This window comes from Vigna unguiculata, chromosome 3, assembly GCF_004118075.2.
Source record: "Vigna unguiculata cultivar IT97K-499-35 chromosome 3, ASM411807v1, whole genome shotgun sequence".
Lineage (NCBI taxonomy): Eukaryota > Viridiplantae > Streptophyta > Magnoliopsida > Fabales > Fabaceae > Vigna > Vigna unguiculata.
Window position 1 is genome coordinate 41,468,095 of NC_040281.1, and position 72,089 is coordinate 41,540,183.

Consider the following 72,089-nt stretch of genomic DNA (forward strand, 5'->3'; position numbering starts at 1 on the left):
ACAGAGGAACAAGAATCGTGGTTGACAATTAATGTTACGTGTGTGAGGAAGGATGAGTTAAAATATAATTAATATAGAATGTTTGGCATCTCTTATCTTCTTAATTATTTTAATTAATATATTTATAGTTTTACTTCAATTTTTAATTATTTATATTCTCCTATTTATCATCCCTACTAAAATAGAAGCTCGGTTATAAACCTTTATATAAATTTTTAAGTTGTATAGTGGAGGTACACCATCGTATTGTCGTATGACACATTATGAGTTCTTTATCATATTTGCAAGTGTAAGACTCATTCATTTTGAGTTGAGGAAAGTCCACATATATTTCTTAAGATCGACTCCTACATATATGCAAATGTTGTTGTCGACAAATGTTGTCGTTAGTATTGTATTGGTGTTGAGAGTTGAACTCACAATCTCTTTCATCATTCCTTTTAAATCCGCTAAATTAATCTTATAATTTTCAAGTGTTACGGTCTGTTCATTTGTGCGGATTCATTCTACAGACGAAATTAGATAAGTGGATTTGTGATGTTGGTAGCTGTTCGATTCTAGTAATTGTAAGGAAGTGAATAAGAGAATTTGAGAGATTTACATCTTACCAAAATAAAGAGATTTACGGGACTAAATAGAACTTTTACCATAATATTCTTAGGCCAAATTCATGTACCACCTCCTAACAAATTCACGTAAACCAATTCCTCTATGTATAATAATGTATAAATTATATTAAATAATAAGAATAATATAATAAATAAATATATAATAGTAATCATAATGTCATTAAATATAACAATAAATAATAAAAAAAATATAATAATTATTATTATTATCATTATTAATATTTTCAAATAATAGTAATTATTATAAAAATAATAATAATTTAATATAATTTATTTTTTTATTAAAATTTATTAAATAATATTTTTAACTAACCCAAAAATAATTTAATATACATTTATCATCAAGGGTATTTTAGTAATCTTCAAATTTTATCCATTATAAATTTTTATTTTATCTTTTACATCACTCAAATCATTCACTAATTCTCACAAAATTCATCTTCAAATCCATTCATTTTACTCTCTAAATTCACCTAAAGAAACACACATATTCATCCACTCAAATCACAAATCTATCTTCATATTCTCTTCTAAATTCATCTTCTCAAATAAACACACCCTTACTAACAGAAGTTTAATTTACAATCTTCCTTACCGTCCCTTCTAACTCTACCAATAAATAACAGTCTTATAGTGACTATTATTCCGAAACCATTGTCACATGAGAGTTAAACGTTTTCAAATTTTCAAAATTTAATTAAAATGGAAGAAATGTGACATTAATTCGACTAAATAAATTAATAATAATAATAACAATAATAATAATATAAATGTTTATGTTCTAAGAAGTATAAATGAGAATATGAAATAAATCAGGTACAAAGACATACTATTAAAATAGTCCAATACAAATAAGTCAAGAGAAATCCAATAAATGAGCATATAGTTATACTAGTCATTCATAAATCGTTACTTTTAACCTAGAAAATAGTAGAGAGAAAAGAAGGCATGCATAAGATCTAAGCAAACCTAGACCCTATAATTTTCCTTTCTTCTAATTGACTTATATATGTTTATATAAAATTCATGAATTAATATGTGTAAGGTTTAGTTTGGAATTTAAATAAATTTATGCGTAAGTAGTAATTTTGTACTGGTTTTGTACGAGAATTTTTTAATTATTGGTTGATTACATGACTTTTGTATCTCCTGCTATAATTGAAGTGTTTGGATAATGTGACACACAATAATATATATTTTTCTTGAATGAAAATTGTATGTTACTATAATGCACTTTGTACATTGATGATTTGAATATCGTAAGATGATTTAAATGTTGTATTGTGGATGTTATTGTATGTTTTGCATTCTCTTAAAGATGAAAGAATCGGAGACTAATGATTCGAAATGAAGAAGTATTGAATTAAAAGTTAATGTTAAAATGCAATATTTATCTTTGATGAGGAAATGATAAATGCATGTTTCCTTCCGTTCTCAAAGACTGATATCATCCTTCGATCCCCAAAATCAAGAGAAGTGATAAGTATCATAGTTAAAGTTTAATTATTTTGAAATTATGTTTATTAGTTTTAATTAAATTCCTATCATGTTGAGTATTTGTAACATCCCAATTTTAACAGTATAAAACTAATAAAATAAAATGTTTATCTGTGTATGAAATATATTAATACAGTCTCACATAAGAAGAAGATACGACTAGGGATGTCAACGGGGTGGGTAGGGTACGGGTAGTAGCTCCCTCGTACCCTACCCGCTGGATAAATATTTGTCCCGTATCCGTACCCATATCCGTCGGGTATCCGTTATGCGGGTACCCGTCTATTTTTTTCATATCCGCGGGTATTTACAAAAATATTTAAAAAAATAAATATTTAACCATAATTAGTGCTTAGATCAACAAGTCCCCTTTCTCCGATTGATTCTTGAAAAACAAACAAATAAAAAATCACTACCAATTTATATTGTAGTTTATTTTTGAATAAAATATTAAAGAAATTACTAACTTCATCAATGTCCACCTCTTGCAACATTGTATAAAATTTTATGTTGTCCAATTTTAATCTAGAAGAGCCTTAAAACATAAGAAGTTCAGTAAAAATTTCTAACAATCACTTAATTAAAATATCTAAGTAAAAGTGTTAATTTCATTACCTTCCATGTTGGTCCATAACCAGTCTTAGAGACACATCAATACCTCCACAATATATGGAAGTAATTTACTCATTTGTGGGGTAAGAATTTGACCACCATTATTGGATGAAGACTCATAATGTTGTTTACTAATATATATATATATATATATATATAAGGTAAAGTTTAGCGGGTACGGGTATCCACGGGTACAGATACTATGATACCCGTACCCACCCCGTTAACATGCGGGTATCAAAAATACCCATACCCGCGGGTAGCGGGTATCCATTTTTAATATCAATTTCCTACCCGTTGCGGGTTTTATCTGCGAATACCCGCGGGTACGGATTTTTTTGACATCCCTAGATACGACTATATAAATATATCAATTATATAGCCATACAATCTATAATTCTAATATGTTTTATAAAAAAATTGAAATGAGCTTCCTTACCTGTTATCCTGCTTAGACAGCTCTATAGATGCCAATACACATCTAACTTCACAGGATGTTCTATCTATACATAGAAACATCACATTAATGATCAGAACATACTGTTATGATCACTAATCAGCTAATTTCAATTTTTTTATAAACATTAATATATTTATAAAAAAAATTGAAATTAGCTTCCTTACCTGTTATCCTGCTTAGACAACTCTATAAATGCCAAAACACATCTAACTTCACAGAGGATGTTCTATCTATACATAGAAACATCACATTAATGATCAAAACATACTATTATGATCATTAATCACCTAAGACTCATATTAATGATTAAAACGACATGTACAAGCGGAAGATGACTCACATGCGACAGAAAATAGAAATAGACCAGAAAGAGGATAGAAACTCAACTAACGCGAATGGAGAAACTTATCAATCCAACTTGAAGAGCTCTCCGAGAGGATCAATCTTTCTCAGTTCTTCAATCAGACGACCGAAGAGACACAACTCTAGAGAGAAGTCAGAGAACTCTAGAAAAAGTAATTTCTAGAGAAATAATGTATTTTAAAATAATGAAATTCGTTTATGACAATTCTATTTGTACTAAAACATTTTAATATTAAAATTTTTTAATATTAAAATAATTGTGTTTGACTATTTTTAATTTTTTTTATTTGGTTAGCATGTTATAAAAATATTTTATTAAGAATTATAATTTATCTTTGGTACTTAACATAAAAATATTTTAATTTTATTCATATAGAGTTTTTAATTTTATTTTATACGATATGTAAGTACAACAATGCCACATTACATAAAACATTTAATATAAAGTTTTAAAGTTGTTGGATTAGACACGTGACTTGTTCAAACTATGTGAATAACGAGAAAAGATAAGTACTATTGTAATTTGTCTAGAAATCTAAAAAATGATAGAGAAAAGATAAACGAGTTATTCTTTAAGCATATATTTCTCTACATCATAATATATCAGACGAGTTTTTATGTATCTTATATGATATTTCTAACTCATGGGACTTTTTTTGTTCACTCCTAATAATCGATAATATTTTGTAATTAAAAAAATATTAACTTTTGATTGAGTACAAATGTAATGTTTGCAGTAGAAAAAATTAATAGGACTGATAAGGTGATCTAATAATTAAAAGGAACGAAAGGGAAAAGATCATGAGTTTAATTACTGTTAATAATTTGGAAAAATAAATTATAAATAACTAATACCATAATATTGTGTGGGCGTTTATGTTTTAACAATAATTTTTTGTTTTATTTTTATTGAAAACAAAAATATTTGTTCCTTACATTTTTTACAAATATAGTGATATGTCCCTATTAATGTGGGGTTACCCTCTTTATATATGCTGCCCTTTGGAAATTTGTTGAGCCCCTCGTGTTTTGGCAATTCCATTTCAATCTTATAGCATATTGATAAAATGGAAAAAATTATAAACAATTGTTTTTGCAATCAATTTTTTGTGCAATAGTTTTCACACGAGAGAAATAAGAAATGAGAGAAAAATGTAAGATTACGAAAGTGGTATGATAAATAGTGATAAAAAAAAATGTAAATTACGTAGCAAATTGAAGAATGGGGAATCAAGTTGGAATAACATAGCTAAAAAATCAATACAATTATAAGATTTGGTGTCGTTGAATCACTACAAGTAGAAAAATTCATGACTTTCAATTTGTCACCAGCCAAAGATGAAGACAGCAATTGGTGTAATTGACCTAATCAACAAAATGATGTTTTTTATTTGATGCAATTCAAGTAGTAAACTATAAAAATGGAGGTAAGTGACAACATATATATTGACCAATATTTTCTTGCATTTAATCATACCATAGTTTTCAATAAAATTCGTTAATAAACCTCAGTATCGTGTCGTGATCTACTAATTTCAATCATGAATGCTTTCTAATTTGAGTGGTAGAAAGATTAATTATAGTAAATAATCATGAATGCTTTCTAATTTGAGTGGTGGATAGATTAATTATAGTAAATAATCATGAATTGTAATGAGAGTGGCTTCTAATTAGATGCAAAATGTTTGTGAATTCTCAAATTCGTGGAATTATCTTAGTGCTTTTGCAACTTGCTTACTAAATGCTTGAAGCACTAAACACTATTGAATATTATCTAACCCATGGATAATCTTAGCTTAATCTTAAATAATCTAAATGAAAGCATGTTTCCACAAGTGTGTGATATCATGGCCTCGTATTAATCCTAGATAATCCATTGTTTGTTTTGTTGAAAAGTAAAATTTTCAGGAACATCAATTTTTTTTTTTCTGTCCATTGGATATGGATGGATGAAAAATTGTACATCACTATATATATATATATATATATATATATATATATATATACGACTTTAATAATAAAAATAAAAACTACAGAAGTTATTTTTCAAGAAATAGTACACGAAAAGATTTAGTTATTCTCAACCTAGCATCTGAAATTTGATATGCAAATATAGGATTGAAAAATCTTAATCCGAGAAAAATGAATATAAGAGGAGATTATGGCAGAAAAAATTTAAATATTAATTAGCTTTTTAAAGAAATTGATTTGAGAGTTTTAAGCAACACAGATTTAGAAAGAAGAAAGAAACTTAAATGCAGAAAATAAACATTTAAAAGTTGTTAGGTAAAGTATATTTGATTCATTTTCAGTTCCATATATACTTCCCCAACTTAATTAAAATATAGGGGCGATTTTGCGAAAGTAGGAGGTACGAGCTAAAAGAAGTAAAATGTAATTTATTTATCTTTTTAAGAAATGTAAAAAAAAAATACTATTTAAAATCCACATTTTATAAGAAAAAAAAAGTCATATACTATGAAAGTTATGTGGCTATAAAAATGAACTCTTTTTTCTATTGTTGTAAAACATATACTAATCTTTATTAAGGATTAATTTCCATTAAAAATCTGATTTATCCATTTTAGTCGAGTTTTCACTCAAGTTTAAATCTAAAATCTTATACGGTGGGATCCTAAAAAAACAATAAAAAATTAATAATATAAAATAAAATAATTATAAGAGAAAATCGGTCTTATAAAATGCATATACATATTAGGAAGAAAATGTATAATTACTCATTTGATATTCCAATTTTTTGGTTAAGTTTAATTTGGTTCCCATACTTTTGATTTATTCAATTTAGTACTTCAATTATCTAAAAAGATTTAATTTGGTCATTTCCGTTAAGCTGGAGTTAACACCGTGTCCGTACAGGACATGTGTCAAGCCATGAAATTTTTTATTTTTTTAAAAAAAATTTAAATTATTTTGTAAATACTTATAAACTTCCACGTGTCAGTTTACCGTCGTGCCACATGGCAGCTTACCATCATGACACGTGGTGGTGGTAATAGTTGGTTTTAATTTAGTTCTCTATTTAAATTTTTGATTCAATTTAGTACCCAATTTTTTTAAAATGATCCAATTTCATTCTCTCCAATTTGAGACCAAATTAATAAATAAGCTTAATTATAACTTATATATACATGTTACCATAAATTTTTCTAATATATACATCAAATCATTTCACCTAAATACGTAAATTATTTTATTTTTGTACATTTTTTACCTTTGTAATTTTTTACACATGAAATTTTTTACACGTGTAAAAAATAAAATAATTTGAATATTTAGGTATAGTGATTTGATGTATAAATTCAAAACAACTATTTTAACATGGATATATAAGTTATAATTAAAGTTAGTTACTAATTTGGTCTCAAATTGGAAAGGACGAAATTTGATCATTTTAAAATATCGGGTACTAAATTGAACCAAAAATTTAAATAGAGGACTAAATTGAAAACAGCTATTACCACTGCCACGTGTCATGATTGTAAGCTACCACGTGGCGTGATGGTAAACTGACACATGGCAGTTTATTAAATTTTTTGAAAATAAATTAAAATTTAAAAAAAATATATTTTTTTAAATTTAAAAAAATTAAAAATTCTATCGCTTGACACGTGTTCTGTACAGACACGGTGTTAACTCCAACTTAACGGAGAGGACCAAATTGAATCTTTTTAGATGATTGGAGTACTAAATTGAACAAACCAAAAGTATGGAGACCAAATTGAACTTAACAAAAAAATTGGGATACCAAATTCGTAATTATTCAAAAAAAGAAAGACAAAACTATAAATTTGAACACATCTATGGGATCCTAGCAGCAAGGACAATCATTCCAACTGATAAATTTCAGTTATAGAATAAGTTCTAATTTTGCTCTCTCTCTTGAAATAATATGTGTTTGACTCTAATGTGACTATAAAAGTGTTGCATGTGTCTCAAACAATCTCTTTAACATTCTTGATCCTCTATAAATGCAAAGGTGTGTTCAAATCATTAAATCAAAACTTCTATTGCGTCTCTAAGTTGGAGTAACGTAGGACGTAAGGGTTGATGGTTCGTTGAGAGCTCAAATAGAGATAAGGGAAGTTAGTTTGATTTGACATTATATAATTATTTAAGCAAATAGTTTACAATTGATGAAGTCAATTGTGTTAAATATGTAAAAGTTGGGGATTTTTGTCACTGGCCATTTGATTAGTTGAATTCAATTAATTTGTTGAGAAATTGTTCGAAGAAATTGAGGTTTGAGCAAGTAACCCCTAATGGTACAATTTAAATTAAATGCATATTTTTATCTTAATTAATTTATAATAGAGTGATAGGTACCAAAACGGATCAATTGAATAAACTACGAAATTTTCTTGCATATATGTGTACATATCATTGTACAAAGATTGAAGTGTACAAGAAATTAAGAGTACAAAAGTTTAATTGTACAAAAAGAAATATATGAGCTATATGGATGATAGATGATTGTATGAAGAGTTATGAAGTTAGTTATTCCCAAGGGGAAAAACTATCATGTTGGTTTATGGTTTGTGGTTTGTACGATATGTATTGATTATAGGGACTGAAATAAGATTATTCTGACTCTACTAGTCCTTGAAATCAAATAGAGAAAAAGGGTTAGAGGTGAGAGTCGAAGGACGTTCTTGTCTAGAGTATCGGCAGAATTCGAGCTCAATAGGCATAAAATTCACCCCATCATACTCTATGAATCGGGAGAAGTTCAAACATGTTATAACTATAGCTCTTGTGAAGCAAGAGTGTTTGAGCATTGACATATGCAAAATCTTATAGTGCTAGTCAATACATCAATCCTCTTAAGGTCGTGTCAGTAATGATATATGTTGAATGACTCTTAAAATTTGATAACATGAATGTGGATGATAGATGGTTTGACATTGTTTTCGAATAATCATATTTATGAATTAGTAGTCTTGTTCTATTTTCTATTTAAAACTTATAAGTTTTAAATCATATCTAGCTTACCCTGTATATTTTATGAATGATATTATTATTTGCTTGCTATGATCATGATAATTCATATGATAATAATGTAGGTGGGGCAAAGAAGTAACCGTGGGGCTGGTTTGGAAGAGAAACTAAGACCAATAGCTAGTTTTGAATTAACAAAACTTATGTTATAATGTATTAGTTTTGATTTCAATCGCTTCTTTTTTTTGAAGTACTTTTTATTACCAATGGGATAACTTTACATCATCTTAATAGTTTTAGTTGTGCTCATGTCATGAATGTTTTTCTATTAGTATTGGTAATAAAATGCTATAATATAATTATATGAATGTTTTTCTATTAGTATTGGTAATAAAATGCTAAAAATTGGATTGTTGCCATTAGCACATGTATTTTCTTTTATTCGTGATAAACATTTATTAAACTATAAAATAGTTTTTATTAAAAATGATTATAAAAATATTATTAAATACTTCTTTTTATCAAAATAATTATTTAAATTTTAAAAAAAGTTATTAAAATGATTAAATGGTAAAATAATTAAATTTGGACCGACCGTAAGAGAATAAAAATAAAAATGTAATTATTTGAGTCTAAAGTAAATTTTTACTTAAAACATAATATATATATATATATATATATATATATATATATATATATATATATATATATATATATATATATATATATATATATATATATATATATATATATCGATCATCTTTATATATATAGAGGTATAGATTAATAGAAAATTAAAAAAAAATGCAAATAAATGATTAAACAAAAATTTTCTGTCTTACTTTTATATTTATGTGTCTCAAGTATATAATATATATATATATATATATATATATATATATATATATATAATAAAAATAATTTTGTAAATTTGAAATATCAAATAAAAAAATATTTAAAGAAAATAGTATTAACAATTAAATTATTTTTCTCATGTAATATTTTTATATTATATTCACGTAAAATCTTAGGAAAAAATTCTTATTTTTTGACAAACCAAATGAATTTATGGGAATTCAAGAAAAAAAAAATCCAACAAGTATAACTTTTAATACAATCTTACCAATATGTATCTATCAAAGAGCTAAAATTCTTTTGAATGGATTTATCTCATCATGAGAAGACCCTTTCCATATGAAACATTATGAAATGTTTGGATTTAATTATTAGGAGTTTATTAGCATTTTGATGAGAATAGTTTTAATTTTGATGAAAGCCTTTACATTCATAATTACTTTCCAAAATTATTTCCTTATGATACTTCAATGCTGTCTTCAAATAAAACGATTTTTCTTTCATTATTGTTAACACATTTTAATATTTACATCACGGTCATTTGTTAAGGTATTCTAAAACTAAAACGTTACTCATAAAACGATATTGTACTCCATTGTCATTAACTCATGTCATCATAATACCTCATTCCAATTTCACATTAACAAGAAAACTTTTTGATTTTAATGTTAGATTTGAATTTGATTAATAAATGAATTCATAAAACAAAAATAAATCTATAAAAAAGATTTGTTAGAATCAAATTTAAATATTTAATAAAAAAAAGTCATTAGTAACACATTGTGATTAGGAAAAGTTTGAATTCTTGAAAACAAATTACATGTGAACACTTGTTGATGTATGAAGAAATCAGAAAATGGTTGAATGCAAGTGAGTTAAAATATATGAATGAAATACTATCGTTAGAAAGCTTCTCTTCTGCATTTTATCGACCGTTAACTAAAGTCGTCAAAGTGGGTAAGAATTCGTGAGTTAATCTGATCCATCATGGGTATGGACCGGGTTGGGTTAAAATCTTTTTACAAATGTTAGTACGGATCAATTTTTGACCTGACTCACCAAGAACTCGACTCACCCGGGTTGAATCCGTAGTGAGCCGGGTTGGCCCACCAACCCGTATGGTCACACACATTATGTTGGGCTTTGCAATGTTTTGTTTTTTTTAACCAAACATATTAGTGGGTTGACAAATAGAAACCTAACTCCAACTCCAAATAGATGGAGATAAAGAAGATGCTTCAAGAGATGAAAATGTTCTAGATTTATCCTTTCAAGAATCTAATATTATAGTTGGATAAGTGACAAGAGTGCTTTGATCTTAGATAGTAATTTGTTTTTTGTTTTCTAATTTTGGTTTGTATTGGAGTTTAATATCATTTTGAATTGTATTTAGATTATGTTGAAGTTTATTTAAATTTTAATCCGAATTATAATTTATGACTTAAAAAAAATTATATTTTATTTTAATAAAGTGGGCTAATGAGTCAATTCGTTTAACCCACTAACCCATGATGGACCAAACCGTTCAAAATTTTAACTTACTTAAATGAAATGGGTTGGATTGACCCACTAAATAACCGATCCGTAATGAATCGGGTTAAACCAGAACGAACGATCCATTTTCACAACTCTCTGCCGACCTTCTGCCAATAACATTTCGCGGGTATGATATATTAACATTTGAAAAGGTTACCATAGAAAACCATCAACCGTAATTTTTTCCAACATATATTTGCAAAGTTTAGGAAAATTATAATTTTACTTCCATTTTTTTTACTGTCGTTACTGTGTGAATCACTAATTTTCTTTTTAAATAATAATATATTAATTAATGACTTATACTAAACCACGTTAAATCACATAAAATAATAAAAAATAAAAGTAAAAAAAATAAAATCATATTATTATTCTCCTGAAATTTATGGGTCTGGTCTAATTTTGAAGACGGACACTAACGGTGGGGCCATCAAATTCTTCTTCATGCGCCACCCTACCACTAGATCCCTTTTCGGTTCGTTTTCTCTTTGACATATGTTTGTCTTCCTCTTCTCTTTCATTGACAAAGGTGAAGAATGATCGAAGACGAGCAGAGTGTGAAGAGCCTTTGGAGTTACTGTTGGAGTGTCTGCTAAAACGGTAAACCATTCGAATAGCATAACAAAGAAGAGCAATGAAGCATGCCATGCCACTAAGTAGAAACAGACCCCAAAAGCTTTTCAGCTCAAGTCGGTCTATGCCCTGTTTTGCACCCTCTGAGCTACAAGCACTTCTGGTTAGCCATTTGTCGTGAATTCTCTGAAGATCACCATTCTCTGAAAGTTTTAAGATCGCAGTGGACATGTCAATTGCCAGGGGAGAGTCTCTCGGGAAGGCCTGTAATAAAACTCCAATTATGAATTTTTGGGTGGTGGTGAAGAATTTCACAGAAAAGAAAAGAATAAAAGCACTTACGAAGCCCCATCCCATCTTGGTGAACTCTTGCCCAACAATACCGTATTCGCATCTGGTAGCCAGGAAGAGTTCCATGTATGCACGTTCATCTATTATGGCAGTGACACCACCGTTAGCAGGACCATCTTTCAAGGCCTTTTCATATTCTGATGGGGAGTTCAGAGGAACAAGCCTTGATCTGTGTATGTTCAGCTCCTCTGTCAGATAATTTTCAGCAAAGGAGCCACTCAAGAAACCAATCCGTTCATCGCTTGTTGCTAAGCTTTCGATTCCCTTAACTGAGGATGAGAGCTGTTCCACTGTTAGGATTGAGGTCAGGCTTGCAATGTAGCTTGAATTCAGTATCAAAACCACAAACAGCCATATGATCAGCACCAAGCGACCAAGGGTGCTCACAGTTTTCTCTCCTGAAAATAATTACTCATCTTAGAGAGATTAGTTTAAAAACAAAAACTTAGATGTAAAGCAACAAAATACCCCACCAAACTAGAAAAGGAAAAGTTTCAAATTTCAACCACTTACGATGAGAAAAAAACAGGGTTGAAAAGCTAAACCTGCATAGAGATATAATTCAGATGTTAGCAATTATTTGTATTCTGTCTCGGTATAAAAGAAGGAGTCATATTTTTGGGAATAATTAATTACCATATAATGGTCACAAACTGCCTTCTGGCTGGGCCTCTGAAGTCATCATTTAAGCGACGCTCCAGAATCCATACAACAGCTCCCACAACTAAGAAAAACATTCCTGTCACAAACCACATCATTGGAGTGAATGGTCTCAGGAAAGCCCAAGCACTGGATTTCATCTTCCTTATAGGTGCCACAACAACTAGCCCCGACTCAATATATGGCTGTGTAAAATCCACTATCTTTGTTCGGTTTGTGGTAATGGTAATGTCCCCAACAACAGCATCGAACTCCTACGGGCATATTACAAGGAATTTTTATGCAGTAAGTTAGAATAAGCTCATAGAAACTGGATAACCAATGAAAATTAATTGTAACACTCACCCCAACAGTGATCATGTTGAGGAGTTTTGCATTTGGTGGGTTGGTTTTACCATCTCCAAATGAAACAAACTTGTAGGGAACGGGATAAGGCAACAGGCTGAGAGCAGCAGTGAACACATCTACGCAATAGCCACCAAACATCTCAGTTCCCTCAGTTCTTGACACAAACTCACGGTAACTAATTCTAAGTGGCACACCAATTCTCAAGGGTTTTCCATTGCTGGAAAAAACCCATCCACGTGGGGTTTGAGTTGTTTGACCAGGCCAGATGACGCCATAGAGTCCATCACCAGAAATGGAATGATTAGGAGACTCCCCAGTGTGGAGGCCAGAAGTTTCAGACCAGAAACCAATCCTCCTAATCCCACTTCCTATCACATTAATGACTTCATATGATGAATGCACTAAGTTTCCATCTTCACCAAACATCATTTGGCCCGTTACACCACTTCTGTTCACCTCCAATATTTTTTTAAGCAGCTTCTCACCATCAACAAACACTCCCATCGTATCAAGCTCAAAACTCCCCCCTCTTAACATGTTTAGACTTGAATCGTTTGAAAATGACAAAGTTCCCCCACTCCTGAAAAACGCATCCAGTGCAGAAGCAAGCACCCAAACTGTGTCGTAGGCGTAAAACCCAAAGCTGTTCAATGCCAAAGGACCCTCAACAGGATCCTTTTCCTTGCTCACTTTGTTCCAACCAGAACTAAATTTTCTTTTCATTTCTGAGTCAGGGGTATACATGCGCAAGGTGATAACACCTTGGATGTCATTCATGGCTGGAGATGTTGACAAGGATGGGTCTGAATCTATTACTGTAGAAAGCCAATCTGTGGCAATCCACACATAGCCATTTACCATCATGCCAAGTGACCGAGCCACATTCAATACATCTAGACCAAACGAAGGGTATATGTGAAGGACTATTACCCTTGATTCCATTAGAGCTATCTTAACTAGTGCACTGTTTATATCTTCCCGAGTAATGTTACCAGGCTTAAGTGGTGCTTTGTGTGATATTTTACCACGTTTCTCTGCTAGCTTATCCCCTAAAGCGGACACCCCATTTCTTCCATGATCATCATCAATGTAAATGGCTATGACATCTCTCCATTGAAAGTGATCAACAATTTCTGCCACAGCAGTCATCTGATACAGATCACTCTGCGTTGTCCTAACAAAATATGGGAACTGCAGTGAAGTGAGTGTGGGGTCCGTGGCTGCAAATGATAGGAGAGGCACTTGCATCTCATTTGCAATGTGTGAAATCACATGAGCCATCACGGAGAACTGGGGACCAATTATGGCCACAGTGTCATTCTCCATCAATCTTAATGCTGCAAAAATAAACCAACAATGATTCTTTAAGAACGTACATATTTTTCCTTAGAAAAAAGGGCAAAAGTGTATAGAGTGGAAAAAAAACAAACGTGTTTGAGAAAACCTACAGTCAACGATTCCTAGGAACCCAGTGGATAATTTGGTGTCCAACATTAAAATCTTTAGCTCAGTTCCATTAAGAATCGTTGCATCTGAGTTCACATCATCCACTGCAGCTTCTATAGCAACCTTAGCCACTCTCCCAACTGTTGAATTGAAGGACATGAGTGCGCCTACGTTAACAGTTCTTGGTCTTGTAGAAACACTGCTGATTCCCTTTGAAGGAAAGCCATGGTAGAACATGACGAGGACAAGAAACCAAATCTTTCTCATGGTGTATTGTCCTGTACTGCAAGAACATAACAAAGGCATAAGTAGTTGTAATTGTTGATTAATCAAAAAAACGAAGTTAAGAAAATCATTGCTACATGTGTGCACTCTTTTTAACTAAGTAGAAAATGAATATCTGGACTATAATAGTACTTTGAAAAATGTGAATACACAGATGATTCTGAAGGCTTCGAGTGAAATAGAAGAACACAACAAGTGTCTCCACACACTTACAAAGGTTTTGTGTGCGTAGGGGCATGCGAGTTCTGCTTGATATTGAATGCCCTGATGAAGAAGCATGGCAAGGAACCATTTTATAGCAGGGGCATCACGATTTGATGAGTTATAATATTATAGTACTATTATATGAACTAAGATAAGTTTGTTTCTCTTTTTAAACATAAAGGTTCTCTTTATTTTATCCCAAACTGTCGTCGTGGCTTGTGATGGTAAACTACGAGTAAATATCATTATTTGTAATTAATGTTTTTTTTAATATTAATTCTGTATAAAGACGCACTGATAAAAGTTATATTTATTTGTTGTCGCAATTCTGAGAAACTGTACACATATATTCCTATATTTTTAGATAAAAATAAAATATTAGTAATTATTTTGTAATACGAAAAATGTAAGAGTACTGTACACCATAACTGCATTGTGTTGCCGTGAAACAATTAAAATCTTGATTTTTAAGGTATTTTCTTATCAAGATTTTGAGAAATATTAACATTTTTTGTAACATTCAATCTAATTAGGTTGATATCCTACTTAATTTTTCTAGATTTACTAATTACATAATTCGTACTCAAATTATATTAATAATGAGATTAAGTGGCCTTAGCAGCAATTAACATCATCTTCAACAATAATGACATTCTATAAGCACTTAAATTATAAGTGGCCACTTTCACCACAAAGAGAGATGGTACTCATATATAACATTGACGTTTCACAAAGGAATAGTAACTTAAATTACATTGTGATAATGCAATAAAGTGAATATTTAACTATATTTTATAAATATAATTAATTTTATATTAATGTATTCAACACATGTTTTCTTTTATTAATTTCTCTTATTTGAAGTATATTTTTTCTTATTAGCATCGCTTGTACATATACAATGATAATGTTATTTGTTTGAAAAATAAATCTTGTGAAACAATTTTATATATTTATTTTAAATATTTTTTTGAAACAGCATGTATTGTTAAAAAATAAATAACATAAAAGTATTACACATTTTACAAAATTTTAGTAACAAAAGAAAGAAAAAAGGAATGGAAAGGATATTTATTTGAAAAGTCTTATCCTTGTAATAAATCCATCCAACTGGAACTGGCAGTGTACCATGTACATTTAAGACGACATGTAATGCTTAACCCAACTAGCACTGTACTAAACATTCAAGGCGTGTAATGGTAAATTAAAAGTAAAATAATTTTTTAACGATTAAATTGTGATGGTTTTTGTTTGTTATTTGAAGTGATATTTTTTAAGTATTTTTTTTATTTTTTTATTTTTAATATTTTAAAATCATTTAAAAAATATATTTCAAATTAAGAAAAAATTATTAAGATTTAATTATTAAAATATTATTATCCAAATTAAAAAGTCTACTATCTTTGGTCAAGTGAAAACTTTTTTTTTCATAGCATTATTCTTTTTAATAAAATTTCATGCTAAAAAATGTTTTATTTCAGCCAAATATACCATAATATACTATTTAAATTACGAAAACATATTAAAAATAAAGAGCTCATAAATCTTATAATGAAAAAATAAACTTAATTCAAAATTTTATGTTTGGGATTTTTGAAGTCTAATTTATAAATTTGGAAAAGAGTTTATGTAACATCCCAATTTCCGCAGTTTAAAACTAATAAAAATAGGGAGTTTTATCATGGTTCCAAAACAGATAATCCAGTGTACACAATATATTAATACAGTCTCACAAAAGATATGACTATAAAAATATATCACTTATACACTTAAACTAAACTAATAAACTCTATACTTAAATTGACCATTGCTAAAGCTCCCATGGAAACCTCCTCTTTAATCCTAAAACGATGGCTCTTCATCCTCCAGAAGTGCCTTTGACACTGCAACCACATCTGCTCCCACCGAATAGGTGATCATCGCAAAAGGAAACATACAACACAAGACAGGAACACGAAAAGCAAGGGTAAGCTAATCTGATTAAAGGAATCATGCAGTTCAGTTATAAACAGAAACCATGCAATCTTTCTCTTTATCACCAGAATCATATAGACCATCACAACACATATACATGACTCTAGACTCAATATTTGGATTATGTAAGCGACATCGGATCTCTTGGTGGTTTGCACCTGTGACGGTTCCCAAACTCTGCAGAGTTTGGACACAAGGGGTTATCACCCAACCACTCCCAAGGTAAGTCTCCTTCGCGTCTGTGACTGAATCGGGTCCACAGACTAGGACCTTTTGCTACTCCTCCCGACATAATTCATTATACTCTACATGAGCCTTAATGGTTATAGGAGCGTCAGGATACCAACCAAAACTGAGTCCTTATGTCCTTACATACACTAAAACATTCCTCTTAGAATTTCCCTTGAAATCCTAGTTCAACCACTTCTTCTCATATTCCAACTTCATGCAATTTCACCACACATATTACCAGTCATAACAATTCATGCATATCGTAACTAAGTTCACATTTTAACATTTAAACATAGCTTCATCCATTAGAAACAGAGAGATAACACTCAGCTACAGAGGTTCTCGCCCAAGTTGGAAGGTCTCGCGCTTAGGCGAGTCATTCTCGCCTGAGCGAGGCTCAAAACAGAGAACAACCCAAACTCTGGGCGAATTCTCGCTCAGGCTAAGCTGTCTCGCTTAGACGAGAGTGACTATCGCTCAAGCGAGACTGGCTCGCCTAGGCGAGATCTCGTGCAGAAACAGGGGATGAGTTTCTGGTATTTTGGCTCAGGCGAGAGCTGCTCGCTTAGGCGAAAATACCATATTCTCAATCTGTTCTCACATGCAACAGTAAAGAAATCTAGCACAATCCAAGCATACACTCAATTACATAGTTCAAGCACTCATACAACAATCAATCATGCAATTCAATGTCATCAGAATGATTTCTATACAAAATTCAAGTAAAACAATTAGCTTCCCTTACCTGTTATCCTGTTTAGACAGCTTTATAAACGTTAACGCCTTAAAACGTCAACACCTCTAACTCCACAGGATGCTCTATCTACACATAGAAACATCACAAGAACGATCAAGACATACCGTTATGATCACTGATCAGCAGAAACTCATCAGATCAGCAGAAACTCATACTGATGATTAAAACGTCGCATGCAAGTGGAAGAGGGCTTGCATGCAACAAAAAATAGAAAAAGACTAAAAAGAGAGCGAAAACTCAACTTACGCGAACGAAGAAACTGATCGGTCCAATTTGAAGAGCTCGCCGAGAGGATCAATCCTACGGTCTCGGTACTTCAATCAGACGACCAGAAAGAAAGAACCTCTAGAGAGAAATCAGAGAACTCTAGAAGAGTGGTTTCTAGAGAGATTGTGTGTTTTAAAATAATGAAACTCGTTTATAATAATTTTATTTATACTAAAACCCTTTTAATATTAAAATAATCGAGTCTCACTATTTTTAAACCACTACCACTTTTAAAACGTCATTTTCTAGGGTCTTACATTTTCACAATAGGAGAGTGTTATGTATTTTTGTCTTTTAGTGTGGAATGAAGGGTGGAATAAATATTTAATTTAGTGTTTACAAAATTTAATTCCAGTATTTAACATTTCATCATTGCCATTTTTACATAACTACTATAAGAAAATATACAATTATAGCACCGGATTTATTTGTACATGTAACAACTAACGTACTCTAAAATCATGATATTAATTCAACACTAAATTTTAAATTTACTTTAATTAAAATAATTTATTATCGACAAAACTTACACTAATATATTTTATTTTAAAATTTATTTAATTTAACATCAATTAAATTGACGCTCAATAAAATTTAATTTTAATGTTAATTTAATTTGTATCTGATGGATGCTAGTAAAATTAATTTCAAATAAGTTATAACGTCTTTATCTTTAATTAAAATAAAACGCAAACAACAAAACAAATACAAAAAGGTTGCAGTCAATGAAGAAGATGTGTGTGAATAAAATAAGTGAATCTAGATGAAAAAAAAGTATGAAAATATTTATATAAAAAAGTAAGAAAAAAAAAATATTGAATTAAAAATAATTTATAGTTCTTATTTGTTGTTACCAAGACACACAACTACATAAAATATAAAGTGGTATTGATACTAACTTAAATATAAATATTACAAATAAATAACTTAGTGTTAACTGGTCGACACAAATATAATATTAAAATATTTCAAATACTTTTAATATAATATTGATCTGATCTTTAATATTAATTTCAGTTAATATAATATTAACATAAATATGTTAAATACTTTTACTTATTAAAAGGTAACTTTAGCTTAAAATTGAGTAAGTAAGTCGACTCTATTCTTATAATATACCTTAACTTAACCGACGTATACATTTCGCATATAATATAAAATAAAATTTAAATTCGATTTTATATTTTTTAATTTTTTTGAAATGTTATATTTTACGTTGTGTTAGAATATACGGTCTACTCTGATAATATTTAAAAGTTAATTTGAAATTTGTAAAAGCAAAACTTCAACTTTAATTCCATTTTAAACCAATGCATTTCACATGCTAAAGTTCAATATATGCAATTGAAATACACACTCTAATTAAAGTCCCTACCTTAACGTAAAATACTTACTACCAAAATTTCCTCTTATGTAGCTTTAGAAACTTGAATGTGTTTCCAACCTTAAATATTTACAAATTGAATAAATTATCTTCATTTTCAACAGGTAGTAGTGACTTTCCATGTGTTGCACACTCTCAATGCGTCACTGAGTGGGTCAAGGCAACTACAATTTTCAGTTTTTTCTTTTTACAATTACATCTCTCTCCATTCAAAATTTATTTAAAACATATATTATAATCGAAATATTTAATAGAGTTATTATGCAATTCTTGACACAATCTTGATTATTCTATTTAGGCAAGTCCAGATCACAATGCACCTTGGTAGCTTGATATTCATACTAATATACTAATAAGAGTAGTATATGTTATGTTTAATTTATTTAGTGACCGAGAACAATTTTATATTCAAATTATGCGTAGGGTGAATGTTGTCTGAAAATCAATATAACAATTAATAAGTATTAATTAATTGTTTTGTTGAATTTTGAATGGACTTGTTAATTTTAAGAGATTATTTTTTATACTTCATAATACATACTGTACATGTTAAGTTTCATTTTAAATTAATAATTTTTCAATTTAATGCATTTTATTTTCCAGGTTATATTTAATTGTTGATAATTTAATTCGAATGTTTTCGTTACTTAGATGTCAACGTGAAAAATATACTGATTCTTTTTAAAATTTGATAAAAAGGAGAGTTATTTTGTATATAGTAATTAAATATAAAAGATGTCTTCCATGGTCACACTCGTAAGAAAAATCTTCTACCACAAATGTTTCTTTCGCCCCTTTCTGGTATTTCATTTTCTCTCCAAATTTAACTTCATTTCTTATTTTCTTCAAGATTTAATAATACTCTTCTATATACGGTAGTGAGTGAGATGACAAAAGAATACCTACTCACGAATATCCACAGTAAAATTGTGACAGATTTATTTGATATACATGAGTGTATATATATATATATATATATATATATATATATATATATATATATATATATATATATATATATGTAATTAAGGTTGAGTTGAAATTATTTTTTAAATCAGAGATACTCGAATTCTTGACATCAATAACTTAAAACTTTGATGATCATATTTTAATTTGAAATTGTTTTGGAGATTATCGGTGGCATGACTCAGTTTTGTTTTCTGTTCATACTAGCACTAACAACTCTGTAAATGTTGAGACCTAATAGAGATAAAGATAGATGACAATTTCATACTTTTGATGACAACACCAAATCATTACCAAGTTTCATTGAACTGCTTCATTTCATCTATTTCTGATCAAGTCAGAGCACTAAATTTATTTGTTTAATAAGTTAACTTAAAAGGGCCTCGTGTTTCACTATCCATTTCAATCCACCACTCAAACATTATACAATTCTAACAAATATTGTATTCCTATTGTTGGAGTACAACCACTTGCACAAACTAATTCAAATGAATTCTGTTTTCTTAACTTTAGTATTTTGATAGGAAATTCCTACAGAATACATTACTTTTAATTTAAAATATTTAATGACAAAATCATTTGAATAAAAATTTAAAAAGTAGTACGGATAAAAACTAAATAAAAATCAGTTCCTCATAGTTTGGTAGAAAACATTTATTATTATTATTATTTTATTTTTCCTTAAAAAATATAAACAAATACTTCAGACCTCATGTTAATAGGTGAAATCATCAGTGGATGATAGTAGGAATATAAAAAAAAACCAGTATCAGCAAATAATTCGTAATGGATAGCTAATGAATACTGTAGATGGATACTCACAGATAATAAGTACAAGTATTTTTTATATCCGCATATTAAAAGAACGGATACGATTATTATAATATCTATACTCATGGATACTTCTACTTGCTATACTATAATTTAAATTAAAAAATATGATTAAAACATTAATACATTGATTTTAAATGAGTACTTTTTATCAATTAATTTTAAAAAATCTATATTTCTTTGTAAACTACATTCAACACGGTTTAAATGGATTATTTACATTTTATTTGAAATATATGAATTTTATACATTATATTTCTATTAAATACTACGGATATCCACGTAGTAAATACTCAAATGGCAAAATAGATACTCTGCATGACTCAGATGCTAAATAGATATTTATCCAACATATATAACCATACCGCGTTAACATCCCTGACCTCATGTTAGCATATTAAACAGAAATCCCTTCTCTGTCAGTAATTTAATTGGGGAGAAAAACTTCAGACCTGACATTGGATGAAATCATGATGTTGTAAATATACACACAAATTATGTCAGAGATATCTCTGAATAAACAAAATTCTTTACTAATTTACATCTGTGTAGTTAGTCCAGTAAAAAAAAAAAAATCTTATTAAATTTGCACAAACCAAAATCAAATTACATTCAATAGTCAATCATGGGGGAAGGAAGGGTCTTGAAGGGTGAGTGTTGAATGGTTTTTCTTCACTTTCCCCCCTTGATTTTAAGATTGCTCATTCCAGCACCCACATTCTCCACACTGGATTCCTTTTTTTCATTTGACTCCATGGCCCGGATCCATGGATGTTGCAGACACTGCTGTGCTGTTGGCCGCTTCTCAGGGGCGAAATCGAGAAGTGGTAGAAGAAACTCTGAAAATTCATGAGCATCACTCTGCGCAAATTTGTATCTATCAACCAACAATTTGCTAAGTGGCCAAAACTTTAGCCTTCGAATTCTTTTGAGATCGCCATGTCTGTCAAAGAAATCCTTGGATTTTGTTCCAGCAGTAGCAACCTGCAAGATGCAAGATTAGATTTTGCATGATAGCTATTTGAATAAATGATAGACAGAGACAATTTGTACCTTCCGAGGCATCTTTCCAAGGAGTTCCATCATGAGGGCAAGGTGATCCTGAAAGCAACATAGTTTAGATATTCTACTTGTGCAGTTCTGGAATGAATAACCAAAGAATAATTAAGTATGATACCTCATCCTCACTAAAACCTTGTCCAACTTTGGGCGTAAATAACATATCACCAGTGGCAAGCTCAAAAGCAATACAAGCGAAAGACCACATGTCAACAGAGAAGGAATAGCCAGCCAGAAGTATTACTTCAGGAGCTCTGTACTGTCTTGTCTGAATTTCTTCTGCAAACTGCTTATCAGCCCAACAAGCGTTTCCAAAATCTACCACCTTGCATCTCACATCAATCCCATCAAGATTTCTCATAGACTTTTGATCTTCTGCTCCTCCCATTGAAGCTCCTCTTCCAGAGATTTTAGCAACAGCTCTCCTAGCTCTTCTTTTCAATTTTTTCTCAATAAGACTAGTAACTCCACCATTTATGCTTCCCTCAGGCCTCTCTAATATTGGACTCACTCCAGATTTAACAGGGTCTTTCGCGGGATCAATCGTAGAAATCAGAAGAACATTTTCTGGTTTTAGGTCAGTGTGGATAATACCATGTTCTCTATGCAAATAATCCAAACCAATCAAAATGCAATGGCAAATCTCCCTAACTTTATTCAATGGAAGCCCTTTGTACCGGTTATACTTTATTAGACGAAGCAAGCTATCCCCGAGAAACTCAATCACCATGCAAAGGTGCTGCCCATTAGGACCTGCGTGCTTAAAGTGATCAATCAACTGGACAACACATTTTGAATTAACATCAACGCCCTCAGAAATCGATGCAAGAACATCTATTTCATGAAGGGCAGCCTGAACAAATTGGGCCGCACTTTTCTGGATCTTAAGAGCAACATATGCCTGAAAATCCAAATTCAAAATTTAGATGAATACATGAGAATTTAGATCAATAAAGGGTAATACTTGGATCTAGTTCATAGCAAGTGCCAAAGGGATTGTGCTACTGCCAAAACACCCCTCCTGGATATACAAAACAGTGTATAATGCTACATGCATTAGCATTAGGCTTCAGTTTATCTTACCATCTTCTGTTTATTCTTTCTATCGGTTCCTATTCAATTTAAGCATTTAGCCAGATCTGTCACCATAAACAAGTGATTTAATGGTAGCAGAAGTTCTGGATCGATAAACTAGTGAGTGTATCTATAATAGACTCACAAATTAGTCTCTAACTAAAGTATTGAACTACTCTAAAGTGTGGAGTGTACTTTACAGAATAAAGTATGAAGTAATACTCATTGATTGGGCAACTCATAAGTTGAGATTGAGATATAATTTAAGCATGACACGAGAATAACAAAATATCAAACTGTTGAAAACTGCTATTGTAATTTGCCCATCAACTGTTACTTAAGAGAGATTAAATCCAACATAGCATTCAGCTTTGTTGAATTAGAACTGAAATCCAGAATAAAAATGTTTCTATATGCAGCTCACCCCAAACAACAAAACTAATACACACAAACAAAAGCAACATATATTAGTATTGAAAAGGAGCTTAACACATTTACCAAATCAGCAAGAACCTAAAAAAACAAAGAGGTGTTGCGAGCGGAGAAATCTAAGTGTTCCAGTTGGTCACGTTGTACGATGACGATCATCTGACCATGTTTGTCACCCCAAACATGCAAGATCCGTCAGGTATCTCTGACACGTGTTAAAAAATACAAATACCAGCAAAGAAGTGGCACCGACATGGGAAGAAAACAAGATTCTTCGACATATATATACACATATATATATCGCAATTTGATTCGTTCAATCAAATGTTACCCTTAAGATTTATATCCCAATTTGATCCATTCAATGAAATGTTACCCTTGAGACAGAAACCGACAACACAAATACACACATTAGGCCGAAGAGCCAATGTTTCTATAGTACAAAGAAAAAAATATCAGGAGACAGAAAAACACCAGAAAAAACATTTCACTAAAAACCTCAAATTATATATTTAAACTCTCTCTCTCTCTCTCTCTCTATCTCTCTCTTTCTCTATCTCTCCCACACACACATACGCATTTTCGAGACCACAATGAATCAGAAAAATGAAAACCTTTTAACCCCTACATAATTCAAAGCAGACAAACATGACTAATGCAACACGCAAAACAAGCACAGAATCTAACAACCGCCCTGCAGATTCAAAACTGATTGCGATAACAACAACAAAATCATATCTCAGTATCTGAGATTGACTACATGGGTCACCTGATGCTACTCAGTTCACTTAAGAACTAATTGTTCATAACGATTAAGGGGGAGGGGGGTTCAACAACTTTTCACCTCAAAACACAAATCACAAGGCAAATCAATCTCAAAAAACAAAACTTCGGATAATTCAAAAGAAACAACCCCTTTGGAAGGAAGAAACCAGAAAATGAACAGAAGAAAAAGAATTAGGATCAAACATAACATACAGATGTTGACGTATCATAGGCAAGCCAAACTGTGGAAAACTGGCCCCAACCCAGCTTCCTCTGCGCTATGTACCTGCCGCCGGCGAACTGATCGCCGACTCTGACGGCGTGGTAGCCCCCTTTCCGGTAGGAGTCGAACCCCTCATCCTCCTCTTCAGACCCAGATGAAGAAGAACACGACATCACCTCTGATCTATGGAAAAAACTTCACCTTTTCCTTCAAAACAACACTCCGAAATGAATGATCCTTCTTCTTTCTCCGTTTTGTCAGACCCAAGTTTTGTTGTGGTGTTTTCTCTTTCTTTTTAGTTTTTAAATAAATCCCCTTTTCTTGAACCCAAAATTTAAAGCTTTTGTTTCGGAGATGGGAGGGTGTGTGTGGCGTTCTGAAATCACGAGTCTCTCTCTCTTCAACAATCCTCCACTTTTTTCTCTCTGTTTTCTCTTTTGCTTCCTGCAATGTTCTCTAACGATGTGTATTTTGTGTGGGTCTTGCATTTTCATACGGTTCGTTTTTTGTTCATTTTCTCCGAAATTAACTGTTTCTTGCTCCCTTACGTTTATGCCCTTTGGCATCTGAATTTTGTATGAACAGTGCAAGGGCTTTTAGGGAAGATGAGTATTTTGGATGTTATTTTAGGTGGAGAGGGGTAATCAGAGTCCTGAAAAAGAGTTGTGAGTTGCTGCGCTTTCCTGCGTCACCCATCTGCTTCCTATCTTTATACTTTTGCCCTTTTGCGTGCTTTTTCTTTTTCCTTCACACTTGTTTCTCACCATGTGGTGCTACTGCTTCTTCTTCAACACCTTCTTTTAGCCTCTGCAAATTCAACATTATACCACCCATTTGTTTTGTCTTCTTACTTCATCACAACTTTACCTATCAATGCCTTATCAAGGCTACTTATCTTAAAGGGCAATTAAGACCAAATCCTATGTTTACTTTTATGTTTTTATGTTTTCATTCACTCATACATTGGAGTGTGTAACAAGTTTTTCAAAATATACAATAATTAAAGAGTGTACGGTCCAATTCAGTACAATTTATTCTACTGTGTTTATATTTTTTATGATAATAAAAAAAACACAGTTAACAAAGTTTATTATTATAACAAGTATAAATAACAAGTATAAAAATAGAAACAATTATTGTGGATAATTTCTGGTAGGTTATGAAAAAAAAAATGGGTTAATGAATATAAGAGTTACAAGATAAGACCATACCAGAAATTGAATAATCAAATGTGTGAAAAAGTTACTAAAATTAAAGTCTATTATTAACTCTATTTTTTATAAATGTTATTGTTATTAATTCTTGTTTTTTATATTTATTTTTTTATTTTAATAATTATTACTTTAATTAGATATAAAAAATTAAGTAAAACGTGTTCAAAGTATTTGCAAAGTGCAGTAAATATGTGACATTGCTAAACTCGCAAATCTTAAAGGTAGTTTTGAAAGTTACACAACAACATGCTTTAAGTCTTCAGTGACTTTGCCGTGTTTGGCAATTAAAGGCTTTGGGTTAAAAGTTGAGTATGGATATAATTTTAGTAAAGAATCTTCATAGTATTAACATAACATCGACTTGAATTTTGAAGGGACACGAGATCATGATAGCCAAAGAATCTCTGCATTTAATTTGTTCAAGCAACTTAAGACAACTTTGTTGTTAACTTTAAAGAGAAATTACATTTGCATGATAAATTAGTAGAATATTTTTGTAAAACAAGTGAGAGAAAAATGGCTAATGGCATAGAGATATATAAAAATTGTAATGTAATAATAATAAGGTTAAAATACTTCATTGGTCCACGTTTTTGTTCAAAAATATCAATTAGGTGTTAAGATTTCTTTTAGTCTCAATTAGGTCCATATTTTTTAAAATGCGTAACAATTATGTTCATTCTGTTAATATGGTGGTAATGGTGTTAAGGATGTGTCACAGCTCCTCATTCTATTGATTTTTTTTTAATTTTTTAAAATTTTTAAATTTTTTTTTAAATTATTCATGCCACATGTCACGTCAATATTGTACCACGTGTCAAGTCAATAAGGTGACACATGTCAAGTCATTATCTAAATCTCAATTTGGTCCATATATTTGTTATTTTGATTATATTTCAGTCCATTTTTTTTTTAATTTTCAATTTCATGATCTCCAAATTGAGATCAAATTTAACTTTTATATAAATTTTATAATGATATTTTTATTAAACATTTTGATAATATTAAGTTTATTTAAATTTTTATTTTACATTAAACTTTACCTATATTTTGTTTTAAAATTTTAAAATATTTATTTTAACTTGTTACAAAATTGTTTTAAATAATTTATATACAAATGTTAGAGTTGGTTAACAATTTTATAAATTTAAATATTAAATTTTAAAACAATTTTGTAAAGAGTTAAAATAAATATATTTAAAATTTTAAAATAAATGGACTGAAATGTAATCAAAATAACAAATATATGGACCAAATTGATATTTAGACATTGACTTGACACGTGTCATCTTGACTGACTTGACACGTGGTACAATATTAATGTGACACGTGGCATGAATATTTTTCAGAAAAAAGATTGAAAAAATAAATAAAATAATTCAAAAAAACAAGGAACTGATAGGTGACACATCCTTAACGTCGTTATCATCATAGTAACGAAATGAACCTAATTGTTACCCATTTTCAAAAATATAAAACTAATTGAAACTAAAAAAATCTTAGGACCTAATTGAGATTTTTGAATAAAAACGTGGACATTTTAACCTAATAATAATAATAACGACGAAGATAATGATGATAAGATGTAGTAGTAATACATGAATACTATAAATAAAATAGAAAATTGCGTGTACTTATCATACATATGTAAGTTATTCTTAAAGAATAAATTATTTTATAAGCTTACAAATATTTTAAATATATTAAAAAATATATTTACAGTTCACAAATATTAAATAAATTTTTATTTACTATAGGTAATCAATTTTAAACTATAAAATATATTAAGATTCAAATAAGTTAGAGGAATATTCTTATCTACTTTTTTTTTTTATTTGTCTCCTTTTTAGGATTGAAGCTCAAACCAGTGTTGAAACAAACTACTAACAGTTAATGATACTTTCTCCATATACTATTTATCAAATATATATCTTGATAACTTTTTTTTTTTTTCAAAAATATTACAAATGTTATCCGGAGGAAATTTTCCAATAAGGGTTAATCGAGTTCTCCGTTACCATATATGCCATATATTCTTTCTATGTTTTTTTCCTCCACTTGGTTAGATGATAGAAATATTAAATTTTAATTATTATCAGTATTTATTTAAAACAACATAGTTAATTTTTTAACTTATCCTCTACTATTATTTCTTTTTCATTTATGATAGCGTATAAACTATTATAAATTATAAGTAGAAATGGTAATACAATTAAAAAAATGGTAGTAATTAATATTACATTAAATTTATAAATGAAATATAAATGAATTAAATAAATTCAACAAAATGTGGATAGGTGGAAAAAAAGCATAAAAGAGTACTAGAGATTAATGATTTGTTGATTTTTTTTTTTAGAAATACAATTAATGTATTCTCTTAATAATAAATCTGTACAAAAAGCAACTGGTTAAGAATTAAATGAATATTTGGATGCTCCTAAAAAAATAATATTCACATGTTTTAATAATTTTAAATTAAAAGATATAGTTATTATTCAAGAATAATGAAATTATTAATAAATCAATGTAGTAAATATTTACATTAATACAACTAAATCTTTTCTTTATTAAAAAAAATACATTGTAATTAGGGGTGGGCAAAAAATCTAATTTTCTTGATCCAATCCACTTTTGCTCCGATCCAATCCATTTAAAATCTATTTTATTAAAAATTCAATTCATTTAAAATCCATTTTAATGGATCTAGATTTCAATCTAATCTACATTTTATATATTTTATGGATTGAATATCCATTCTATAAATCAATATTTTCAAATATGGATAATCCAAAAAATCCAATCCAAATTTTCAATTTAAATTTTTAGTTGGGTTAGGCTAAAGGTTGAGATGGACTAGCCTAATTCAGACTCAAACAGGCTTTGCTCGATGATCTGTACGGACCGAGCAGGCCCAACAACCCTGAAGGGTCAGGCAGGCCCGACGACCAGAACAGGCTGGACAAGCCTAAAGATATGAACGGGCTCGGCGGGCCTGACAAACCAGATGAGTCGATCGGGCCCAACAACCCAAAAAAGTCGAGTGAGCTTGATGACCCGAATGGGTTAGGTGGGCCTGATGACACGAACAAGCCAAATGGACCCGAAGACCCAAACGGCCTAGGTGGGCCCGATGACCGGAACGAGTCAGGCGGGCCTGAAGAATCGAATAGGCCAGATGGGCCTGATGACCCGAACGGGTAAAACAAACCCGATGAAGTGAACAGTCCAAGTGGGCCCGAAGACCCGAACGGGTTATGGGGCCCAAGGAACTGGACGGGCCAAGCAAGCTCGATAACCTAAACGGGTCAGGTGGGCCTGAAGACGTGAATGAGCCAAGTGGGCTCGATGACTCGAAGGGGCCAAGCGAGCTCGAAGAATCAAACGGGCCAACGGGCCCAATGACCCAAACGGGCCAAACAGGCCCAATAACCCGAATGGTCCAGGCAGACTCGATGACCCAAACGGGCCAAGCGGGCCCAATGACTTGAACGAGCCAGGTGGACCCAAAGACGCGAATGTGATATGCAGGCCCGAAGACTCAGATGGGCTAAGATGAGTCAGCCCGACAACTCGGATGGGTCGTGCCCGATGATCTGTACGAACTAGGCAAGTCCGACGACCCTGATGGACCGAGCGAGCTCGATGACTCTAATGGACCGAGCGGGCCCGACGACCTGGACAGGTTGAGTCGACCCGACGACTCAGACAGACCGTGCTAGATGACCCTTATGGATCGGGTAGGCCCGATGCTAGAATGGGCCAGGCAGGCCCAAAGACTTGGATGGGATAGTTGGGTCGGCATGACAATTCAGATGGATCGTATACAGACTAAGCAGGCTCGAGACCTTGATGGGTCCAACGAGCTCGACGACTTGGACAAGTTAAGTTGTGTTGGCCTTAAGGACACAAGTTTTAGAAAATTCAATTTAAATTTATTTTATAGAAAATGGATTCTGGATTTTGAACTTGATCCAAATATTTGGACTGGATTTAAATCTTGATCCAAATATTTGGATATGGATTTTAAAAAAATCCAAACTAGTTTTGATGAAAAAATGGATTTGGATCAAAAATCTAATCCAATTATTTGGATCTAAAATGGATATGGATTGGATCATTAAAAATCCAATCCATGCCCACCCCTAATTGTAATGTAGAGAAGAAGTCGTAGAAATAATTGGTTACTGTGAAATGGTCTATGGATTTTAAAGTGGATAGTTTATGTGATTTTTCTTTTTTTCATGGTTAATGAGTATCAAGATGGGTCTAATTATATTTTGGACGATATTGGTATACTTTCTCAAAAAGTTACAAAAAAAAATTTATTCTATTGGTATAAAACATGTGGATTGGGAGAACTTGATTTGGTTGAATCTCAAAAAGTTACAAAAAAAATTTACTCTATTGGTATAAAACATGTGGATTGGGAAAACTTGATTTGGTTAAATGAGGTGTTGCTAGCTAAAACTTTGGTTCTTTGAAAGTTGTTGAATAGTCATTTACCTATTGGTTTGAAGGTTCAACAAAAAGGAATAGTTTTATGCTTTGTGTTCTTTATATGGTAATAATGTTAAATTTTTCTCTCATTTTTTCTTTCATTGTTTTGTTACTATACGATTGTGGGAATATTTGCAAGAAGTTTTTTAGGATTTGTAAAGTTTTTTTTTTTTTATTTGGTTGTTCAGTTATGAAGTCTCCTTGTAATTTTTTGCTTAAAGTGATCAAAGCGTTGTTATTACTGCATTTATTCGGATGATTTGGAAGATGAGAAATCATAGTAAATTTTAGAATCCAATTGCATTTCCTTGTGTTATTTCTCAAATTAAGGAGTTAGTAAGTATAGTTGTGAATAAATCTAAGAAGCATATGTCCTTGATTTTTTTGTGTTGAAAATTTTCAATATTCAAATTAGGAGGGTACGATAGTTTCATTTATGGACGTAATATGCCAAGTTCCATCTACTAATTGGCTGAAGGTGAATATTAATGGTGTAGATAGGGGGTTGTCGTGATTTGGCTTCATATGATTGTATTTGTGAAGGAAGTCCACAGATGAATATGTAGGTAGTTTTTTAGCTTTTTTAGGGGTACAGACTCCTAATTATGCTAAGTTTATAAAGGTCATTCATGCTTTGGAGCATGCTTGGAGGGAGGGCATTGGTTGTAGGGTGATTATTCTTTAGTCTATCATGATTTTTTGGATTAATGAATGGTTCCTTGAAATCTTAGAAGGAGATGACATCAATACTTGTACTTTAGTACGCAAATGTAGTTCAAAGTTAGTTCAAAGTCTCTCATGCTTTTTGTGAAGAAAATCACTCTTCATAAGTTAGTTAATTTAATTTTCATTCATAAAGAATAATATAAGGTTTAATATTTTGCTTCCATATATTTATTTATATTTTTTCATAGTAATTATAGTTTGCTTATTTCTTAAAGTGTAAATCTCGTCATAGGTTTGATGTGGTCTCTCATATTGTTTATTATTTTATTTTATTTTTTAATAAAATTTGATATGAAGATAAAATGATTGATGAGTTTTGAAGTATAATTTAGTTAAGATGTCAAATTTCATGTGCCTAACATAATCTTATTTAGAAGTTATAAATAAATTACTTAAATCGAAACACATGTTTCTATATTTATTAATTTTGATAGTGTTGACAAAAATATATGATATACATGAAAAGAATTAAAACGCATACATGTATTTAATAATAATAATAATAATAATAATAATAATAATAATAATAATATACTTAATGAAATAAAGTTCATTGTGATTTAATGAGAAACAGACAACTCTAAAAATTATTTCATTTAAAAATTAAAATTTGTAATATAATAGTAAGTTAACAATTTACAAAGAAGAACAATTTTGTCCGAACACAAAGCCCTTTGATTTTAGGATATATTTTAAGACGTGAGTTTATGGAAAAATACATAACACTATAAATAATTAAATAGAACTCTACAAATAATATAACTTGTTTATTATATTGTATTATATCTTTAAACGTTAAATTGTTCAAAACGTTATACAACCTACCTCCAAAATTTTGAGATTGGCTGTAACTTTCTTACACCCTCTTCCATTACAACATATTCTACATATAAAAAATATGATATATATATATATATATATATATATATATATATATATATATATATATATATATATATATAGAAGTATCCATAATTTTTTTTTAATTTTTATTTCGATTTATTGACGTTGAAATTCTTTCAAGTCTCCCTAAAAAACCTCACATAATTGTATATCTTAATTTTCTCTTTAGTAAATTATTTTGATTTTAAATCATATGAAAGTACTTTTTAGTCCAATCCATTATAATTTGATTTTAAAATATTAGCATAAAATCCAAAAAACTAAATTCTTTTAATTTTAATTATAAATAAACTAAAAGATATGAACAAAATAGCTTGTTTTGAAAATTTCAAAAAAATCAAACAAATCATGCGAAACTTTCAAAAACTTAATTATAATAAGAATAGACAAGATAGTTACCATTCATCCCATCAAAATTGTCTCTATTCATACATGATTCAAATATAAATTACTTTTAGAAAATGAAAAAAAAAAAAAAACTCTTCTTTATCTTTTTTGGTAGGTCTTACAAACACTCTTATTTCACATATGTTATAACTAAGACAAATTTACAATACATAACATTTGTGACCCATTTCAAGATCCATTCTTTTCACAACTGGTTCCACCATCCTCTCCGTGGTACCTTCTTTTACATTGGCTCAGTAATGAATGGGTTAGTGGTGGGTAATGAATGTATTATTTTTAAAAATTGAATCTTGCTTTTTGAAACTTATATATAACGTTAACTTCATTTTAATTTTCTGACGTGACTTTATTTATTATTTTGAGGACTAAAAAATTGGTGCGTGGATCCTAATAATTAAAATAAACACTATCTTTGAAACCCTAAATTACTGAATTAGAGATTGAAATTGCAGCCAACAACTTCTTCACTTCCACCCTGTCCAACAAAAAATCAACACCACCAATTAAATACCAATTACAAAATTAGGTTTTCCAATACCAAAATACGAAAAAAAAAAACGTCCACCAAAACAACAAATATCATACCTTGAACTTTGGGCAACCCAAAAATTTTCTCCCCCTGTTCTTAGTAGTTCTAGCAGTTCTCGTGATTGCCTTTTCACCGCAATAGTAAACAGGTGTTAAATCGAACCTCCTCACCGCACCTCCATGAAAAGAAAATTCCCAACCATTGCAAGTGCAGGACGAGCAAGAATGAGAGGGAGACATTACCAATCTTACCAAATCAGAACGCAGGAGACAACTTCATCTCAACCTTTTCAAACCCTAAGCTTCAAATGTTATGAACATAAACTCTTTTTAAAAGAGAAACCAAGAACACATGTGCCAAAACAACTGAATGACACGTCAGAATACACAAAACAGCCACATCATCAGGAATAAACGCCGTTTGTCAATTGATAACGGAAAGGGTTGATTTAAAACACATTTACTAAAATGAGGACGAAATTGAAATCAATTCGAGGACCAATTTGAGATTTTTGAACCAAAACGAGGACCATCGAAGTATTTTAACCTATAATTAATCAATGCATTACAGTTTTTTCAATGAATTATGATCGTTAGGCTGAAAAGAACGTGACTATGATAGAAAAACCAGAAGTATTATGTGAATGGATATGACAAAGTAGTATAATTTTATAGACGTAATGATTTAGATAGTAATCACATCAAACAATTACTTTATAAGTATGTAATGTGACATAAAACAAAACCTAATTAATTGTGAAGGTGAATTATATGTTCCAGGTCACGATATAGTAAAAGAAATTTAAAGATAATATATCAAGAAAATTTTCCATTAACCAATTTTAGTGGCTAAAAATTGTTAATTACACCAATTTATATATACTAATTTACAAAATAAAAAATTATTGGTTACCAAGTCACTAATTATGAATAAAAAATTATAATTGATCTTTAAATTGGTTTATAAAATTTAACTACCATAGATTTGGCTACCAAAAAAATTAGTTTATAAATTAATCACTAAGCATTAGCTACCAAAGTTTTACACTACTACAAAAAAAACACATATTTCTGCTAATTTTCTTTATAATTTTTTTCTTAGGAAACTTGCAAATTTTATTATGAATAATGGTTTGTAAGAATTTGCTGTCAATATTTTTGCAAAGATATTTTGTACAAAATGTTTTTCGCAGAAAATATCTTGTAGAAAATACTTGCGAATTTTATAATTTTATAGGAAATAATTACATAGGAAAAATATCTGCCAATTAAAATTCGTAGGAAAAATAGCAAAAAAATGTTAGCAAAAAGGATGTCACCACTACCCCTTTGAAACTAAAGATTTTGATGTATACTCAAGCAAACATACTACAAGATGAAGAGAAACTCAAGATAAAGATACAGAGTATTTAGGGTGTCAAGTCACTCTGGATAAAGAGGAAACATAAGAGAAATTATCAGTCAAATCATCTATCTTCACAAGTGAAATCATTTTTTCACGCACATAATCAATTAAGGTTAAAATATAATTAAATTATGTTTCTACATTTTTTCAAAAATAAAAATATCTTTTGAAATGAAACTAATTTTTAAATCAAGTATTCTATGACTATATTTTCTTCTAAAAATAATATTTTCTACAGAGAATTTATTTTATTTTATTTGAATTAATTAAATTATGTTTCTACAAATTTTCAAAAAATTAAAATATCTTTTGAATTGAAATTGGATTTTAAATCAAGTATTCTATGACTATTAGAGATGACGAATAGACATGTTCCCGTGGATATTGTCCGAACTCGTTCTTGTTCTAACGAGAAATCCCCACATTGATTGGGTGTGGGTATAGGGAATCCCTCACTTTATCAATTGGGTATGAGGAATCTCTGACTTTTTCAATTAGGTATGGGGATGTACATATCCATCTCGTCCTCGTCCTTAGACCCGCCATAACGTCCGTCCCCGCCATATCCTTGTCATCGTTTAAATTATTAAAATATTCATAATCAATTAAGTAAAATTATATATATTACTACACATTTTATATTATTTATTTCTTCTAAATGTTTGGTTTGTCATAAAAGTTATTTGTGTCTCCAATATAGTTTCATCTTATCATCTTATCTTATCATAACCTTTATACAATGATCTTCAAATGATGTATGTCAATTATGTATTTTTTATGTCTCACATTTGAATATTTTTATCTTTTTTAATATTTTGTTATTGTATATTTTCCTTTAACATGAAAATGTTTAACATCTCAATTTAAGTGTTCAATAGCATAAACATTTCATTTACTAGATAATATAAATTTTTGTTTCATTTGAAGAATTATTTTGTTTCTCAACCATTGATTATGTTGATATTTAAAAGTTTTCTTAGATCTCTAAAGTATTTTTTATTTTATCATATCTTTAATTATACATTTGTTTTTCTTTGTTTGGTTTCATTCAATAGTCTCTCAAATTATTTCTAGCACACACATTTAATAATTTTTTAATATTTTTATTTGTTGTTTATTTTTATCATATAAAATATTATTTTGATATATTTTATATGATTATCTTTTATTTTTTAACTGATTATTATACTGTAATTTTGTTACTATAATTGTATAAATAAAGTTTATTTACTGTAATATAAAAATTTAATGTAATTGTCATGAATTTCTTTTTATCACCATCAAACATATATTGAAGTTCAAAAGATACAAGATATATGTTAAAATTTTATTATTATTAGTTTAATCTTTGTTCTTTGTGTGATTTTGATAAGTGATGTATTATAACTATATTTAAAAAAATTGAAGTAAACAAATCTTTAAAATATATTTTAATTTAAATATTTTTTTCTTTTATATTCTTTTAAAGATATTTTTAAATTTTATCAATTAGGTTTGTTAATTTTTGCATATTTAATAAATATTTTGATTCTCACCAAATGTTAATTAATATTGAAACAGTAAGAAGACGGGTACGAGTATGGGTATGAGTATATACTCGTTATTCGGTAGGGATGTGGATGAGACAAAGTTTGACACCCGTTGGATTTGAGTATAGCAAAATCAGTTCTCGCTCCGTCCCTTTGCCATTCCCTACTGACTATATCTTCTCCTAAAAATCATATTTTCAGTAAAGAATAAAAATTAATTTTCAAATTTATTTGATTTTATTTTTGAATTAATTGAATTATTCTTTTTAAGAAAACTCAAGTAAAACTCTTTAAATAACCCAATTTGAGAAAGAGACAAAATACAACACATTGCTACTGTGTGGAAGCACGAAAATATTGTTTAAGTTTTTTCCTTTATTATTCAAGTTGGTTGAGAAAATTCACTTGTGAAAGGAACTGACTAGTGAGCATTCTATTTTTGTACTCTTACTTTCCAGGTGATAGTGTTCCAATTTTTAATTGTAATTTTCATCATTTTTTTTACAGAGGAGGTGTCATCCTTGTGTGATTCAAGGGAATTGTCATATCTTGAAATGGTTCAAGGGAAGTGTTTATCAGTTTTTAGAATTTTTCTTTTGCATGTTTCACTAGGTCATTGTGGTTGTAATTGAAATACTCTAAAGATGGTGAATTGGGATTGTCATTCTCAGGTGACTAGAAATTGGATGTAAGGTTGGCTATAACTGAATCAATATAAATTACTGTGTGAATTTCTTCTTTCCTTTATTTTCTTTTATGCTTCTGGTAATGCACTTAATAAATAAAAGAAATGATATTTTTTAAGTATAAACATCAAGACAATTTTTTTTAAAGTATCAATTCAACTCCTCTTCTTGAGGCCATTTGTCTAATAAAAAAAAGTTTTTTCTTGCAAAATTTTATAACAAATTTGGAAGAAAAATCTCACGAAATATGAAAATTTTTAGTAGTGTTAGCTACCGAAGAAATTAGTTTATAAATTGGTCTTTACTTAACTAGTGACTAATTTAGCGACCAATTATAATCTTTTATTCATAATAGTGACTATTTTAATAAACAATAATTTTTAATTTTGTAAATTGATATCTAATTGAGTCATTATAGTGACTAAAAACTTTTTGTTACTAACATTAGTTATTATTTAAGAGTTTTTTTTCTAGTGTATACAATTATAGTTGTTTTTGTATGTCACTTTAATAATATTTATCGTGATAAATTTTATTACAAGGAAAATCACATTTATTTATAGTTACCAATGTAAATGTATATTACAAAACATTGATAACAAGTAAAATTATAGCAAGTGATAAATGTCTTTAAGCCGAGAATATATCTCATAAATATAATAAAATAAATAACTATATCAATAATAATAAATAATCATATTGATACTAGTAATAATGTCAATATCACTATCCAATTGGAGTATAAAGATTTTTTTTACATTTATCAGACAAGATAAATTTCTAGCACATGTTATGAGGCTTTCTACTCAATAATTCAAGAAATGTCATTCTTGTCAGAAAGACGATCCTTGAATTTGAGAACATTCAAAATGTTAAGAAATTATTGTCATTGTGCTGGAATGATGTTAAATATTTCTATTGGCTCACCTAAGTTGATAGAGTATAAGAATGTCCATATTGTTTTTCGTCATAATTTCTTACAATTTTGAAGAAAAAATTAATTTTCCCTAAAATTTTTCGAGCTTTTGATATCATTACAATAAAATTCATTTTCTTTATTCATCAAGTCACCAATATAAATACAGTCATTAAAAAGTCTGTTTAAAATAAGAATACATCTCTTAAATATAATAAAATAAATAATCATCAATAATAATATCAATAATGTCAATATATTATTAAAATTATTATAAAAAAGTTGGTCAAAAATAAAAATAAATAAATAATGTCATATATTTGAACTAGAACCATTATTATGATATATAGAAATAGATACAACTCATGTTTACCCTTTGAGAGAAAAGTCAAACCTTTTACAAAGTTGGTTTACTATGATCAATAATTTAAGTAAACAGTACACAATTACGAACCAAAATGAACTCATTGATATTTCACCTAGAAACCTCATAATAGTAGGGTTTCTAAAACCAGCTCGCTTTAATTTTAAAAAAATGTGTACAAGGTTGTGTTAAAATAATATTTGTATTAATGGAAAAACCCTTAAAAAGCACATCCATTAAAAATGATCTCAGCAACTCAAAAATTTCTCCATCCAAAAAAGAAACTGCCTCTGTTTTATGAAACTGTTGACTAAGTACGTAGTATTTAGTAAGAAGAAGAGAGTTTTTGTGTTGTTTAGCGAAGCATGTGCAATAACGAAGACCAGGTTCCTGTGACTGCAATAACCAACCCAAAAACCACAATTGCCCCGTCAGAAACCAGACAACTCCAATTCATCTCTTCTTTGAACACCAAATAGTGAAACGTAGCTGGCAACACAAAGCTAAGAATCACACAGACGCTACTACCAACCAATGATAAAAAATCTGCAAAGTTAGGCACCAAAATTGCCACCAAACTCACCCCCAACACCAACAACCACCTCAACCACAAGCAGTACTTAGAATCACACAAACGTCTCTCAACCAACTCGTACACCGGATTCATCATCAAAGGAAAAGTAAAGAACAGGTTGATGCAGAGACCCAACTGCACCAAAGCACTTACCAAACCTGGTCCAAGATTGGTAGTGATAACCCCTTGAGTTTCTTCACCAAAAGCAAAGTAACCTATAGCAGCAAACGCTGCAAACAATAGAGAAATCACAAACATTCCCGCACCCAAAACCCCACCAAATTTCTCCTTATCCTTCGCCTCTGATTCCAACGGCAAAACCATTCCTATCCCTTCAAACGCATACACTGCCACCCCTAAGCCGTAGAAAAACACGGACCAACCCCCAAAGGCCTCCAAAGAAGGCCTATTCTTCATGAACACGAACGTTTCGTCCACCATCACCATACTCTTGGCCGCAATATCAACAACATCAGCGAAAATGCTCAAGGGAGCCAAAAGGGTCAAAGTTGGGATAGCATTAAGGCCGAGCTGAAAGGGGAAACAACCCCACAGAAACAAGACCTTTGGCGTCAAACCCAGAAAAGAAGACCATGTTGAGGTGTCACCGGCGAGATTGGCCAACGTGGTGGAGATGAAAATAAGGTAGCCGACACAGAAACCGCAATGAGAAAGCCCTATCATGACATCAACGAAAAGTTTGCCAGGAGGGCCTCCAATGGCGTACCCCAAATCACCGAAAGAGTTGAGATGGGGGAAGCCCACCTTGTTGGATTCAAGCTTGCGGCGAGTGCGCACGAGGAGCATCATGCAGTGGTAAGTGAGGAAGGCGACGAGGAAGAGCATGAGCAAACCCGTGACCCAACCCGTTTTCTTGAAGCTGTAAGGGAGACCGAGCACGCCAGAACCCACAATGGATATGAAGATGTTGGCGAAGGTCTTGAATGTTGAGGAGAGACGGGGTGCATCCGAGAGAAGAGGCACGTCCTCTCGTGGGGTTTCAGCACCGTGAAACCCCATTTGGACAAGGAATGAAGGTGGTGGTTCTTCTGCAAATGGAGGACGATGGGTGCAGAAGAAGCAAGAGCCTGCAAAGGGAAACGAAGGTGGAAGAATGAGAAATTTTGTGTAGCGATGAGGTGTGGTTGTGACCTTAAGTCAAGGTTCGCAAATGCTAATATAGTAAATATATAAATTGAATTGTGGAATACTAAGGTGGGAAAATGGCCATTCTCTGGTGTCTTATTGTCAGCTTCAGATTTGTTGGGTGAGGAACACAAAACACGCATCACTCTTCATAGATCGGATTTGTAATCCAAGATTCTTTAATTGGATCAAATTAATTCATCCTTCTTCATATACTTTAAACTTGAATTTAAATTAAATTAAATTAAATTAAATTAAATCTCTCTCTCTATATATAATTTGGATGAAATTAACATTATAATAGATATCATTATATCTCAAGATTAAATCGTATTTGAATCAATCTATACATAATTAAGATAATAACATGAAGATAAAAATGTTGGATAATTCTAATGGAAAAGTTTTCCTTTTTTTTTATCCATTTTTATTATGTTTCTATTTCGAAATCCATTCTATATAATAGGAAGATAACTAACAACTCTTTAATTATTGATTTTGTTTTATAATTTGTGTTTAGAGAAAATTTGATGTAATGAATAAGACTAATTTTTATAATGACTCGTTATACTCCCTTAGTTTGGAAAATAACTATAATTCTTCCTAAGTTCAGAGAATATCCATAACATAACTCTATCATGCTACTATATTAAAGTTAATTTATTAAAGTGGATGAATTTATTTTTTTATTTATGCAATGGGATTGAATTTTTAAAATATTAGAGAATAGAGTGAAATCTTCGTAGGAATGACAATTTTACTTACAAAAGAAAAAGAATTTGAAGTTGTGTCACGCATGATGACTTTAGTTTAGCCCGTTTTTTTTAAGTGATAGAAAACATTAGTTAAAAATAATATTTATTATGCCAACATCATTTTTAATTTTGTTTAAAATAAAGTGACTTTTTATTTTATTATATTTTTTGAATTTTTATTTAAATTAATATTTAAAATTAATTAAATTAATTAAATACATGACGAAAATAATAAAATAAAGAAAAGTTGTAGTGATTCATATTATTAAGTAAGAATTTGAGGAAAATTAAAAAGAATGTATCAATCAGGAAAATTGCCCATATAAATAATGATGTATCATTTTGTATTATTTATTTGCTTACTGATTTTTAATATTACTTAAGAATTATATTTAGTCTTATTATAATAAACTTTTTAATTAGTCATTCTATTAGTACAGATAACTATATTTAATTAAGCTAATTCAAATATTAAGAATAATTATAACATTAATAAACTATTTATTTTATTAAATTTTTGAATCATTCGATTAATATAAATTACTTAAAATTTTAAAAAGTAAAAGAAAAAGTTATGAAAAAGTATTTAAAAAAAAAATAAAGAGTTGAAATCGTCATACCTACCAAGACTTTACCTTATTCTATAATATTTTATAAACTCAACCCCATTACATAAATAAAAAAGTAAATTAATTCCATTTTGTAAATTAACCACTATATTACATCATCGAGAAGATATCAAAGTAAATTGATCAAATTTGTGATTTGATGTTCGGGATTTAGTGAATTATATGGAATTCAGTTGGATTTATAGAAGTGTCACAGAAAGATTTTTAATTGTAAGGGTTGTAAATTTAGGTAAAAGAAGGTATTATTCTGCGTATAATCATCAAAATGATTGTTTAAATGTACGGAGTATTACATTTAAATTAGTACGCATGTGAAGGTACGAAGTATCGTATTTTCTATATTTTACACATTTATTTGAAATATGTGTCATGTATTATTATATTGTATATTAATTTTTCATAATTTCGGTGAAGAAAAATATTGGTAAATATTTTTTAAAAAGTAATCTATATTATTCCCGCATTAATGTCAAACCTTTAATAATAACATACGTTAAAAGTTTTTTTTAATATATATATATATATATATATATATATATATATATATATATATATATATATATATATATATATATATATATATGTGTGTGTGTGTGTGTTTGTGTATAAAAATAGTAATTCATTTGGAATTAATTATAAACAGGATTGATATATAGGATAGATTTGAATACGCTTAGGTCTTAGTCTTGTTGAATTCTTTAAGAATTGATAACCATTGTTCTCAAAGTGCAATACCACTTAAGTGGTATGATTAGCTTTAGTGTGTTTATCATTGTTTGACGATGGTATGAGCGCTTAATTAAGCAATAAAGAGGATAACTTTAGAGAAAAATTGTACCTTGCAAATATTTAATATAATTTAAAAAAAAATTAAAATAAAATTTGGTTCTTACTAATGTTTTATGCAATATTAATTTTAGAGATTAATATTATTTATTTATAAATGATTTTTTACATTTATTTTATTGACTACATATTATTTTATTTTAAAATTATATAATATCCAAAAAATCTCATTAGGATAAGCGTTTTTATTTTTTAAACAAAGGCTTTGATACCATGGTAGAATGTGAGTTTTAAACCTAACTCAACCTCACAAAACCACCTTGTAAGGTGAGGTTTGTACCTCACTTATATACTATGAAATTGTCTTATCTCTAGTCGATGTGAGGACTTCTAATCCTCTCTTATCTATAGATACCACATATGTGCATGGATAAAATACACAACACAACAAACAATACAGCTCACACAAGAGTTTCCATCTTCTTCTCTATACTATTTCTTAAAATAATGATATTCATAAAGTTCAAAGATCCTTCACTACTGCACTCGATTGATCTAACGAGTTGTAGTATATTGGGATAAAATGCAAATAACCTTGTTTTGTCCTGTACAGTGGAGTCGTTTTCTCTTTAAGAACAATGTTATGCATGTCTCAACCCAAGCTATTTCTATTACTTACATCATTTATAATTTTGTTATCCATATATTTGTCTCATTCTTATTATTATATAATTATTATCAAAATTTTCATTAATATTTTCCTAACATTCTTAGAGAGAAAAGTATTTTTATTTTACTTCATTCATGATTATTTGTTTTAATTGCAAAAGTTAGAGATGATGTTATGTAATGTGTTTGTCATGGATATGATTAAGTATTTTCAAGTATATCTAAAAAAATTATGGATAAACTTTCCTTTTTCTACAAATAACAAAAAATAAAATGTTGGCTTATTGAAATATGATTATACTTTTCTATTTTTATATATAGAGCTACTAATTAATATGTTATGATGTTTCAGATATACATATTTGATGGACATATTGTCTAATCATATTTATAAAATGATTTATTATACTAGACTGGTATTAAGTAATGGGAATCACTTAATTTGAAATGTGAGTCTCTTGTAATGTTTTATGTAAATATTCTTGTGAAAAATAGTTGAATTTGAAATTATTAATATATGTTTTTTATCAAATTCATGAATTTAAAAATTTTCCTTATTAAATGAAAATAAAAATAATTGTTTTACTTGACATCATACTTATTACTTTTATGATTTCAAAATTACTTCCTTCATAGTTTGATTATACTCGATGTTTAAAACATAAGCCTAAAAAATTATTAAATTATTTTTTTATGTTTTGGTTATGTATATTTGTGTTGAGAAAACATCATTTTTATTTTTAAAGTTTGTTCAGACTTTTTCGGTTTAATTACAAGCCTGAAGTTTATGCTATTACTATAGATGTTACATATGATTTCTAATATGAAAGGTATCATGTCATTAACCCTTAGTTAAATTATGTTTTTAATTCAAACAATTGGTTTATGTGGATAATATTAATGTGTATGCTAATAAAAATTTATTTTGTTTATACCAAAAATAAAAATAAAATATTTTGTTTATTACTAAGTATTTTTTAGTGTTTTTGTTGGTAAATGGTATATTTGTGATGGTTTGTTTGAGTTAAGTGTTATACATTTATCTTGTAATAAAATATTTAATAGTTCTTTTGATTATTACAAATTCGAAAGTTGTGATATATGACATATTATTATTACAATTGGTGAGAAGTTTGGTTAGAGATTATTCAAAATATAAAATTTAGAGGTACAAAATTAATTAAAAAGGAAATTGATGAATATATGTCTTTATAAATGAGTGATTTTTGTGAAATTTATGGTATTATTCATTAACTAACATCTTCATATAATGTCAATCTAATGGTATAGTGAAAGGAAAAATAAAATGCTTTTGTTTGATATAAATGTTATACTTCAAGTTCTAACTTGCCTAAAATTATATAAGGTGAAACATTATATTTCGCTTGCTATTTTGAACATAATTCCTTATAAAGGCTGTGATAAAACTTCTAATGAGTTATGAATGAAAAGAGAACCATATTTAAAATATTTCATAATATGGAACGTCTTGCAAATGTTAATATATTAATGCAAATTTAATTTTGATTCTGAAGACAAAAAATCAACTATTAGTCATGTTTACTTAGAATGGAGGCGAGTATCATGAAAATCGGGTAAGTATGGGTGGACCTTAGTTGGTCCACAGGGGGCCATGGCCCTCACTCCCAATATTTTTTTTATAGGTTACTAACTAAAATTTATAATATATTTATGATTTTTAAAAAAATAATTTAATTATAGGTAAAATTTAATTATTTAATGAATTTAAAAAGGATAAAACTATTTATTAACACCTTTTTACTCATTCACTTATGATTAATTAGTAATTTCATAACTAAATTGCTAATATCATATTCAATAGAAAATTAATTTAAAATTTTAACTTTAGTATTTTATTGTTAATACTCTTTATTATTCAAATTTTAAAAATCTATCAATCATCTTTGAGCTATAGCAATCTTTAACAAGAATAAGTACATTTTACTTAAACAAAAAGATTTTTTTTTTTGTTAAACAAGATTGTGAAATAAAATAGAAGATAAATTTTTTGTATACAATATAATTATTTACATTGAAAAAAGATGTATGTTTTGGCTTAATTATTGATGGGTTCAATAATTTAAATTTACAGAGAAAAATCTATTATATATATGTGATTTCTTTTATAGATATAATTAAATTATATATTTATTTTTGTTGTACTAGTGATAGTGATAAAACATATAAATTTTAAAAATATTATTTTGACTCTCCAAAATTAGTGGTCAAGATCCGTCACTGCGGCTAAGAAAACTATTGTTGCATGATGTACAACGGAAGCAAAGATTCTTGTTGTATATACTATTTTTATTGAGACATACCTCATATTGCATTGTGATAGTTAGGGCTGACCAAATTGTACTGAACTGCACTGAACCATTAAAAATTGCACTGAACTACAAAATAGTTCACCTGAACTGCATTGAACTGAGAAACAGTTTAGATGAACTGAACTGAACTATTTTTTTTTCTAACAAACTAAATTGAATTGAATTGTACTAAACTGCACTGCACTATAATATGAACTGAACTGAACCGTTATAAACTGAACTGTTTTATGAACTGTACTATTTTTTAACCATTTCAATGTGTTTTTCACTATTTTGTTAAATTTTTGAAATAATATTTGATTTTTTATTTATTTTGCATAATTAGACAAATTTTATCTTGTGGTTTATTCAACTAAAAATTATTCATTTTAAACCTTACACATATTACTTTAATAAATTAATTTAAACAAATATTTTTTATGTTAAATATAAAATACAAGTTAAGTCTCCTAAAACAAATATAATTAAATTAGCATACTGTAGAAGAGATGGTTAAGAGAATTTATTACTTTTTTAAAAGAAATATTTTAATAAAAACTTCTTTGATGTCAAAATAGTATAAGATAAACCATGTTGATTAGAGGTTAGTCTATGGCAGTATAAGATAAATACTACAAAATGCATTATGTTATAATTTCAGCCTTGAGGTAATCCTAACCTGAATAATTAATAAAGTTTAAAAACTAAATATTTGATCTTTGATTTATCACCTGACAGACGCTACACTTCTATTCAACTTCCACTGACAAATCATACATCGAGAAAATTGTGCACAATGGAACTTTACAGAAGCACACATCTATGTAAATGAAATGTGTTTTGTAACAACAGAGCAAGTTGGACAGCAGTTTCAATTATCCCACAGTTAACTGAACTTAATCCGTAGAAGTTCAGTTTTCTTAAACTGAATTGTATAATAGTTCAGTTCAAACTTTGTTGAAATTGGTTCAATTATTTTAGTTTAATTTAGTATAGTTAATCCATAGTTTAGTACAATACAATTAACTTTGCCCACCCCTAGTGATAGTCAAGTTGATATATATATATATATATATAATATAGCAAAAATTTATTAAAAAAAGATATATGAGAGTAAGACATATTAGAAACTTATTACTCATGATATTATTTTTTTTTACTTTGTCACGATATAAAAAAATATTGCAGATTCGCTTACAAAGGTTGATGCATTAACAAGTATTTGAGTCCTTAAGGACAATGAGATTAAAACTCACAAATTAATTACAACAGCGAACACTCACCACATGAATGACAATCTCATAGAATGGAGTTCAATAGACAATAAAGAAGTAGTTATTGACTAAAGGACACCAAATGATATGAGTGAATATTATGTGTCATTCTTATGGTGATGTGCACTATAAATATTGGCAATAATTAGATTGAGATATGTGCATTATTATGCTTAAATTTTAAAATACCTCTTAATAAATTCAATGACGATTATTGTAGGGGTGTGAGTCACAAATCATCGTTTAAGAGTTTACCTAGTGAGTGTGATGGTGGGGCCGCCATTATCAGACTTGGATAGGTCTCTAAGGGACACTCATGAAACAAGATACATGCACAAGGCCGTAACATGCACCCACTGATTATAACCTAAAATGAACATCAATATTGTATGTGTTATTTACTAAAGCCCAATTATAGAAGATATAGTTCAAAACAATTGAGTTTTTGCATCTTCTCGAGTTGAAGTTTATAAGCATTAGGTGTAAGGCTCAAACCTAGAAGGTTCTTTACACTGAAATACATATTTTGCTTTAAAAGATAATATATTTTATTTTATTTTATTTCTTAAATTATGCAGTTGTTGGAAATATTTAATATAATTTATAAAGTAAATAATTAAAATAAAATTTTGGTGTTACTTATCTTTTATGCAATATTAATTTTAGAGGTAAATCCTAGTTATGGGTAAACGGTTTTTTATCCTTATTTTATTGATTACATATTATTTTATTTTAAAATCATATTGTTATAATTTACTCTTAAGTCTCTTTTTTCTATCTATAAATATCACCTATCTGTATGGGAAAATACATAATATAACAAACACTACAACTCAAAAGAGTGTTATGTCTTCTTCTGTACATTATTTTTTAAAATAGTGGTGTTTATAAGGTTTAGGGTTTAGAGTTTAATAGTGTTCATAGATCTTTCATTGCACTTGATCGATCTAACGAGTTGTTCTATTTTAGGAGAAAAGTGCAAATAATTTTGTTTTATCTTGTACAGTGAAAATGTTTTCTCTAAGTACAACATTATGTATACCTCAACCTAGACTATTTCTATTCATTCCTTCATTTATAATTTTGTTCTATATTGTTATTATTATTTTTATTTGTTTTTCAACTTTATGAATATTTTGTTATCCATATTCTTATCTTATTTTTATTGTTATATAATTATTATTATTATTTATTTTGATTAATATTTCCTTATTTATGAATATTATTATTATTATTATTTACGTTCGAGTTTAATTTTAACTTGGTATAATTTCCTTTTTAACTTCTTTGAAGGTAGATTCCATGTTGAATAAAAAATCATTGTGAATATCTTGTTTGAAGGACAAACAAAATTTTTTAAAAAAAAAAAGCCAAACTCTAAATACTTTTTTGGTATCAACATCTTCATCATCAAAAGTTATATTTGAGAAATTTGTTGCAGCTACAACCAGAACCTCATCAGCCATATCACATTCAAAAAAAGAGATGAGAAAGAGACTCTACATTCTATCTACATAAGAAACACAAAGAGCATAAAAATACTCGCTATAATGGACAACATCATTAATCGACATTCTATTACGAAGTAACTTCCAAAGAACAAGAGTTTTACCAGACAGGATAAACCTTACCAGATCAAACTTTACCACTAGCATATTTTTGAATCAATAGTCCAAAATCTTCCAACATCCAATTAGCCACGTCCCTGTCTTCAATCACCAAAGAAATGAAAAATCACACAAAGAAGAAAATGATGAAACATATTGCCAATTAAATCCATTCCATGCAACCTTCACGGGAAGAAAAAATCAATTTAATTAAATTAATTCCATGCAATCTTCACCGAGAAGAAAAGATTCAACCCACAATCTCTCCCACCATCCCTTCTAAACCCACCAAACCAGACTTATTTTTTCAAATTGTTAGCCAACCTTCTTCAAATCTACGACCTTTCCTTTCTTTCTCTTTCATCTAACCACTAAACCATTATCATTCCCACCAACTTACAGTTACTAGACATTGCTTTTGAATATCTTCGGTTCATATAAAATTTCTGACCCATTTCTCGATTTGAGTAAGCATATTCATTGATCATTTATAAACTTGAAAGTTATAAGAGAGGATACGAGCAACCACCAAGTTCACCAATTAAACCCTTTCCATCATAATGAATAACTAGGTCAATTTATTTCTAATCTTATCCACCAAGGTTGAAAAAAATTGGACTTATGAGCACCAATGAATATAGGAACACCAAGGGAATTACTCCTCTGTTACAAGCTAAAACATTTTCAACTCTTTTGGTGAGAGTTAAAGATGATTCGACAATATTGAAAATGTCTTCTTTTCTGTATTGAATATGATCAGATGCAGCACCATATTCATTTAAAAACCTCATTAGAGTCCTTGAAGATCTATTATTCCCACTGCAAAAACAAAGATGTCATATGAATAAAGAACATGGAAAAGGAGCTCCAAACCTCTTGGACCAGTAATAGGAAAAATCTGTTTAGAATGAACCAATTGAGTAATCCCTCTACTAAGAACCTCCTCAGCCAAACAAAAAAAAAAAAAAAGAGAAAACGAATCTCCTTATCTAACACCTCTTCCACGAAAGAAAAAGCCAACAAAACTCTCATTAATCCTAATAGATAAATTAACAGATTTAAGAATCTCCAAAATCTAAGAAGAAACATTTCATGAAAAAAAAAAAAAAAACAGTTTAACACTTGAGTCAGAAAATCCCAACTGAGAATATCAAATGCTTTGAAAATGTCAATTTTAAACACCACATTACCTCTTTTCACCTTTTTTGACAATAAATTTATAGTCTTAAAAAATCTTAAGTCAAGATCCTTAATGATAATTTATCTTAGTCTTCAATGTTTTATATTCAAAAATTATATTTTAATATAAAAGTTCTGAAAAATATACTCTGAGATTGGATCTAAATAAAGCCTAACTAGTTTTCCATCTGTGTCAACCAACACAATATTTAAACATTATTTAGCTGAGGGTGATTTTAACTTCAAACTCAATCAACGCAAAACTGTTTTAACTGAAAAATACACTAACTTTCTAGGATCAAAATTTGATATTAGAAACTACAATCAATGATGGTAGATAACGTTGAGAGTTCGAATAACATTTTTTTCAATAGGATATTGATCCCATTTTAATTTTAGAAGAATAAATTAATGTATTACTCAAGTTGAGCTCATCGCGTAAGTATAGCTACAATAGACTATATAGATAAAATAAGTTTTAGAAAAAAATTACATTTTATTTATTTAATCCACTTTTGTTTTTGGAGTAAGGTTAGATTTAAATGGCTAAATATAAATTTGAGATGTTGATGAGATTAAACTTAACAAAAGAATATATATTAAATGTATGTTCAGTGTGAAATAATTGTTTCCTAGGATAAAATATAAAGATGCATATGCATCCTTATAACACATTCTGATTGATGAAGAAAATTAATAGGTTGTTGTGTGGTCAAAGTTATAATGCTCAACCAATTAAAAGAAGTATTGACATTCTTGTTCTGTATAATATTCTTTGTCAAGACAAGTATCTGTGACTCAGAATACAAAGGATTAGATCAGTAAACGTTTCTTTATACACTTTTTAGATACATTCGAAACACTTAGATTAAAGTAACAGTATTTCAGTTAAAGAAGACTATTTTATCATTTTCTTTGATACAATTAATTATTTTTTTAAAATATGTACATCATGCTCTTAAACAAGAGATAGTTATTTGAAATGAAGATAATATCATTTGTAACAACTTAGTCATAACTTACCTTCATTTAATGCCAGGAAAGTAATAATCTACCAATTCAGTACGTAACTTCTAAACTTTTAATGCCAAGATAATCCATATTTCAATATTAAAGCAGCAAATGGGAAAAAAACTGTCAGCATTTCATTCACACAATTTGAATATAGAAAAAAATAAACAGCATAACAGAGAGTATAAATAAAAAACCACCAGGTCTTCACTTTTTATTCTCCAACAGAAATGAGGAGCAGAAATAAGCAGCACAATGAAAAAGCTGATCAATTCATTGGATCCTCCTTTTTTTTAAATTCAAGCTTTCCTGCCAGTTAAAGTAGCACAACTTTGAACTGAAAGATGTATAGCAAGCAACTAAATCTAAATTTACATTTAATCAGTACAAATCCATTACAAAACCAAAATGAACAAAAAAGATAAATTCCATATTGTAAAAAAGAAGCATCATGATTCCTACCTCAGCTATCAACATCTATCACAGTAGCACATGGTCATTCCATTGTAATATATGAATTTTATGACTGCACAGCTTTATTTTGTTTGATACAAGCCGGTGCCTTGAAATCTTGGCATTTCCACATTGACGTAGCCTCAATAGGCAACGCTCTGTCAGTGGATGACTCAACTGTAAACAAATGCATACTATCAACAGCATTATTGCCGGTGTTCATTCCAGTCAATGGAGAACTTCTGGCTCTTATTTCTTCTTTTGGCAGCGCCTTATCTTTCGAGGTGCAAATGCTTAAGGGTAACTTTTTTAGCTTCACCCTTCCTCTCTTCTTACCTATGGGAGATGACTCTTCACAGTTCTTCCCTTTTGATTGACTCGACTCTGCTTCCCCATTATCTATCTCTAATTGGCTTGATCTATAATATTTCACCCCTCTCTTATCTTTCTTACTTGAGCTTACCTCTTGGATGGATCCTTCAGAATCAATCTTGCCAGCTACTGCATGCTCGTTGTTCAAAGATAAGCAATCATGTCCAAGTGCCACACCAGATTCAGATCCCTCTGTCATTTCAAAACTTGAAGAGCTTCTTGGCTTCTTATGTTTACTACCTTTAGAGTCTGAGTTTGGAGAATTCTTAGAGATTCTTGGAGAACTGTTCATGGCTCGATGTAACTTACGGGCTAATTCTTCGTCTGTCCTACAATTTTCAATTGGCTGGTTTTTTTTGTACAACAGTTGAACTGGGAGATGCTTCTTTGACTTGTTCTTTTTCAGATTTCTTTCCTTGTTTGCCGCCTCCTCGGAGAAAGATGCAACCAAATCTAAAGCCCTCTTGGCTGCAGCTACTGCCGTCGCAGCTATTGCAGCCTTTTCTTCAGCTGCTGCTCTGGCAGCCTCTGCAGCTTTAGTCGCAGCAATTGCTGCAGCTTTTGAGGCCTCCACAACCTCCTCAGGTGTAAGGTTAGGGTTATCTGAATGACAAGTTAACAAATGCTTCAGCCGGGCCTCAAATTCAGATGAAAAGGATGATGATGAGGGGGAAGCAACATCGGTTACACAAGAAGCAGCAACTGGAGATGGTGAGGCAGTAGCATCACTATCCGAACCCTGTTTCTTCAATCCAGCAAGAAGACGCTTCCGAGGTGGTAAAAGAACATCAGCATCCAACTGGCTAACATCAGATGATTTCTCCATGCTCCCCCAGTATATTCAAATTTATGACTCAGAAAACAATGAATATATCTTAAATGAATTAAATACCTACTCCATTGCCAATCACATCATTGCAACAATTGATCAAATCTTTCTCAATTCCACATCCCACATGATATCGGGATTTTAACAACCCTACAAGATTCCTAATGAAACCTACATAAAACGTGAAACAATTCAAAGACTATCCAAACTTGTACCAATATTTATTGTTAAGAAACTTCCATGAGAAGAAGAAATTGGACCCATACCCAACATCAAATTCTTCCATTTCAACACTCTGATTCCTAAATAGAAAGAAAAGAAACAACAAATCAAACTCAAAACTAAGAGTACTACAGACAATTTCATTATTACAATTAGTTTATCTAGAAAAACGTCAAACACAACACAGCAAAACTCAATTTTCAAAAATCACCAATCCCAACTATTCCTAGCAACCGAGAAAGTCGAGAACGTCGAGAACGCATAATTCAGTAACATAATCATAAGATCCAGGACCTGAATTATATCAGGCATGCGGCACAAGACAATCTTTTCAGCATCCCAATTGCTAATCGATTTGAATCAATCCACAAAGCAATGAATCAAGAACAAAAAGCAATCCAAATCTGGATTCAGCGTAACCATGCAAAATCAATGGAATTTTCATACCTCATGAGTCAAATTCAACAACACAAATAAGATGAAAGAAATCAAAATACAGTTGAGACCATTGAAAACAAAAAGAGTCATGTACCTGATCCTGTTGCCGAAGCTAAAGACAAATAGAGAAAGAGGGACAAAGGAAGATCCAGGATTAGGGTTTGAGAGAGAGAGAGAGGGGGAAGAAGAGGTTGTGATGGTGAAGAAGAAAAAATCCAAGGTATGTATAAAACCCAAGATCTTTCTATTTATAATAATAATAATTTTTATAATAATAATAATAATATTTTTATTTTTATTGTTATGTAAGAAAGAAATGAAAGTAGAATAAATTTTGGTTATGATTATAGATCCAACAAAAACACCAGTTAACTTCACTGATTTTCAAGTAACCTCGTATTTCTTCTCTAGTTGTCAAGTTGGATCAATGACAACACTATAATTGTTTTTAAAATCAATTGAGAGATGGTGTGCAAGGCAAAAAGAAAATGTAATAAATATACAAGAGTTTATCTAAGATCTCACATTCATTAATACTTTTGTTAGTAATTTAGACTCACCCCTAAGTAACATTAGTATTTTAAACATTATTCTATTCATTTATTTGTATTACGTTTTTGGTATAGATTAAATGGATTTTTAATAATATATTATATATTCTCAACAAATGTAACTTCCAACGTAGTTTATTCAGTTTATTTACTTGACTAAATTTATTAAAGAACTTACAAAGAAGTGATTAAGTAATAATTTACAGTGTTTTTTTATCATGTTAAATCCAACCTATTTTATGTAAATATTTTTAAAAGTTCACCTTAATTTTGGAACTTTACTAAAATTAACTCTTAAAAATTAAAACATTAAAAAAATATATGAGAAGTAAATATTGATTCTTTTATGCGAGAAAACAGTGTATAAAAACTATTTGTCACCTTAACCTTGAATAATAACATGGAATTGAATAATAACAGACGATGATTATTACAAAACCAGTAAAACGCTAGTTGTTTTTTTTTGTTGTCAGAGTTTTGTGGGTTAATTGTACAAAATTATATTGTAACACATAATTTAATAGATCATACTTGTAAAGTTATATTCTTTCACTTATATTTAACAAATCTCTCACCTTTCCTGTTTTACTTTTCTATTTAAATTATTTCTCTCTTAGATTTATTTATCAGTTAATAATAAAAATAATAATAATAATTTCTTCATAAATTATGAGATTGTATAAAATATTATATATCCAATAGTTTAAAAATAAATAAATATTAACAAAAGAAGAAGTAGTGTGTGGTTGTATGAATTCATACTCGGTAATCATAATATTTTGAATGGTACTTATAATTATTACTTACTCATGTCATGGTAATAATTATTAATTTAATGTAAAGAGTGACTTAGTACATTTAAATACATCATGTTATTTAATCAACTTTTTTTAAATAAATAAATAAATAAATAAATAAATATATATATATATATATATATATATTATTCTGTATAATAAATAATTGATTATCCTCTGACATATATTTATTATATGAAGAAAAAAAATTATATATATATATATATATATATATTTATTGTTTAGTATTTAGTGATAATGTGTTACAGTTTAGACATGTCATGGTAATAATTATAAAGAGTGACTTATTACATTTAAATGCACCATGTTAGATGCACAGTCTTGGAAAGTTAACTAATAATTTGACTATCCTTCTGAGGTAAATGAATAAATGTATATAATAATAATAATAATAATAATAATAATAATAAAACAGTTGATAAGAATGACAAAATAACTAAACTGAGTGAAAGACGTTTTGAGCTCTAGTTTTCAAAATAATTTATACTCTATACACTACAAAAGAAATAATAGAAGATTATCAACTTTTAAGGATAATTTTAAAATAATTGTATTTATGTTTTATTTTATTTTATTTTTACTTAATCACTAAATATAAATTATTTTTACATTTACTAGGTTAAAAAATGTGTAATAACAGTTTTCTTAATAAAAAATTGTAAAACTATTTAAAACAAATATACTCAGACAAACCTATTTATTATTATTTTTTACTTGTGTTTTATTTACAAAATATAAAGAAAACAAATCTGACAACACTTGTAACAACCATACTGAACAAATACAGAACAGTACAGTTACGTGTCAGGCTTTCCGGATTATAATGTTATGAGAATGAATGTTGTATATTTCAATTTCCGTCTTTCAACCGCTTCACTTTAATGATTTTTCTCTTTCCCAAACTCTGACTTTATGGGAAACCTCCATATTGTGTTTCTTTGTCGACAAGATGTAGCATAATTTTACCTTTCACATTGTTCATCATCATTATCTGAGAAATATTAGAAAATATCGATTTAAAATAAAAAACTGATAGATTAAATAAAACATATTAAAAGATAAAGAATGAAATTTAACTTTTGTAAATAAATAGAGAAATAAATAAAGTAATTAATTTATTATATATATTTTTTAACTTTCCATTATGTGTTATCTTATTGTAGAAATCTAGAATCTCATGTTACAAACTATTAAAAAAAAAAAAAAAAAAAGACTACCTTTCAATATAGGTGATGTGGTAGATAAAAATGAGTTTACTTTAAGAATTTAGTTTTAGAAGTTCAAATCAGTGCTTTTAATTTAAAAAACATTTTGATTTCTCAAATTTTATAATTTATAAATTTATTATTTCAAATTTAATGTCTAGAACTAAAATAGGCCTAATTTTAATTTTTCACTTTAATGTTTGAAAAAGAAAATTGTGCTTTGTTTAAACTTGAAAAACTAAAATAACTTTTTCAAATTAATTAAGAAAGCAAAATTTAACTCACCCTCAAACCTAAATACTTCATGGTACTATCACTACCGTTATAGTTATTATAGTTATTCTCTTATCCTATTTAATAGATAAGTCTAATAAATAAAACTTTACATAAATATAATATAAATAAATATAATATAAAGTTGAGCAATTACATAAAGAAAATATCAAAATGCACAGTTATCAAAATATCAAAATCAATCTTTTACCGTTATCCAAAACTATAATGAAAAGGAAATACCAAAGATCTCAGAACAATGTCATAAACATGTCTTAAAATGCTAAATAGTTTGGCAAAAGGATTGCTCATCAGAGTAAGGAATTACAATTAAAAAGTTCTTCAAAAGAGGTTCAACAACGAGCAAGATCCAACATAGCTAAACTACACCGCAACATCTTCCTCATCATGATGATCACCAGGGGTCTCCGCATCTGCTCACACTCATATAGGTGATCATTGCAAAAAGAAAACCAAACAAGAAACAGACATAGAGAGAAAGGGTAAGCTGGATAAAAAAAAGAATGATTTTGATATATAAGCACGCGGGTTACAAACAGGTAAACCCATAAACACCCAAAGCATGTAGTAAACAGTAAAATACCCTCTAACTCAATTATCTAAATACATGTAGTGAGATCAGATTCACTTATTGCTTGCACTTGTGGTGGATTTCATCCTACCACACACAAGGTTAGTCCATGATCATCTAGGGTCATTCTCCTCCCAAAGACTAGGACCTCATGTTATTCTCACCACATGAAACAATCTACTCTATATGAGTCTGACTAATTCATTAGAGTGTCAGGATGCAACCTTACTTGAATCCTTAAGTCACTACACACATTACTTTATCATTAAAAGGGATGTTCTCCATGAAATTCCCACACCAAGTCCACATGTTATCTCATAACATTAACATCTCATGCCAATCACATAAAATACAGTCTCAAACACCACACCATACATGCACATCATCATGAATAACACTCTTGAGAAGTAAAACAACAAATAATAAAAGAAATCAAACAATAAAACACATCCCTGCATCAGTCTCGCTCAAGCTAGAAGTCTTCGCTTAAGCGGCATAAGTGTTCTCGCTTAAGCTAGACGTTCTCGCCTGAGCGAGATTGCCCTTTGCTCAAAACTGGAGTTTCTCGCCTGAACAACAAAACAACTTGAGCAGAAACTTGGGTGAAGTTTCTGCTATTCTCGCTTAGACGAGGGTTGTTCGCTTGGGCGAAAACAACATATTTCCCCCCTGTTCACACATGCAAACCATAAATCCAAATCTATTTGTGATTCTTTATATAATTGACGTACTTTTCTATGTCTCCTTGATACAGATGGTTTTGAGACCATTGATAATGATTTATTTCTTTTACGTGAATTTGAAATACTTTGACTTACCAAAATTCTAAATTCTTATTCTTACATTATGAATATGAATTATGGCTGTTCATATATATATATATAATATATATATATATATATATATATATATTTATTTATTTATTTATTTATTTATTTATTTATTTATTTATTTACGAGATATCAAATTTCTAAATAAATATATGGTTTCTACCAAGTTATCAATTAGGTTAAATCTTTTATTTCCTGTGGTGTAACATGTGAACAACAGTTAATAAAGATTAACTACAACATAATGGAGATGTTCAAGCCAATAAGTAATTATAATTATTTAAAAAAGAAGTTATGTATTATTCTAAAATTATCTTAAACAAAAAAAAAAAAAAATATATATATATATATATATATATATATATATATATATATATATATATATTCCATGTCTATGTCAATTAGGACCATTTAAAACAAAACACAATAACATTTTAGAGTTTCAGAAGATGAAGAAGTTTTTCCTACATACATGTAACATCTTAAAAGACTATAGATGCTCCTATTTAAATACAATTATCTAGTCTTCAAAGTCTTGTCTTAGTTTCAAAGTTACTGGTCTCATCTACACCTACTGCTGCTACCGTATTACGTATTATCATACGATCATTATAGGAAAAAAAAAACAGACAACACACCAATAAGAACTATAAGATAAGCTAAAACATTTAAATAAAAATAAGGAAAAGATAATTTATAATTAAAGAAGGGATATAAAATAAATTTAAATATCAGTTGTTCATTAGATCAACAATTCTTCCTCATTTCTCTTTATCTTTACTTCTCAATTACTCATTCAATGAACCTTCTCTTCAAAGTCCAACATAGAAACTCACATCTTAAGTATTAAACATGTATTATCCAACATCAAACCATATTGCTCTATCCAAACATTCCAGTTAACAAAATTCATCCCAAAGGTGCAAACAATTCATATTCATCAAATCATATACCAGGTATTAGCCTAAATGGCTCAGTCCAATGTCTCAAACAACCATCAGCCTAATGTTGCTCAAACAACAAAAATAATTCTACATTATGTTTTCGGAAGACCAATGAATTGAATGGATTCATGAAACTCTACACCTATCATGCCTTCTCGCAATTCCTCCATTGATGTTTCAACACACAAGGCCAATGTTCCCAAACCAAGCCATGACAGAATTAATCCCATTAGTTCCCTAAGTATGATACTCTTTCATATCATATTATCTACCATGTGGAGTGATGACTATTTCACAACAACTATTTCCCAGTAAGTGTACTGGTATGTAGTAGTATCAGCAAGTATCGTATCCAAAGGGATTTAGCAAGTATATTGGTAGTTTGATTTTTGGGTTTTTTTACTTGTGATAAAGAGTACAAGTAAAATTAGATAGTAGTTATTAGATAGATTGAGTGAAGTAGGGGTTATAAATTGATTTCATCACATCTTCTTGTACCACACTACTACCATCTTGTTTACTTATTATGTAAATCATTCAATATCCTGAGAGTACTTTTTTTATGTAGATATAGGTTCATCCCTGATACACTAGAACCTAAGGACTCCAAACCTGGTGTGATTCCTTAACTCCTAGTAGAATGAGTCCTTGCTTTAATGTGCAAGACTTTCTCCTCCAACATTCACTCTAGTATGCCATGGAGCATCTAGTACATGTATGATAATTTGATTGAATCACAGTTTGAAACTGATTTCCCAACTCAATCTAAACCAGTTAAATAGATGAGTGATCAAGTCATCATTAAGCATAAATCAAACCACAAACAATTGAATGAAAGCAAAGATAAATACCCAAGAAGTAGAAATGAATAGAATCAGAATTGATTACATCAAACTTGGGCACGAGGGAGTTTAATTACTCATAGAATATTACAATACAATTCCAATAGCATTTTCACATAAGATCTACTCTAAGAGCACCTCCTTCATGCCTCACAGAACCTATTCTATCCTATTGCTACATTGTGGAGCCTCCACTCAGTGCCTAGAATGAAGACCCAAGGTCTTTATTTATAGAAATTTTTGGGCAGTGCTTAGCCCAACTTTTGGCGCTCAGTCATGCACCGCCTTAAGTGTTGAGCACATTCTCTTGTGGCTCAGTCATGCATCGCCTTAAGTGTCGATCTCATTCTTTCATGGCTCATTCATGCACCGCCTTAAGTGTTGAGCACATTTTCTTATGGCTCAGTCATGCACCGCCTTACGTGTTGAACACATCTCTCGTGACTCAGTCAGGTACCGCCTTAAGTGCTAAGCACCATTTTGTGGTGGCTTAGCTCCAAAAGTCATGTTTTGGATCCTTCTTTTACTACCTTACTGAAGCTCAACCGTGAATTTTGGGGCTCAAGTGCATCATTTTTAATTCTTCGATAATTTGCTACAAAATCATCAAAAATTCATCAATTTCTTATTTTTCTTCTTTTTAATACCTCATTCTGTGATTATAAACTAAAATGAATTCTTTACTTACAAAATATGATCAATTAAAGCATAATAAGTGTCAAATTTATATAAAAATTTTACAAATTATAAACACTTACCGTGAAACTCCTTCGACTCGACACTACTTAAATGTCCACTTTGTGTGAGTTAGACACTATTGACCTACACTATTACCACAATTGCAACATCAATAAGTATACATATAATTATAATGTTATAAAAAACTAAGAATATAAAATATCATGATTTCACACAAAAACATATTTGTCATTCCAATAATCTTACAATTATATTAACTGATGTAAAATGTGTACCTACTAGTAAATAATAGGTTGTAGAATTATTTTCCAACTAACCAATAAATTCCTAATTGTGAAAGGACAATTAATTATAAACCATATTTTATCTAGATCACCTACATAATCCAAATAGAATATCCAAGAATATTGTCACATCAAACATATGGTAACTATATGCGCTACCACCGACCTATGTTACTTTTTAGATTAACTTGCACTCACTAGATTATGATAGAAATGTCTAGTACACACGTTATATAAATCAAACTTGTAACATCCCAAAATAAAACCCCAGTAATCATATTAATATATATTACTAACAATCTATTTTTATAAAATTTTATGATCAAATCAATATATTTTAAAGAAACTACGTTGGATTTAAGATCTTTATTAATAAAACATTTTATGCATAAAAAAAATGTTCGTAGTTTTTATTATACCTGTTGTTGTAGCTCAATTTACAAAATAAATTGTATTAATATAATTGTGACATCCATTTAAATAGAATAAATTTACTAAAATAAAATATCACATAATTATAATAATAAAAAAGCAACCAAATGAACAGTATACATATAAGAATTCATTGTTACAGTCATCCATGCAAGTGTTTAAAAGATATTAAGGCACACAAAAAATGTCATGAGCAGAACATAATTTAAAAAGGTTTAACAATTTGCAAAAGGTTGCTCCAAGAACAAGGAATTACAAAGACACCAAAGCCTTAAAACTGCTTCTAAAAGCCACATATAACAGACCAACTAAACTGTATCACTGCCACCATCAAGTCTACCTTCAGGATTTCCCCCATCTGCTCCCACCAATAAGGTGATCATCGCAAAAGAGAAAGTAAGACAAGAACAAACACAAATGAAAGGGTAAGCTATTTTTTCATATTATAGCAAGCAAATACTTAAAATAGGTTTCAAGCATGCAACAAAGTAGGCAAAAAATCATGTTATAGCAAACAAGCAGAACACTATGACTCAATTATCCGGATACATATAATAAGATCGGATTCACTGGACGCTTGCACTTGTGGTGACCTCTACTGCTCTATAGAGCCATTGCCAATGGGTTTCACCCTACCACACACAAGGTTAGCCTTCAAGCATCTAAGGTCATTATCCTGCCAAAGACTAGGGCCTTCTACTACTTTCACCACTTGGATCAGTTTGTTCTATGTGAGACTAACTGATCCTTTAGAGTTTCGGGATGCAATCCTTACTTGAATCCTTATCTTAATTATATACACTATACACCACCATGAGATCTCCCCCAAGACTCATGGAATTACGCGTATCTCACACCAAACTCATGTTCCTCATACCATAATCACCACTTTTATTCTCAAGCATCCAATTCTCATGCTACCACACCACCAACCATCAATTTCATGCCATAAACCAATCCAAGCATACAAATTTCAGTTCATTCAAATTAAATAACACTTGCATTTTCACATACTTCATGCTTTCCAAGATAAACAACCCACCACAACTAAAATCAGGAAAATAACACACAAACTGCACTACTCTCGCTTAAGCTAGAAGCGACGCTTAAGCTAGAAGTTGTCGCCCAAGCGACAAAGACTACCTCGCTTAAGCTAGGCTATTTCGCCTAAGCGAGCACGTTAATAGTGGCACTCTGCGAGCTCTCGCTTTGGCAAGACCTTCTCGCCTGAGCGAGACCACTCTTCGCTTAAACCAAAAATCTCTCGCCTGAACGAGGACTCAAGCAGAGAACACCAGGTTTTTCTCGAGGGTTCGCTTGGGCGAGCCGTTCTCGCCTGAGCAAGATGATGCGTCGCTCGGAACAAGAACTCTCCGCCTGAGCGAGATGGTCGAGTAGAACCTGGGCGAGCTTCTGCAATTCTCGCCTAGGCGAGATGAGCTCGCTTGGGCGAGAATATCAGTTCTCCCCCACTGTTTCACGCACACAGCACCAAAAACAACCAAGCACATCCATACAGTTCATTCATATACGAGTACAAACACTTTTAAATCATTTTAAGCATACAACAGAAGCAGAAACAGACCACATACTTCAAAATACGAAAAAGGACCTAGCTTCCCTTACCTTGAGTAAAGTTGAGCTTAGGGGAAAGAAAACAAGTAGCAGGAGGAGTTCCAAGACCAAAAGCAGCTTTAAGAAGCTGGAAACATAGCAGACAAGAATAAGAGAGATTATGATTGGGACCAACACGAAATCAAGCTTAAGAGGTGAAAGGAACCATAAACGAGATTGAGCTTCGATTTCTACTTACGTGGAGGTGGGTTCAATTCTCTTTGAGGGAAAAACCAGTTGTGCCCTAGCAGAGCTCCTACTTCAGCACCGTGAGAAGGAAAAGAGAAAATTTTTGAAAAAAGAAACAAAGTGAAGGATTAGTGGCTGGAGAGGGGGTATTGGGGTCCCCTATGGCCTAGCCTTGGGCCTACGAATAGGCCAGGCTCAATCACTTATAAGCTGAAGTGAAAAAAAAATGGGCTTACAATAATAACTTCAGTTAATTATTTCTTTACTAACAAATTATATTATATAAATAATTGAATATTCTATAAAGAAAATATTAAATAATTTGAGGAGTAGATACATGTTAATGAAAAATAATGTATAATCACTCTTATTATAATAATAAAATATAAGAAAAGAAAAACTTAATTTAAAGCAAAATTCTATGGTAAATATCTTGATAAAATAATTTTATATATATATATATATATATATATATAAAACAATAATATATATATATATATATATATATATTATAAATTTAATTTCTTTTATAGAATAATAGAATAACATCATTGTATTTTATATGTTACCTTATATAAAATTAAGTTACGAAACAAATCTATTAAAATATTATAATAGTATTTAAAGTGAGATAAGATTGTACATGGAAGGTGTAGACCTTATCCCTCTTTTGAAAGAAGAAAAATTTAGGAGTGAAACGTTAGAAGCTAATGAAATTAATGAAATTGGAATAGTATTTAAACGAATTTAATTGGAATCAAACTAAGGTAATGATTACAATAGCTATTATAAATAGGGTTGGGGAGGTAAATGAAATGGAAGGTGAGAACAGAGGCTGTAAGAAAAAGAAAACGGAGTCTGTGCAGGTGTGAGAAAAGAAAGAGGAGAAAAAAGAAAATATAAAGATTATCTTCAAATTTTTTAAACATATCTTCTATAATTAAGGTAAAGAAACAGATATATTATTATTATTTTTTCTTTTATTCATAATTACTTTTATAAATTTATCCTAAGTAAAATATCATCAACTTTATTTTAATTTTTGTTTATCTTAAGTTACATACTTATCTATTTATTTAATTTAATGTTCAGTTATACATTGATTTTATTCATTTAGTATGCACCGGTCTCATTTACTTATTTATTTATACTACGTATATATTTATTTAATTTATATTTATATTAAGTTATTTTCACTCAAATAAATTTGTTCTGATTTAAAATTACGTAATTATTAATCTATGTAGGAGTGAGGTTAATTTTGTTAGATCTTAAATAAAAGATTTTGTAGAGTCTTTTATTTTGATTTTAAGAAAAAAACCATTTCTAAAGTAAGAGGAGTTAATTTAATTATAGTATTTATCGATGTTAATAACTTAATTTTAATTATGTGAGTATTATGATTTATCCGTGAATTATGATTGATAAATTATTTATCATTGACTCACAATTTAGTTAGAAATTTATAATATTCTTATACTAATATTTCAATAATTCTATATATATCTAACTTTAATTGAAATTTTATGTTATGAAATTTGTTTTAATAATATGAGATTGTATGGTATTTGGCTAATTGGATGAGTAGGAGACATTAGTAAATTATATATTACTTATTTTTTACGATTTAGTATAAAATATATAATTATAATTTAGATATTCTATTTTTAATATTGTTAATATTATTATTTGTATGATAATGTTATTTTGAGAAAATTAGTATATTTAAGTTTGGTAATATTTTAATTGAATAAGTTGTAAATATTATAAAATAAATTAAATGTGATGATTGTAAGTGTAGTAACTTTTCGAAAGTAGAGTTAAAAATATTATGTCTATTCTGAAAATATAATTAGAAGTACTATGTATATTTCAAAAAATAGTTATAACTGTTACATGTATTCCGAAAGTACAGTTGGAGATACATGTATCTTGGATATAGAGTCCGAAGTATACTTGTCTTCCGAAAGTATCTTATTAGAAATCCTTAAGTGTTGAGTCAATGAGAATTGTTATATTTAACTGATATCAATATAGGTAGCAATGTGATATACTTTTTTGTTATATGATTTGTTATGATGGAATCGATGAAGTGTGACATTATATAATTTTATGTGAATATATATTTTGATTTATTATAACCGGAGATGTGACCTTAGAGATTTAAATGAGTAAATTATTTGTTCATTTATTCTGACTAGACACTACAAAGTATAATAAAAGAATTTGATTTGTTGTAGCTGGAGGTGTGAATTTGGAAATTTAAATGAGTAAATTACTTAGCTATTGTAAAGTATAATAAAGAAAATTTGATCTATCGTAGTTAGAGATGACAAAAATACATGTGTTTCTAAGTATCCATAGATTTTATCCGCAACAGATAGTTGGTACCCACGGGTAGCAGATATTTTAATACCCGTTTGTAAACGAGTCATATGTGGGTATCATACTATATGTACCTGTAGATACCCGTATCCGCAAAAAATTAAAATTAAAATTAAAAATGTTTTATTAAGTTAAATTTAATTAAAATTAAATTTTACTTTATATTTTATTAGATAAATTTAATTTAAATTTAAATTAAATTTAATTTATATTTCATTTTACATCTTTTTCGTAATTTTATTTAAATTTAATTTTAAAAAATTATAAAATATTTTTTTAATATTTGCGGGTATCCACGAGTACCCGCGAATTTTAAAATATCCGCGAGTATTTTTTAAATGGGTAACCGCTCGGGAAATGGGGCGGGTAGCATGTGAATTTTTTTGTTATGGGTCGGGTTGCGGGTAGGCACTATTCGTGCCTGACCCGAACTGTTGTCATTCCTAGTCATTGCTGGAAGTATGATCTTGGAGATTTAAATGAGTATATTATTTGTTCATTTATCCTTACTAGCCCCTGCGAACTTCAATTAATCTTGATAGATTTTTTATAAAGAAAGAATGATACAATTACCATAGATGAATAGTTTATGGTATAGAATTTGTATGTGAGATTATTTGAGTATGATTTGTGTTAATGTTATGTGAATAACTATTATTAATTTCTTACAGTATATTATTATTTCACTTGCTTACCCTTGCACTTTTGTGGATGTGATTTTCACCTACGATGATTGTATCTTTATGTCGATATGTATGAGTAGAAGGTCTTGTAGGTAGTATTGAGGATCAATAACAAAATTGTGAGTTGGTGAATAGAAATGGACATAGATATATATGTTGCCTCATTAATATTAAATATTTTATGTTTGAAAAATCAATTATAATTTTGGAAGACGGTAAATAATGACTATATAAATTTATATTTATGTGTTACTTATTATTAATAATTTAAATTGGTATAATTATGTGCTAATTTGAATGATTACAATGCATATATTCCTTGTCAAATTAAAAAGTGGTATTGATAACAAATAGACGAGTAGACTATGTTAACATAGTAGCAACTATAGATTTACAACACTCATTTTAAAACAGTCAAGAATATTTTAAATATAGTCTTATCGACAAAGAGAAAGAAAAAATTCAAGATATTTAATAAGGTTTGAGAGAACCTAACATGATTCATTATGTACTCTCTTTAAGCATAACAGTTTCAATACTTTAATTGAATAAAAATATGTTGAGAATATTACTTAATATCTTTTTTATTTAAATTAGTTTTTAGAAAATATTTTAGTTTTAAATATATGTTTCAGTTTTAGGAAATTAGTTATTATTTTAGATTAGGAATGAGATATTATAAATATTTTATACTTGATATTTGTTATATTTTGCTCTATATGTAGGGTATATCAATAAAATACAAAAACATGTTCCTCCGTATAACATATCACATATATCTCTCATATATCTCATATCTCTCATATTTTCAAAAGCCCTAAAAATCTCAACAAAATATTATATAAATAAAAAGGAAAATTATACTTTGATTTCTATTTTTTTACTTTCATAGTTTATTTTGACGTGGCTTAGTGTCAATTATTGATTCTTTCAAAAAAAAAAGATAATAATACATTAATCAATAACTTATAATAAACTACGTCAGAAAATAATGAGATAGAGTAAAAAATTAAGAATCATAGTATCATATCATTGTCCAAATATAAATTTTGGTGTCTGTTTAAATATTTACACACCTTGTATCTGTGTATCTTGTATCTACCTATCATATCCCTATAATAAATATTATAGGAGAGTATAGTAAATAGGAAGCAGTTATCCTATTTTAATTGGAATTTAACGTAATAATTTTGAATGTTAGGTGTAATTTCAAATAACACTTGTGCTAGTTTAAAAAAAATGATTAGGGTGACTGATGTTATGTTATGCACGTGTGCAATAAGGCCTAATTGAAAAATGTAAAAGAACAACAGTTATTACAGTTATGAAATTGATCGTTTCTCATGGTGCCAGTAACATGTTTCATTCTTCATCTTGAAAGCAAGATTAAGTCATTTTTTTTTTTTGAAGTTATGAAATTGAATTATGTTATCTTTTTTTTTTTTTTGTATTTAATAGGCTTTTAGTGCTGACTCTATTACCTCTTGTTTAATGGTAATACAGTTCCTAGCTTGTTGACTGACTTTGCTCTTATTTTTTTCAAACTAACACTCAAATCAAATTTGATTTAACAGCACATTTGCTAAAAGATGAATTTGGTTGTGTTTGCCACCGGACAAGTTTACAATATTTATTTTCCTTCTTCAACTTGACAATGATGTTTTTTGTGACGCTAAAACCTAATCTTAAATGCAGAATTATAGGAAATTAGAATCTATCTTTTTTGAAGATAAAACACTCAACAGCTATAAATGCATAAGCTCTTAACAACTTTCTCCTAACCTTACTTCTTCCCTTGCACTAATTAGCAAACAAATTGGACCTATAATTTATCCCACCATGAATAAATTTGAAAGTAAATTTATGAGATTATATTGGTTGAATGGGTAAGATTGGAAAAGTATATTGGTCAAATGTTAACCTGAATTTTTATTTTTTTTTATCATGTTTGGGGTCTTCTCTTTTACAGATTTATTATATTTCAGTTTTGAACTGACATGCACAATTATTTTGTAAATTGTTGTATACAAATAGTCAATAACAAAAAATCCTTAAAAATAGATTAATCAATTGCTTTGTTATGATGAAGTTTGATTTGATTCAGAGGACACAGCATTGCTTAACAAAGGTGGGGGTATACTTCGTACCATAGGAGGTGTTATTAACAAATCCTATAGAATATTCTATCAAACACAAACAAAAAAAGAGCATTAAGGGGCCAGAAGAAGAGGACCCAAATCAGTTACTGATTTATCAAAAACATTTTATTTCTTACAATTCTTGAAGGAGTTATCCACTTAAGCATTGTAGCATAATTGTGCTTGATTTTTTTTTATTATTATTGAATTTATTTAGCTAATGACTCAATTTTCCCTCTTATTGTTCACAGGAAAAAAAATCACTATTTAAACTGTGAACAGTAGCTTCAAAAAAATCACTATTTAAAAACAGTTGCTTAATTTAAATAAAAAAAAAAGGTAAATATAATACTTTCATGATAAAAATATGCTTTTTTATTTTTATTTTGATGGGCACGTGATGGTTGATTAGATAGGACAGCAATAAGCATCAATCACAGAAGATAGAGCTGAGAGTGTACCCTAGTCATGCGTGCACGTGCTTGTGTACCTTACTTTCGTTCACTGTCTCCGAAAAACTCGATGGGCATAACAGCAAAGAACTCAATAATACTTGTACTTTCATTACTTTGTTAATTTCATATTTTATCTTATGCTTCAAGATGGTATAAATTATATTATACTAAATTAAGATTTGTACATTTTTTGTAAAATATTATAGTTATCTTAATATTTTAATCAATTGTACATAATTATGAGTTACTTTTATAATTTTGTAGATTTGTATCCAGTATGTTTACAGTCCTTTTACTTTTACTTCTAAATTTAAGAGTAAAAATTATTTATGTATGATTAGAATTTTTACAATGATCGATCAAAGTATAGGATATATGACTGGTTCAATATCAGCATTTTATTTTATTGAGTTTTTCCTATATTTTATTATTTTCTTAATAATAACAATCTTGCCTCATTTTTTGGATTGATAACTTTTATTTATAATTAATGGAAATGGAATTACTTGTTAAAGTTAACACTCAAACAAAACTAGTCTAATCATAATGTTTTAAATAATTTAGTAATTTTCATTCCTCAAATTATGTATGTTCAAGTTGTTGCGATTGTTTACTCTCACTTTTAACACTTTTAGCGTTATTAGTTATTAGTAGATTAGTATTGAAACCTTGTTGTAAATTAGTATATTACTTTTGAAATTAGGTCTCTAAGTTTTTTCGCTAGAATCACAAGTAATGATTTCCTTTTCCTACAAATCCTGAAAAAAAAAATATCAGAATTAGATTGAAAATTTCTTAAATAATTTTATTGTTATTTAAGAAGAATTTAAGTAAATTTAAGTTACTTTTAAAGTTGGATAATTGTAATTAAATTTATATTAAAACTTTGTTATAATAAGTATTCAAAATATTTTATATTTTTCAATTAAAATTTGTATCGGGTTAATTTGACTTTTATTTTGCATTGTCATTGCTTGTGTGTTTTTATATGAAAATAAAAAAAATGACTTAATTAAATTTTAAGTCTCTTATAATTTGAACTTTTTCAATTGAAACTCTAACCAAAAAAAAATCATTTTATTGTTTAAAATCTTTATATTTTTCAATCGAGTTTTTCTTAGTTAGGATACCATTTGATTTTATTTCATCAAAACTTTGACACAAGAAAAAAACAATTTAAAAATCCTAATAATCTTTATAAACTTGTTGTTTCCATCATTGAAGTTCATAGAATTTTACTTAAGACTGCAAAAATCAAATTATCATGTCACCTAAATTAATGACATAAACTCGATTAGAAAAATATAAAGGTTCTGAACACTTTAATAAAACGAAGTTTTCTACAGAAACTCAAATACACAAGAGACTTAAAATTTAATTTAGTTGTTTTATTTTTCAATGTGAAGACACATGATGATGCGAAAGTATGATACTATTTATACAATCTTGTTCATCGATAATAAAAGAAAAACATAAGACTCTTTCTAAGTTTGTGCATACTAATTGGATAAGAGAAATGTGTTAAATAACATATAATATGATATTACTTATGATATAGTAATTGACAAAGATAAAGTTTTACATAAAATTGAGCGAAAATGTTTAACTTATTTTAACACAAATTTCATTATAAAACAAATTATTTTAAATGACAGGGCATTGGATGCTCAATAACGATGTTGAGACTAAATATAGGTTTGTATAGTCTAATGTTCTTGTCTCATAGAAGGTCAAATTACTTAAATTATTTGAGTACTTTAATTCTTATTTATTATGAAGATCTAGTTTATCTTTTTATTTTTTTCAAGCATAATTTTATTTGTTGTCAACAAGAACATATTATTAGTCTAATATGCTTAGACTATATGAGTCTAGATCATCCAAATTTTAGTAGTTATAACCCTTCATATATTCTTGTAACATTCTACTTTTCTTTGGATAATTGCATGTAACATACATATTATGGCTTTCCTTTGAGTAATTGTCTGTAACATATATATTACCTTATATTCACCTTTCTTAAAAAATAACATATAATCTGAATTGCTTTGATGATATCTAAATGCTGTCATAGATTTTGTTAGTCATTGTGGTTATGGAGATTTTTTAACCAATAAAAGGATTTATTTAATGTGTATACCTTTTTTATTGTGTTTTTCAGGTACCATGCAACTTGGTGGGAGTTCATGTATATTTCTTCAATTAATTTCTATAAAAAATATATTTACATCAAATTGCTTAAATGGGTAGTTTTCTCCTAAAGACAATTTTTAAAAATAATATAATTATTTACTGAAATAGACAAATTTATTAAATATATGTAAATGAATAAAGTCGTACGTTAAGTAAGATTTTAAACTAAAGTTGTATTTGACAAATTAACGTTTAATCATATAAAGAAGATGTCAATCTTATTTAAAACTTTGCTTTGTTTTATTGATATATACTTATAACTTTATATTTTTTATTTTAAGATATAAAAGTTATGATTTTAATATATGACTTCCTTTTTTTATTCAATTTTAAAGTTTAATATGTTTTTTTTTTTTCATTCAAAATTATCTTTTTATATTAAAATTATATTTTAATAATACGATTATTGAATGTTTTAATTTTTTTATGTTTTCTTAATTTTTATATAATCATACATTTTTAATATATTTTTTATTTTGAGATTTTTTAATAAGTTGATTAATGAATTAAAATAACATTTAAGTTCTTTTATTCTTTTAAAAGTGAATTATGGTGTTTTAGTTTTATATAAAAATATTTTTTATTTTGAAAATTTTAAATAGTTTTATTATTAAAATTATATATATATATATATATATATATATATATATATATATATATATATTCTTATTAAACTATATATATGTATATTAAAATTATAATTATAACAATATATATGTATTTTCTTATTAAAATTAAAACAATATTTTATATTTTAAGATATTTTTTATAATTTGATTAATATATTAAAATTAAAAAACATATATCATTGTTTTAGTGAATAAATTGTATAAATATAATTTTAAAAATTAAATTATCCAAAATTTTGAAAAAAAAAATAAAACATATAACTTTAAAATAGTAGAAAAAAAATCTGAGAAAAGGAAGTCGTATGCTCATCCTACTATCTCCATAATTCAGTAAATAAATTGTAATGGCGGACCCTCCCCCAAATTTTTTTTTCTTTCATTATTTTATATTTAATTTTCTTTAAATTATATAAATTTTTAAAATTATTTATATTTTTTAAAATTAAATAATATTATAGTCAAATTAATGAAAATTAAATTAAGTATTTATTTATTTATTTTATAATGTACATTAATAAATAATAAAATATAAAATTAAATATATAAAAAAACAAAATTATTAAGATATTTTTTATTTTCTCTCCCATTGTTTTTTGAGTTTTTCATATGTTGTATTCTTTTTTCATGTTTTTTTTTTGTTACTGAAAAAAAATTAGACATAAACTCAGTATTTATATGTTATTTTTTTATATTTTCTCTTCATTATTAAATTAATAAGGTAACTTTCTCTTGTCTCACTTCATATTGAACTATTTGTTTAACATTTAACATAATTTTTATCTCATGACCTTTTTGTATATTCATTTTTATTAATATAGAAGAAGAAACAATGTATTATGTGATTTTTTATAGTCGATTTTTAATTGTAACTTGATTATCATAGTTCTTTTTAGTAATTATGTCTCTTAACTTTGATTAGATTATAATAAATTATTTTTTAGTCTTAAACTTATTTTTTAAATAGGTATATAAATGAAAAATAAAAGAATAAGTTTATTTTTTTAAATTGATAGAAAAACTACGGGTGAAGATGAAAACATGATAATATGGTTATTTATCACACATAACAATGAAATGAAAGCTTGTGAATATTTTTTGAATCAAATGCATGTTAATAAAATTATAGTTACCCACATACACTTCCAAGTCTTGGAAGTCTTGTTACCTTTGCTACTTACTTCCAATAGTATAAATTGTTGGTGGTTCCATTTTTCCTGGTTATGAATTATTGAGCTTATGTCTATCCATTTGTAACACATGTTTCACACTTCACTTGATATTTTACAGTAAAAAAATAGGTTGTTTGCATTCTCCTCTCCACTTTCGCATAAAGGACATAATGTATTGTTTACCTCAATTTTCTTTTTAGTAAGTTGTCCTTTGTTACAATCCGATTGAGTATCAATCTCAAGCGAAATGTTGCACTAATCATAGTGTTTTTACTTTCTGAAACTTATTATACAACTCGTAATCTCTCCCCTACATGTATTTTGCAGCTTAGTGTATGTAGATTTTATTATATATTGATTTGTCTTTATATCTCTTCATTTCAATTCATCTTTCTTGTTTTGATTCATTAAATTTTATGATAGGGATGTAAGTTAGTTTCTGTACTTGTGATTTTTTCCACTCATACCAATCCAATCTTTCTAGCTCTCTTAAGCAAATCCCTTATCTTTTGTATTTAAGAAAAATCTAGAATCTAAATATGACAGGAGTTTCCCTATCTTTCCAAAACCTTATTCTTATCCCTAACCCTATATTCCATACCTATTTTCATCAACCTATCCACCTTGCTATTATGACTTTTACAGTTTAGATTCTCCCAAGACCTATGCTGAAGTTTTAAGATGTCTTTCTATAAGTCCTGTTAATTTTAACTACATAAGCATAATAAATCCCAAATTTTGTGTTTAATAATGTAAATCTGTTGTCATCCTATAGTGGTTCCTTTTTTGGTGGGTAATAACGAGTTTCAAAATATAATTCTTATGTATAGATTTCATTTCTTCATTTATCACAGTCTTTTATATTGGGTCATACATATTGACTTAGGATATGTATAGTTTAAACTTATAAGAAATGCAGACAGTTTGATTAATTTGATTAGTTATGTTCTCAAATAGATTTTTTAATATTGCAAGTCAA

The 72,089-nt window shown here is 28.9% G+C and overlaps 4 protein-coding genes and 1 long non-coding RNA gene across 10 annotated transcripts; all 5 read right to left on the reverse strand.

Annotated features, from left to right (window-relative positions):
• Positions 1-11,248: 11,248 nt before the first annotated feature.
• LOC114176038 (glutamate receptor 3.6-like) lies at positions 11,249-14,888 on the reverse strand. Of its 3 annotated transcripts, none has more exons than XM_028060941.1 (7): positions 14,785-14,888; positions 14,289-14,569; positions 12,838-14,177; positions 12,469-12,746; positions 12,346-12,377; positions 11,824-12,230; positions 11,249-11,745 (listed from the first exon to the last, which is right to left on the reverse strand). In XM_028060941.1, the coding sequence occupies exons 2-7, from the start codon at positions 14,551-14,553 to the stop codon at positions 11,305-11,307; spliced, it is 2,763 nt and encodes a 920-aa protein (XP_027916742.1). In that variant the 5' UTR covers positions 14,554-14,569; positions 14,785-14,888; the 3' UTR covers positions 11,249-11,304. The 3 variants fall into 3 exon arrangements, with proteins under 3 accessions (XP_027916742.1, XP_027916741.1, XP_027916743.1); XM_028060940.1 differs by having other exon boundaries at positions 14,289-14,564; positions 14,704-14,831; XM_028060942.1 differs by having other exon boundaries at positions 14,704-14,826.
• A 6,792-nt stretch (positions 14,889-21,680) lies between these two features.
• On the reverse strand, positions 21,681-24,908 carry LOC114178981 (probable serine/threonine-protein kinase sky1). Its single transcript, XM_028065152.1, has 4 exons — positions 24,726-24,908; positions 22,363-23,145; positions 22,239-22,286; positions 21,681-22,169 (listed from the first exon to the last, which is right to left on the reverse strand). Exons 1-4 carry the CDS (start codon positions 24,906-24,908, stop codon positions 21,858-21,860), a joined length of 1,326 nt encoding a protein of 441 aa, XP_027920953.1. The 3' UTR covers positions 21,681-21,857.
• Positions 24,909-37,911: 13,003 nt separating this feature from the next.
• LOC114177604 (amino acid transporter AVT3C-like) lies at positions 37,912-39,685 on the reverse strand. The gene has a single exon (XM_028063018.1). The coding sequence runs from the start codon at positions 39,503-39,505 to the stop codon at positions 38,267-38,269; it is 1,239 nt and encodes a 412-aa protein (XP_027918819.1). The 5' UTR covers positions 39,506-39,685; the 3' UTR covers positions 37,912-38,266.
• Positions 39,686-50,056: 10,371 nt separating this feature from the next.
• Positions 50,057-52,547, reverse strand: LOC114178298. Of its 4 annotated transcripts, XM_028064123.1 has the most exons (4): positions 52,280-52,423; positions 52,042-52,151; positions 51,792-51,827; positions 50,057-51,696 (listed from the first exon to the last, which is right to left on the reverse strand). In XM_028064123.1, the coding sequence occupies exon 4, from the start codon at positions 51,520-51,522 to the stop codon at positions 50,392-50,394; it is 1,131 nt and encodes a 376-aa protein (XP_027919924.1). In that variant the 5' UTR covers positions 51,523-51,696; positions 51,792-51,827; positions 52,042-52,151; positions 52,280-52,423; the 3' UTR covers positions 50,057-50,391. The 4 variants fall into 4 exon arrangements, with proteins under 4 accessions (XP_027919924.1, XP_027919923.1, XP_027919922.1 ...); XM_028064122.1 differs by lacking the exon at positions 52,042-52,151 and having other exon boundaries at positions 52,280-52,523; XM_028064121.1 differs by lacking the exon at positions 52,042-52,151 and having other exon boundaries at positions 50,057-51,827; positions 52,280-52,547.
• A 5,795-nt stretch (positions 52,548-58,342) lies between these two features.
• On the reverse strand, positions 58,343-61,556 carry LOC114175910. Its single transcript, XR_003602943.1, has 4 exons — positions 61,469-61,556; positions 61,282-61,357; positions 58,999-59,067; positions 58,343-58,835 (listed from the first exon to the last, which is right to left on the reverse strand). It is a non-coding gene; the product is annotated as an uncharacterized LOC114175910 (long non-coding RNA).
• Positions 61,557-72,089: the final 10,533 nt, after the last annotated feature.

What these genes read in the sequence shown, in the direction of transcription:
- LOC114176038 (XM_028060940.1), bottom strand. Translation starts at nt 14,809, where the DNA reads ATGCCCCTACGCACACAAAACCTTTGTAAGTGTGTGGAGACACTTGTT. An exon ending in TCAACATGATCACTGTTGGG is followed by an intron (nt 12,747 to 12,837) that starts GTGAGTGTTACA and finishes ATATGCCCGTAG; the next exon opens with GAGTTCGATGCTGTTGTTGG. An exon ending in CAGTTTGTGACCATTATATG is followed by an intron (nt 12,378 to 12,468) that starts GTAATTAATTAT and finishes ATCTCTATGCAG; the next exon opens with GTTTAGCTTTTCAACCCTGT.
- LOC114178981 (XM_028065152.1), bottom strand. Translation starts at nt 24,908, where the DNA reads ATGTCGTGTTCTTCTTCATCTGGGTCTGAAGAGGAGGATGAGGGGTTC. An exon ending in CCTATGATACGTCAACATCT is followed by an intron (nt 23,146 to 24,725) that starts GTATGTTATGTT and finishes TTGGATTTTCAG; the next exon opens with GCATATGTTGCTCTTAAGAT. An exon ending in TTGGAAAGATGCCTCGGAAG is followed by an intron (nt 22,170 to 22,238) that starts GTACAAATTGTC and finishes TGCATCTTGCAG; the next exon opens with GTTGCTACTGCTGGAACAAA.
- LOC114177604 (XM_028063018.1), bottom strand. Translation starts at nt 39,505, where the DNA reads ATGGGGTTTCACGGTGCTGAAACCCCACGAGAGGACGTGCCTCTTCTC.
- LOC114178298 (XM_028064121.1), bottom strand. Translation starts at nt 51,522, where the DNA reads ATGGAGAAATCATCTGATGTTAGCCAGTTGGATGCTGATGTTCTTTTA.